Source organism: Lactuca sativa, chromosome 1, assembly GCF_002870075.4.
Source record: "Lactuca sativa cultivar Salinas chromosome 1, Lsat_Salinas_v11, whole genome shotgun sequence".
NCBI lineage: Eukaryota > Viridiplantae > Streptophyta > Magnoliopsida > Asterales > Asteraceae > Lactuca > Lactuca sativa.
This window is the reverse complement of record NC_056623.2, coordinates 41,066,807-41,138,895: the sequence shown is the minus strand read 5'-3', so window position 1 is coordinate 41,138,895 and position 72,089 is coordinate 41,066,807. Positions and strand designations below refer to the sequence as shown.

General features: G+C 34.6%; 4 protein-coding genes across 4 annotated transcripts; all 4 read left to right on the top strand.

The window, feature by feature from the left end:
• The first annotated feature begins 16,505 nt into the window (after positions 1-16,505).
• On the top strand, positions 16,506-42,369 carry LOC111910583 (uncharacterized). Its single transcript, XM_023906412.3, has 4 exons — positions 16,506-16,584; positions 25,634-25,691; positions 41,270-42,020; positions 42,241-42,369. Exons 1-4 carry the CDS (start codon positions 16,506-16,508, stop codon positions 42,367-42,369), a joined length of 1,017 nt encoding a protein of 338 aa, XP_023762180.2.
• Positions 42,370-47,185: 4,816 nt separating this feature from the next.
• On the top strand, positions 47,186-50,815 carry LOC111909599 (uncharacterized). Its single transcript, XM_042896355.2, has 3 exons — positions 47,186-49,506; positions 49,598-50,015; positions 50,093-50,815. The coding sequence occupies exons 1-3, from the start codon at positions 47,186-47,188 to the stop codon at positions 50,813-50,815; spliced, it is 3,462 nt and encodes a 1,153-aa protein (XP_042752289.2).
• Positions 50,816-51,535: 720 nt separating this feature from the next.
• Positions 51,536-53,677, top strand: LOC111909613 (uncharacterized). The gene is made up of 6 exons (XM_023905406.3): positions 51,536-51,625; positions 51,708-51,932; positions 52,009-52,140; positions 52,229-52,375; positions 52,463-52,678; positions 53,073-53,677. Exons 1-6 carry the CDS (start codon positions 51,608-51,610, stop codon positions 53,238-53,240), a joined length of 906 nt encoding a protein of 301 aa, XP_023761174.3. The 5' UTR covers positions 51,536-51,607; the 3' UTR covers positions 53,241-53,677.
• Positions 53,678-54,322: 645 nt separating this feature from the next.
• Positions 54,323-55,549, top strand: LOC111910592 (transcription factor IND). Its single transcript, XM_023906421.1, has 2 exons — positions 54,323-55,030; positions 55,412-55,549. The coding sequence occupies exons 1-2, from the start codon at positions 54,323-54,325 to the stop codon at positions 55,547-55,549; spliced, it is 846 nt and encodes a 281-aa protein (XP_023762189.1).
• Positions 55,550-72,089: the final 16,540 nt, after the last annotated feature.

The window sequence follows — 72,089 nt, the reverse complement described above, 5'->3', positions numbered from 1 at the left end:
AAACATAAATGCTAGAAGAAGAACATACCTTTTGTAGTTTGGATTCCTTGAGAACCTTGTGAGCCTAGCACCTCAAGTGTGATGCCTCAAATGTCTCACACAACACTACAACTCTTGGAATAGACTTGATAGAAGTTCACTTAACCTTAAAATCGGATTGCCCTCTTATTCTACACTTAGTGGTTGATTTTGGGGCTTCTTATATAGTTGTGGGACAAGTAGGGTTACACCATGTAAACCCTAATTGTCATGGCTTTTCATATTCCATGATCCATGGGTTTGTAACCTCCATGGATTATCCATGGAGCACCTTATGGGTTTTTGCCCAATCGATACAAACCATGGATCATTAGCCCACTATATAAGAATAGATTATTTACACAATCAACCCCATATATTTAATTAGTATCTTTTTGATCACTTAATTAATTCCAAATTAATTCTTTGATCATTACTAATTAAATAATATTATTAATATATTAGAATTTATAATATATTAATAATCCTTAAGTGTCCTTTCTCTCATTTAGTCTATCTAAGTGTTGCAATGCCATGCAACCCAAATGGACCATGCCAATCGGGTCAAGTACATCCCATAAATAGTTATGAACTTAGATACCTAATCCAACAATTAACCCATTAAGTCATTATAAAGACGACCCCCAAGATGGAAATTAAGCTCTTAATAGTAGCAACACTTCATTGAGTCCAAAAGACAATTCCAACTTCAAACCATGACCCAAACTACACTGTTTTAAAAGAAAAAACAAAAGTATGATGCTAATAAGAGAAAACACAATTAGGGTTTGGGTGTTCTTCAACATTAAGCCACATATCAAGACATTTAGGGGTTATTTTAAGAACCTTCTAGACAGTTTAAAACATGATATTTATGCAAAAAAAAATATCACACATGAAATCACTAGAATTGAAGATAAAAGAAACAAGCATTATGACACCAAAAGAGAGAAAGTAACTTCACAATTCCAACCAATCCTTAAGCACCATCAACAACATATAGAGGAGTGATTTTAGAAGGATTTTGAAAAATAGAACTAACCTAGAACACACCCAATGGGGCAGGAAATTTGACCATATGTAGAGCCAAAAGAATTGAAGTGAAAGAACACATTAATTTTTACACCAAATAGAAAGCAGTTGACCCACCATTCCAATCAATTCACCAAAGATTTGAAGCATGAACACACCATTCCAATCCCCTACACAACCTCGCTATCGCCGCTCCCCCTTCTCATTTATGTTCGTTTTCTTAGGTTCCCTCACTGATCAACGATGTAACGCCCGCAGATTCGGGCTAGTCAATTTAGAGGCAATAGGGGTCAAAAACGATTTTTCGACAAAAGATTATTTAGAATAAATAATCTTAACCAAGTTGTAAAATATGTCACAACGTTTCCGTACATATAAAGAACGCCGAAATCCGAGTTATAACGAAGAAGTTATGGCCCGTCGAAGTTTTACGGCAAAACCGGCACGACACCGGAAAGTGTAAATAGTAAATTTATGATGGAGCGACTTTTAGCCTTAGAAATATAAACAAAATTTGTAGTATATGTTAAACCGAGAACATACAAAAAAAGAACGCCCAAATCTAACTTCGTATGAGGAAGTTATGATTTTTCTAAGATTCGGCTTAGTAGTGCACGACCCGAAACTCGAATTTTAGTTCGAGCAGTTTTTGGCTTATGCGACCTAAATGATAGTTGAAGATCTCATTAATAGGAACTCAACGGTAAAAAGATGGACGAAAACGGAGTCCGTATGAAGGAGCTATGAATTCTTCGCAGTCATTTAACAGTCTAAACGCCTCCAACTGTTAATTTAAGATCGGTCGATAATTAGCCGACAGAGTCTAAATGAAAGTTATAGATCTTGATTTTACCTACGCGTGGAAAAAAAAAGAACGTCAAAAACGGAGCTCGTATGCGAGAGTTATGATTTTTCTAAGTTTGAAGGCTGATACGCGATAGGGGGTGACGTGGCACCACCAGAATTGGACACGTTGCACCACCAGAAGGCTGCCACATGCCCCAACTTGGCGAGTAGGTCCTCCTACTCAGCGAGTCCATCAGGATTTCACACTATAAATAGATGTGTCGGGTTCCATTCATTCTCACACCTTTCCTCTTCCACTTTCTCTCTCTAAACTCTCTCTCTCTCTCTCTAGCTCCCCTTAAGCCCCCTAAAGCCTAGGTAAACCCCTAGCACCCGAAGGAAGCCCTGAGTGTAACGCCCGTAGATCAGGGCTAGTCAATTTAGAGACGATAGGCGTCAAAAATGAATTTTTGATTATTTAGAATGAATAATCTTAACTAAGTTATAGTACATGTTACAAGGTTTTCGTGCATATAAAGAACGCCGAAATCCGAGTTATAACGAAGAAGTTATGACCTGTCGAAGTTTCGCGACAGAACCGGCACGACACAGCGCGACGTAAAAAGTGAATTTACGTTAGAGCAATATTTAGCCTTAGGAATCTAAATGAAAGTCGTAGAATACGTTAAACCATGAGCGTGCATCCAAAGAACGCCCAAATCTGACTTCGTATGAGGAAGTTATGATTTTTCGAAGTTTCGACTTAGCGGTATGCAGCCCGAATACTCGATTTGAGACCGAGTGGTTTTTAGCCAAAACAATCTAAATGAGAATTGAAGATCTCATTAATTGTAGTAAAACGATAAAAAGATAGGCGAAAACAGACGTCGGATGAAGAAGTTATGATTTTATAACGGAGTTTTCCTGTCTCGGCCTACTAAAAATAAATAATAAAAATAAAGTCAAAATTAGCCAACGGAGTCTAAACGAAAGTTGTAGATCGTAGTCTCACCTACGCGTGGATATAAAGAACGTCGAAAACGGAGTTCGTATGAGGAAGATATGAATTTTTGAAGTTTATTAAATATTTTCGAAATTAAATTTAAATATAAATTTTCGATATTATCCAAGGGGGGAGTCACCGGGCTTATCCAGGTTACGCCCTACGTAACTTAAGAGTACGCCCCGCGTAAATCGCAGATCCAGACCCTATAAAAGGGAGTCGAGTGCAACCGATTCAATTGCTCATTTCTCTTCTTTCTCTTGCGTTTTTGCATCGTTTTTCGTGCAAGAATTATCCCGAAGCCCCGGTATCATTCCCGAGCCCCGAAGCAAGTCCCGAGGCCTCGAAGATCCCGAGAAGTGAAATTCCCGAGCCGAAGCTCTGCCCGCGAGAAGTTCGATTTTTGTGGAGATCTTCCAGATCTACCGAAGAATACTACTTCTACAAGTCGTAGTGTTGTCCGATCATCTTCTGATCAAGTGAGTGTATACTACCTTTCATAAACACAATAATAATACAAGTATGGTTCGAGTGTATTATGTATATTGTTGTTTATATGTGTGAGTGTGTGGTTACTTTCTTCTAACGCATAATTATGAAGTATTTTATACGAAATACGTGTTATGTGTATAATTTTGTTGTTATGTGGGTGAATGTATATTCACTTTCTTCTATCTCATAGATCTGATTTATTCTCTATGAAATACGTGTTATGTGAGTGTGCCTCATCTGTTATGTGGAATAGGTATTGAATGAGAATGTTATACAGGTTTTAAACTATGTATCAAAATATATATTTTTATCTACTAATATGTTGGGTGGAACATGGGTAGATAGTTGATGTATGAGAAACAGATGAGAGGCCCCGATGTTGTTGTTGTTGATCTAGTTATTCAGCGAGTATGAATTAGAACAAGAGGTTAATTTTAGATCCGGGAGTATGGATCAGGTAAAGAGATAAAACTTGTTATTAGTCCGGGAGTATGGATTAAGACTAAGTTAATTGTCCCTAGTCCGGGAGTATGGATTGGGCACAGTTATTGATCCGGGAGTATGGATCAGATCAGGGTTAGGGTATAGTTAATTGTACTTATTCCGGGAGTATGGATTGGGTACAATTATTGATTCGGGAGTATGGATCAGATCAGGAGGTTAGTTTTAGATCCATGAGTATGGATCGGTGAAGAGGATAGTTTTAGATCCATGAGTAGGGATCAGGTAAAGAGGAAAATTTTAGATACGAGAGTTTAGATCGTGTCATTGTGAGGATCGATGGGGTGGGTTAAGAGTTGCCTTTATATGGTGAAATTGTGCAAGTTTGAATGTTCTATATTTATAAATATATTATATAACATTGTGGGATGAAAACCCTATATGCTCACCAGGCTCCCAAGCCTGACCCACTCAGTTTTCTTTGTATCACAGGTATTAATACGAAGACATATTTCACAGAGAGATTTAAAGGAGATATAAATCAATTGTGTAATTAAATGTAAGTTCTGTTTATGCTTATATGTCTGTATCGGAACATGACATCCCGAGGTTTTATTATTAAATGAAAAATACATTCCCTTTGAGAAATGTTTTGATAAGTTATTATCATGTCTTGTTTTGGGAACAAATTCCGCAACCGTTATCTTTAAAAGATTACTCTGATTTTATAAAACAAAGCATAAACAAAATCGGTCTTTTCTGGCCGTGAAAATGGGGATGTCACACTGAGGCTCCCGGAGTTTCGAGAAAAGAGCCTTTCGGCTCGGGAACGCTGCTCCAGCGAAGCTCGGTTTTGCGAAAAAAAAACCCTGCTGTAAGTGAGCTACGCCTACGCTATTTTTAATATATCTTCTAATTAATTATAGTAACATTATTAGGACCTTAAAATAATTATTTGGGCTATTATTATGAGTTATATAGTGTTGTTTAACTCTTATATACTAATAATAATAGCTAGACTATTAATTAGTCGCGGTTAACGTTAGACTAAACTCTAGTGGTAATGATACTAGGTTTCGTCAAGGGATAATTGTTTTAAGAGTAACGAAGTGCTGTCCGAGTGCCGACTCACCACCTTATCAAGTGAGTGCATGGTCCCTTTCATCTTACACATATATATGAAGTATTTTACATAAATTACGTGCTATGTGTGCATATTATCTGAATACTTGTTGTCTATGTTGGATGAATGATTTTATACATATTTTAAATGATTTAAACTGTATATTTATATCTACTAATATGTTGGGATAAAACATGGGTAGATGAAATAGTTGGTGTGTGATGAAATAAAATAATGAGAGATAGGTGATGATAGGAACGTGATGATAATTAGGTGAGGATAGATAGGTGATGATGAATCGGTGATGTAGGATACTACAACCTTGTCCGACAATTTGGAGATGTAGTCATCTACCAGAGTATAGATGGCGACCACGGACTATTATAGACAACCCCGTGGAAACACCAGCAGGCTCATAACCTGTAGGTGATGAATTACGAGTTCAGGCGATGTTGTAACTATGTATTCATGCGATGATACTCTAACCCCCTTACTATGAATTACGAGTTTAGGCAATGTTGTAACTACGTATTCATGCGATGATACCCTAACCCTTGGTGGGCACGTATTGAGGGAGTAATCCCTGAATCAATACTGTCTAGGCGATGTAGGCGATGATCCTTAGGGAAAGTCCTTAGGAACAAACATGAAAGGAGAGGCGATGTAAGGAGATGAGAGTTAAAATATGATGTAGGAGACGACCCTTAGGATAAATCCTTAGGGAGGGTACTTAGGAATAAAGAAGATAATGGGGATGGGTAATTGGGTTAATTGTTTGATGATTGAACATAATAATTATATTATTGTGGGTTGAAAACCCTATGTATTCACCAGGTTTCCCAACCTGACTCACTCAGTTTATTTATATCACAGGTGTTGTTATGAAGTCACATTAGACTGAGAGATTACAGAGATGTAGATCACTAGTGTAAATAAATGTAAGTACTGTTTATGCTTATGGTTCTGTATTGATAATGACATCCCAAATGTTGTAAAACGAATTAAAAATACTTTTCGTCGGAAATGCTTTGATAACGTATTTATCATGTTTTACTAAGAACAAATTCCGCAACATTTTTATTAAAAGAGGTACTCTGATTTTTATAAAGCATAAACAAAATCGGTCTTTTCTGGCCGTGAAAATAGGGGTGTCACAGTTGGTATCAGAGCATTAGTTTAAGCGAACTAGGAATATGGATTTATTTCTAGACTTAAACTTAGAATGCTAAGCGATGATTGTGAGGTGTGAGCACTAGCTTATTTTAGGAATTATGCCTAAAATGTTTTTATGTGCTAAATGCTTTATGCCTTATATGCTGTTATTTATTCGGATCTATGGTCTGTTGTCGACCGGATCTGGAAACCTTATGTGTTTAGGATTCTAAACATACGACTACGATATTAGAACTAGCATGTAAACGTTTTGGAATGATAATGATGATTTAAAAGTCAATCCTAAATAAAGATCTAGATTCACCTTATTCGGTGTATAGATCAAGATGGCAAGGACCCGTAGCGGAAATGTGAATGCAAATGAGAATAGGAATCAACCCCCGGTGATTCAGCAAATACTTGTCGTAGTAGAAGATGTACCCAAGCCAATCACCACGGCTGGAGTTCAAGCCATGATTCGGGATATGCTAGCTGAACAAAGGGAAGAAATGAGACAAATGTTCCACGAAAATAGGGACGAACCTACCATACATGTTGAGCCGACCAAGCCAATTCCCGGGCAATCCGAGGAAGGGAACTAAAGCCGCCAAGTGAGTCAAGTAGGGACTCAAGGTGAACGAAGGGATGGCCCAGAGAGGAGAAACGACAAGGATGGGCGAATGTACAAGAATTTCTTAAGTGCAAGACCACCAAGTCCCTCAGGGAGCCCAATCTATCCTAGATATATTTATAAGTTGCATTTCATTTGATGACACTTTATCCCCTCAATTTATTTATAGCTTTTGATAAATTATATTTAATCTATTTTTCACACAAATCAGTTTAGTTAAATTATTTATCCTTTTTAAATATCGACTAATTCTTTTAGGTGTTAATTAATGCCCTTTTTATTTAATTATTTCATTCTTTTCTCTTAGAACCATAATAACTTTACAAAAATTAATATCCGAGTAACGGAAAACTAACATCGTTAACAAAATGATTTTTGGGTCTTTACATAAATCAATCCAATAGTATGGAACTCTCTCCGGCTAGCCCAAGAGTTTGAAGCTCTCAAGCGTATTATGGAACAAGAAGTGATTTCTTAAGCACACTACCTAATAGTGTAGCCAAAAATTTCTAAACCCTTCATGGTTATGTTCTAGAGTTCTTGTTCTAGGTTTTGTATTTCATCCCTAGGATAATATTCTTTGATGAACTTCACCTTTAGTTCCTCCCAAGTCACGACGTTTGTAGTGTTATCACTCATTGTTTTTGCATTACCATTCCATCATTTTAAGAATGCATCAATAAATGTGTGCAGGCAATAAACCTAACTTTGTTGTCTTTCGGACAAAAGCTTACTTGAAATACAGACTCAGTTTCTCAATACATCTTGTTAGACCCACGACTACTTCATTTCCACAAAAGGTTTTTGTTATGTAGTTCATGAAGTCTTTGTAAGATAGCTCTTTGGGGTCCTCGGTTATCACCATGGGAACTACTGCCACCTCTATTTTTGCCATTTCCTCCTCCAGATGCAGCGTTCTGAATTATCTCATAGTTACCCAGTGTATTAGTAACTTGTTGTGATATTATATGTTCGAGTGCTGCTGATAGTGGTGGTGTTGGTGGAGTTGGTGGCGTTGGTGGTCTTTGTTCCGGATGAAGTCTTATATTTCTTTTTCTTGGAGGCATTGTTTTTGTCCTTTTATAGTTAGTAAGGAGAGTGTACGTTTTATGAAACAATTTATTAGTCATCTGAATGTAAGCATTTGTGACTAATTGTTTGCCAGAGTGTAAACTTTTCCAAAAAATCCCAAGGATTTTTAAGTTGGAAAGGTAATGCATACAAATTTTACATGTGTCAAAGTAAATTGCTATTTAATAATAGTGATATATGCTTCATATATTTCAAATATCCTAAGTGGTTACATTAGTTTAAAAAAACGATAAGCATGCAATTAGGCGTGGAAAAAGCCATATACATGAATCTCCCAAAAAGATTGTGCTCAAAATTGGCAAGATCAAGTATACTATTGCTAACAACTTTTCTTAACTATTATAGCTAACATGTAACCTATATACATACTACCATCACCAAACTGTCTACCATATGCCAAGGTAGTAGCCTAATTAATGGGCTAGCTCGTTCATTTTCTCCTGAAGCGATTATGCCTTGAGTTCCATCACTATTGCTAGATCCTCGGTGTTGGTCGCCCTGAGGTCTGATGCACGTGCTCGAAGTTCGAATCCAGAGATTCTAGCATCATATGATAGCATGTCAGTATGTGTAGTGTCAATGAGATGATTAGCTATTTGCATCGCCTCTTGACCCATATTGTGATGCTCCTCTAGATTCTGAACTCTTCCTGAAAGAAACACAACGTTGTTTTTGATGATGTTGAGCTCGTCACTCACAGCTTTGAGCTATCACCCAAGTCTTAAAATGCATGAAAGTATGAGAGGTGCAATGTCACAGTGTCTTTGATAAGTGGGGGATGTGTCCCTGGTGCCTGACTAGTCTCAAACTTGCGAGTGATTCCTTCCTCATCTCCCAATCCTTCCATAAAGTTGGAAAACCAGGTATGATCATCTTGAAGTCTTTTTAAATTAGTTGATGTCTCTCGAGGAGTTTTCTTGATCTTGACTCGGATAAGAATTGGATTTGCGGGCAGTATGCATCATCAATGGTCCTCCTGGGACGAGGAGGTAAATAGTGTTCAATAGTGGTAGGGGTGGTACTACATACTTAACTTCATCCATATTCTCAGCTTCTTCTGAAGGCTTATACTCCTCAAACAACTCCTCTTCTGACAAGTCACTCACATATGGCACATGAGCCCTATTCTCAGAAGGTATTGGGTTGAAGAATGCAGGAACTATTGGAAAATATGGGTCTTCCTCTGGTTCAGGTGAGTGAGGGACCTCATGGTCCTCTTCAGGGTTAATCAGGTTCATCCATCTAGGAATTTCAACCCTGTCAAGGTTAGTAATCATGTAAACATGATTAAGTTTTAAGAGTGTCAGTGTTTTTTGATTTATCTGGATATGAATATTTATCAACTATAATTATTTTATAAAGTGTTACCGGAATACTTATGAGTTCTTAACTATTTTTTTGTGTTATGAATTGTGATCTTGAGTCTCTTAGAATCTCCAAGTGTTTAGTCTATCTAATACTATATCCAAGTTAAATGGTTCATTTGATCAGACCATAATAAAATGTAGGTGTGCAAGCTACATTTAGTTGTAGTACGACCCATGAACTATAAAACTTTAGCTAAAGTATATGATCTAAAACCTTGAGTTCCAAACGATTTCATTGTAGTATATATATATATATATATATATATATATATATATATATATATATATATATATATATATATATATATATATATATATATATATATATATATGTTCTCATTGAGGGTCTGAGTTTTCATATAACTCTATATCCGATTATTGTGTCTGTGTGCTTTATTAATTTTTTTAGTACTTCAAGGCTATCAAGTAAGGATCGGCCAGTCAAGACAATTGGAGGGCATGACCATTTCGGCGTATAACTTTTCTGAAGTCCAACAACCCAAACCTCATCTCCATCCTTAGAAACATCTCACGTAAGTAGCCTATCTGTAGTATAATTAATAATAATACTTTTTATTTTTAGGTTCAAGGGATAAACCTATTTTGAGCGTGAACCCTGAGCTATAGTCATGATCTCCCAAAAAGATACTAGTTCTCTATAGCGAACGACTCTTATACCAATCTGTCACACCCCCGAAATACAACGGAAACACCACATTGTGAGACTTATTCATGGATCATAATCATAATAGACATTGAACAATATAAAATTAACAACCATAAATATAAGATTCTATTAATATTGAAATAGACATTACACTGCTTGCGTTCTAAGAGTACATCATATTAATTGTATCATTACATGGTAATATAAAGTATTGTGTGTGCCTTAACAATTAGGCATCGATAAAGTACAATGCAATGCAGTGATAGATAAATAAAAGTTCCATGTGTAATCTCATTGGTGTGTGGAGTTCCAACTCTTATGTTCCTAAGAATACATGCATTTTAAAAATAACAAAATGCAAAAATGGTCCCTCTGGTATGCATTTTTCTAAGGTTTAGTCCAAACCTCGATTTTTTTTGGCTTCATGGTCCTTTTGGCCTAGTTTATACGTGGATTTGGTCCTTCTCAAAACTAAAATGACTAAATTACCCTTATTATATTTATTTTCCATTTTATTCCTAAAAATATTTATATTTATTAAAGAAAAATAGTAACCCATATACCTCTCTCTCTCTCACACACACACACACATAACATAATCTACGACCATGATATTTTTCAAACCCATCTTCACCCATCTTTATTTATCACCCATAGATCCTCCCCATCCTTATAGTTGAGCACCATGTTTACATACTAGATGGAAGAAAATGGAATCCAACAAGCAACAAAGCAATAACCATCATTACCAGAAAAATCAACCCATACAACTCCGTTGAGCTCCATCATCCACGAAACCATAAATGTTGGAAGAGAACAGTTCGAAACACAACTGAATCACCACCATCATTATCGGCACATATGTTGAACTAGATCTCAATGTGGGTATTGCAAAAAATTCAGAGACTTTAATAAATCAGGTTGGAGCAAATGGGTCTCCTGGTTTCATTAGTGGATTTTTTGAAGGTTTCAAAATCGAAGGTAAATGATGCCACCATAGTTACTTCTTCATCGATCTTAAAATGGTTATAAAGTTCATCGTTAAAAAGTTCATCCCTCTTCTTCGAATTTTCCAAAAGAAATTTTGGGGTTTCTTAGCCCTAGAAATTCATGCGAGGTTGAGTAGCAGTGGTATGGGCGGATGTAATTTATTGTCCCCTGATGTTGGTACCAGAGCAGCCATTGATTTACCAGTAGTGGGTGGTGCAACCATTCGTCCACCACCATTGCCGACCATGGGTAGAACAACATGGTAGAGAGGATGGTATGATAAGAAAATTAAAGCTAATTTCTTGATGTGGGTTTTCCTGGATTCTGACATGGGGAAGATGACACTTATTGTTTCGATTGAACACCCAAATGATTCATCGAGTTTAGCTCAGATTGAAGAGCATCGTTTGCTTATGTGTGTGTGTTGTTTCCCTCAAAAGTGCAGGATATAAAGTTCTTTCTACAAAGTTGCCAGTTTTAGAACAAATGAAGGAGATGTGGAATTGACAAAATTAATCTGGGTTTTTCTTCAACTCCAAAATGGTGTTCAGGAGAGAGAGAGAGAGAGAGAGAGAGAGAGAGAGAGAGAGAAGTATGTGGGTCCCTACTTTTCTTTAAGAAATATAAATATTTTTAGGAATAAAATGGAAAATAAATATAACAAGGGTCATTTAGTCATTTCAGTTTTGGGAGGGACCAAAATGGGGCCGTGAATACTCGCTTTCGATGCGTGCTTTAACCGTTGTGAAATTCTCATCAAAAATCGAAATCAGAAATGAAACGTACAACACTCCTTTTAACGAAACGTCCAAATAGAGTTGTAGATCGAGACACTTCTTATTTGATTTAGGCTGGAAAAATCATGCCGAAAAACTGCTTGGACTCGCCAGAAAACTGCTTAGACACTCGCTGAAAAACCGCTCCGTTGGTTACCGGAAAACCGCTCCGACGGGTTTTTCTTAGTTGTTTGGGATTGTGAAGGAGGGAGGGAGGCAATAGGTCTGATCAGAACTGGATGGTGGTCGATAGGGTTGTAATTAGACCTGGAAAACGTGTTGTGTCGTGTCGGGTTTGTGTCGTGTCAAAACATTAAACGAGTTGAGAGTGCTTGACCCTAACCCGACCCATTTAATTATCGTGTCGTGTCGTGTCAACCAATTTATTTTCGTGTCGGGTTTCGGGTTATGGTTTAAATCTTATACATATGTTGTGTCATGCTGGGTTGAAACATTTTAAAGGTTGAAAAGTAAGAGTCATGGAGGAAAAAAAAATGAAAACGTTAAATGTTATAGACTTGGGAGGTGGAACAGAAAAAAAAATTATACTCCCTCCGTCCCATATTTATTGTTCATTTTTTAACTTTTGAAATTTTTATTTTTTTTACTTTGGCCTTAAATATTTTTATTTATGTTATAAATTACTTGATAAAAACTTATAACAATGAAAAGACATTTAAAACACAATCCATTCATATATTTTGCATTAAGTGTTATATATCAAAAACAAAAATATTTAAGGTCAAATCTGAAGAATAAAGACTTCAAAAGTTAAAATTGGACAACAAATATGGCACAGATGTAGTAGTAAGTTTAGAAAGAAAAATGGAAAAAGTTAGAGTTAGGAAGCAAATGAGATAGGTAGTGAGGAGGAGTAAAATTAAGTCACTTTGAAATTTTGAATTTTACTTTTAGTTCTTGAATTTGGGCCACTACAAATGTATAATATTGAAAATATTTATAAAAATATGAAATTTGTATATATATATATATATATATATATATATATATATATATATATATATATATATATATATAATTAAACGGGTCATCTTCGAGTCATCTTCGAGTTGAAAGTCTTGACCCTAACCCTACCCATTTAATTATCGTGTCGTGTCAACCCGTGTACATAAACGGATCGAAATCTCTGACCTTAACCCGCTACCTTCGTGTCGGGTTCGTGTCGTGCCAGATTTTGCCAGGTCTAGTTATAATGGCGGTTGGAAGAAGTGCTGATGGTTGCTTACAGTGGCGGGTGGTGGTGGTGCGTCGGAGATCTGAGAGAGAGAGAGAGAGAGAGAGAGAGAGAGAGAGAGAGAGAGAGAGAGATGGACAGAGGGCAACCCCCTCTCTCTATTTATAGGTGGAGAGAGATGATATGCTCCACCATAAAATTGAAAAGTGGCGCCACATGATTGCGACAAGCGGCTCCACTACGAAGGCGACACATGGCATTGTCTCGATCCACTTGCAATTCCGACAAAAATCACATCTCATATTTTTTTTTTTTCGAAAACACTAATTTGATGTCCTAGAAATTATAGTTCGAAATATGTAAAAATATTTACCTAACGAAAGACGTAACTATGTCAAATTTGTGTTCAAAGTGTTGTGCCGGGCGGATTCTCGGTTCAGCGATTCGGCTGATTTTCATGAAAGTGTTGATACAAAAATTTAGAAAGTAGAATCAAATATATTTCGTGATTCCAAAAAATGTTTTCAAAATCACTTAACGAAATGCGTAGGTATTCCAATGAATTGTTTGAAGATTCATTCACGGGAAAACCAGTAATGTGTTGTTTCGTTCTTATCCACAGCGGTTTCAGACTTTTTCGGGAAAAATGAGTTAGCTCCAAAATCAAATACAAGATTTTGATTAGTTATTATGGGAAAATTATTTAAAAGTACACTACACAGTGTTTGCAGTGATGTTTTCATGTCGTTATAGGCCGGAGACTGTTATGTGACATTCTATTTTCTTTAGACGGTCGTAACTTTTGCATACGAACTCCGTTTTTGATGTTCTTTATATCTACAAAATCGTGTTCTCATGATCTATCTGCTTAGAGTGTTATTTGTACATAATAATACTTAATACATAAATCTTGTTTTTTAATGTATCAATTCATTATTGATATATCGTGAATAGTGTTTGTTTGTCAATGCTCTATATTTAATAGAAGACTTGAGCGGTATTTCACATGCATTTCTTAGTATAAAACTTTAATTGCATTAAAATGAATTGAATACATTACATTAGGTTCTATTAGCGTTCGCGATAATTTGACCAGCGAACTTCACCTAATTTTCCTGGTTATCACAGGTGCGACTTGATTGTATCGCATCCATTGGAGTTTCTGCATTTTATGACTTTATGTTTATTACTCTAATTTTTGGGGTTTGAACTCATATGTTAGCTATCATTTATTTGATATGAAGCTTGAAATGGTTTTTATTATTATAAAAAAAATGAGAAATTAAATATTCTTTTACTTTCCTTCTTACATATCTTTCTACCTATTTTAAATGATGACAAATGTATTAAACTATCATTAATCTTATTCAAATATAACACATGTAACCATGTCATATGAGTAGGAAGAAAATATAAGATGATATTTAATTTCTCTTAAAAAATTATCTTATAAATTAGGAGGCTACATAATCCTTTTATGAATTATGTTAAAAAGCAAAAAACAAACTACACTCGTTTAGTTAAGGTTCTACCAAGATTTAAAAAAAAAAAAAAAAAAAAAAAAAAAAAAAAAAACCATAAATTTCACAGAGGAAACTGCAAATGTGGGCCAACGTCTTATCCATAGTTAAGACAAATTCTTTCGTTATTTTACTTTTATTTTCACAATATACTTAGAAACGTTATGAAGAGACGACATGACTGGAAAAAAAATAAACTGAATCGAATAAGATTTTCTTACTTTATTAGTTTATACTCAGCGTAGATTATTTGTTTTTTTTCGTTTGACATATAGCAACTAAAAATGGGAAAATTCAACATACTACGTGAAAATGAGTTTTTGGTCATTTTTTCATGGACTTTTGGTCTTTTTAGAGGCTATCTTTGCAAATATATCAAAAGTGACCAATCAAAATATGTATTTTCACATGCCCTTGGTGGTATTTTTGCTTGTCATTTCTATGAAAATATCAAAAACTCCTTATAAAATACTTATTCATGATATTTTGATAGGTATATGTGTTGTTTAATCGGTTAGCAAACTTTGTTTCGATTTTTTTGGTTCAAAATTATATTTGAAAAAAAAAGGATGCCAATATGCAAAATTCTAGGTTTACACGCGAAAATCAAAGTTTATCTGTAAAATAAAAAAATAAAAAATAAAAAATAAAAACAATGTTTTTTGAAATTTTTAATGTTAGAAGCCTTTAAAAATCATTTTCACACAAAAAAACTTAATATTGTCGTTTTAACCTAAAAAAAAATGGATTTATCACCATTTTTTGAGATGGATCTAATCTGCACTAATAATATACATTACATATTGTACTTTGATCAGAGGTTAGAGTTAATAATTTTAGATCATAACATATATAAACCATTAGAAATTGTATCGTTCCTAATTTCAAACCAAAATTTTCCTTTAAATTTATAAGTAAAACATCTAAAACATTGTCATAAAATATCAACGTAGCAATTTGTTTTAAACATCGTCAAACCATATTATCAAAATGGGTCATGTAATCATTAAAACAACGGACATCTGTAACAAAATCAAGTAGCAATGCTCGTGCAGTACAGTTAAGAGCCTTCCCACAATCAAAGGAACTGCTTGAAAAACATTAAATCAACAACTATAAGCACAAAGCTTAATGAGTTCCCCAAAATTACACATGTTACAATACACATACAAAGAACACAAATAAAGGCTCTCGGATCTAGTGTTGATCCACCTGATCAGTGGCGATGAACAACTTTGGTGCATGTCCATCAACAACGGCTAATAGCTCTAGTGCATGTCTAATCATCAACGACGAGTAATGGCTCTAATGCATGTCTAGTCATCAACAATGAGTATTCTAGGCTCACGACTCTAGTGCTGTTCCACCATCAACCCCTCAAGCATAACATATCAACATATTATATAATTAATAATCACCATACAATATACCATGCTAGCTTACTTGTATAATCAACATACTGCAGTACAACAACATCATATCATGCAAATAATATATAAGATAATACATAGTATAGCTAGATAACTTACCCGAACTAAAAGCTGAAGAATCACAGCTATACACACACTCATAAGAATTAGCCTTACGAACCACCTAGATAACAATTAGAGGTCAAATATGTAACATCCCGTTTAAAATATATTAATTGAATAATAAACCCGGAACCCCGAGAAGTAATTTTATTATTAGTTTAGATTATTATAGCCCAAAAACAAATAATAATTAGTGGAGTGTTGGTTTCGGGAAGCCAAATGACAAGACTGGAATCTCCATGGGTTAAAGTGTAACTTTGGGACTCAATTTGTAAAGATTTTCCTAAGGAAAGGGGTGTTTGGTATTATTTGGACTTAATTTGAAAAGGATCCTTGAAGCTAGGGTTGAAAGGGTATCATATGGACTTTATTGGAGAATAATTTGTAAAGGAGGGGCTGAATGGTAACTATGAGACTAAATATGAAAGGAATTATGTGAGCAAGGGTAGGAAGTGTAAGTTATGGACTTTCTGTGAAAAAAATTCTATATGGAGGGACCATTTATGACGTTATGGAATGAAGTATGAGTGGGTGTCGGGTATTTATGCAATGCGAACCCTAACCCTATTGATCATGTTACAGCCGCCTCCCACCCTTGTACCTCCCTCTCATCTTCAACCGGCCGCCATCTTCTATCTCTCAACTCCGGCACCACCACCATGTCGCTTGTTCAGGCCAACCGAGACCAATGAATCCAGCCGCCATGACCGGAGAAGCTGAAGACCACCGGGAGGAGGGGGCAGCGGGTGATCCTTCGTCGCTGACGGGTTACTTCTGTTGGATTAATGTCTAAATCCATAACTATAATTGGTAAGACTTGACCCGACCCGGCATGGTCCATTTGGGTTGCATGGCATCATGCACTTGGATTGACTATAATGAGATAAATAAGACACTTATGGTTATTAATATATATTATAAGTTCTAGTATATTAATAATAAGAATAATAAGATTATTTAATTAGTATTGATCAAGAATTAATCTAGGATTAATTAAGTGATCAAAAGAAGACTAATTAAATATATGGGTTGATTGTGTAAATCCATACTTGTATAGTGGGCTAATGCTCCATGGATAATCAAATTGGGCTAAAACCCATAGGATGGTCCATGGTGTATTTGAACCCATGGATCCAAGGAAATGGAAAGTCATGACAATTAGGGTTTACCCTAATTGTAACACTATATAAAGATCTTATTCTTGACAAAATCGGCGACTAGTATGATCTAGAGAGGGCTAGCCGATTTTCGTGAAGTGTAGAATTCTCTCAAGTTATTCCAAGTGTATTTGGTGTTGTGTGAACCATTTGAGGTGTCACACTTGGGGCACTTGGCACTTAAGCTTCATGAAGACTTTCTACATGAAAGAGGTATGTATTCTATCTTGTTATATTCATTATTTTATATGCTAGATTAGGATAATACCTTGGATGTTCATATTTGTATGTATAATAGAGAAAACATAGATCCAAGGTATTTAGGGTTGCATGTACACTTAGGAGTGTTATAATGCTCAAAAACCAACAGTGGTATCAGAGCCTAGGCTTGTTTTCTTGTTATACTTGCAAAAGAAGCTGGAAAATCGAGTTTTGATGTTGTCTGCCCAGCAAATTCGCCGAGTCCATGAATGGACTCGCCGAGTCCAAGGCAAAAAGCATCCAACTCGCCGAGTTGGTTCGTGCACTCGACGAGTTGGACCCCCAGACAGCATAAATTCGACTTTTTTGGCTGGATTTAGACTAGGAACATTACCCTAAGATTTTTTTGAACTTATAAACTTGTTTTTGATGTGGTAATGTTCATGCTAATCCAATTGCAAAGATAATTGTCAATAGATTCATGTTTTGTATTAGTTTAAGGTTTAGACTAATTACATGAAAAAGTTTGATTTGAATTATCTTGTTCTTATGAGTTGCTTAGATTAATAGAAAAGTTGAGTGAAATAGTTGTTTTCAATCCAAATTAATCTAAGAGTTGATTCTAAAATGTGTTTTTGTAACTTGTCCTCAAGTTATATGAAAAGTCACATTTAAGTTTCATAAAACTCATAAAAGTTGGCAAAGGTTACAAAATGAAGAGTCTAGTTCTAATTAAATGGTGTTATGACTCCATAATTTGTCCTCAAGTTATGGAGGACCAAGAGTCTCTACATTAAATAATAAATTAAAAAAAAGTGTAACCTTAATTAATTCCATAAGTTATAAAATAAAGAAAAGTTAATTCTTTTATTAGTTTAAAGTCTTCCATAACTTGTCCTCAAGTTATGGAACTTGAAGAGTTTTTGGATTAAAACTACTTTAAACACATAAGTTATGGAATTAATTAGTTTTGAATAGTTTCAAAACTTGCCCTCAAGTTTTGGAATTTGTAAAGTTTTCTCTTATTAATACTTTAATTCCAAGTTAGCCCTTAGAATTTTAAAAGTTAAAATTCAACCCTTATACTTTATAATATTATAAGTTAATAATATATATATGTATAAGAGTAAAGTCAGTCTTACCGCTAGTACGCCTCATTCATGAAGCCAGTCTATAAGGTGGGTATAAGGTTGTTGCCTATAAAATGGCAACTTAATGGGTGTCCACTCTCACCCACCGCTTGCTTGACTGGTGGAGGGTCGTTAGCCGAACGGGTTTGACAGGACTATAATTCTCCCTTCATTAAAAGTATTAATGATAAATACTAAGTAACTAAACTCTTAATAATACCCAATCTTAGTTACTTAGGAAAAATGTGAATTAGGTGTTAATCCATGAAATTACACTTTGTACTTTGTTTAAGTCGGTTAGTGGAGCGTGTGCGGTTAACCGGCACACTAACTCGTATTTAACAAGGTAGGCAAAGGGTAACTTAATGTTTATCATAGTATCGATGGAGCGTGTGTGGTTAACCGACACATCGATTGAGGGGTAAACACTTAAGGGTACCAAGTAATTTGCATGGTTACTTCACACCTTGTTTTGTGATCCTCGGCATCCCAGTCACAAAACCTGAAGGGCACACTCGAGATTGAAACATGCCATTGAACAGTTCAATGAATCTCAAAGATCTAGGAGTTTCAAAACCAATTAAAACCTAATAATACATTTCTTTTATCTTGGTGGAAATTGGTGAATCGTCATTCACCTACCTTCAAATATTTTATAGCTTGGATTACGGCATACCTCTTCTAAGTTATAAAATAGTTTGTTGGGTCCTAGCCTTAATATTTCATATTGGGTGTCATATTAAGGACTTAAGATCAACTATCTTGAATATCTCCCAAAAGATGTCTGGTTTAGACATTTATGATCTTCCCAAATCTCTTGAAACAAGCTTTCCTAAATGAAGATGATGTCCCTTGGAAATCATACTTCATTCACCTCCTCCAATTATTCTCCCTAACCCACAAGTTCTTGAAAAGTTTAAGGTCACTCAAGCCCTATTGGCAGGTAAAGGTCTATGTGCAGTCACATCTTGGAGATGTAGTCACATATTGACAAGCCGGGAGAGTTGGGTGTCAAAGTCTTGAGAAAGTTGGTGGTTCAATCACTTTCTAAGTCACATAGTGAGTTCCTTTGGGACACCTATGAAACAGACTATGACAAGACCCTTAATGATCTTATCTATTTGTTAAGATCAACTTCCTTAAAACTTGATGGACATTGACAATAGTGACACAGGAAATCCAGAAAAGCATTCTCTTCCCAATGGAAAGGGACCGGCCATAGTCAACTCGGTTGACCAAATGGTAAAGAGAAAAGCTAAGTCTGTGATAGTCCCGTGTACCATTATCAAAGGGTCCATATGTTTATATTGCCAAAGGAAGGGACATTGGTTACGAATCTGCCAAATTTACCTAAGGATGTTGAAGTCAATAAGTTTGACTCTACTTCAGGTAAAGTCCACTATCTAACTCTGCTAAGTTTCTAATATGAGATTCTTGATATGTCACATGTTGATGTTTTAAGAATAAAAGAAAAGTAAAGAAACTTAAAGAAAGAATATGTTGAATCTGATCGCGTAGATGGATTTCTATCGCGTAGCTTGAAGATCGGATTCTTGAGCTACTTCTTAGGAGTTATGAGATATTGCTTAGGAATAGATAACAACAAGTTTTCATATGGATTGTAAGGATAAGTTTTTCCGCAAAGTTTTAAAATAAAAGAAAATTTTAGATTTTATTTATTTTAAAATATCCTTACAATGGCATTTGAGGAAAAATTGTTGCTTATATGATTTCATTAATAGCAAGAGTGGAAATATGAAATTGATTCTTTCATTTGTGGTAATGTCTAAATTTACCAAATAAGGAAAGATTCTCATCACCCAAGTTTCAATTGGACCGGAACTTGGAATCATGCAAGTTGTATAGCATGATGAATGAGAACTTTCAAGTATTGGAAAATTAAGACTAACTACTTGTTCACATGGATGTGTGAGTCAAGTAACGGACTAAGGGATCGAGTACACATTCTTGTGCACTGATTAAGTCCACCACAAAAGATCAATAAGATTATTCGTCATAATTTACTAAAGCTTAGTAAATATGGTTATACTTACAGGCTAAAGTATAATTCTGAGACATTGGAAAAGTTTCAATGTAAGGTAGAGCGAATAAGAAGAATCAACTTAGGCAGAAGGATAAAAGTTTCTCAAATCTGAAAAGATGGGAGAGTACTTTTGTATCAGTTTTTGTGATCATCTTAATGATTAAGAAACCATATCAAAGTTAGTTCTCTAAGGAAATCTTAGTGTATTCTTATGACTAAGAAGAGGAACTTGAATTGTTGAAATGGTTAAATCAAGAAGATGAGTCATACTTCGTTCCAATACAAGTCTTAGAGTCATACTCCAAGATTGTAACTTGAGTGACATGTCTTAAAGAAGGTTTAAAACACTTGTCAAATGTAAGAGTAAAAGTTTTCTACTCTTGTACATTTGAAATTGGTAAGTTGTGATGTTTTGGATAAAACAAAGACCAACTTAGGCCAATTTTGTGAAGTGTTTGTCTTGATTAGAATCCACACTATCTCTTGAATAACTGACAAGAAAGTCTTATATGTCAAAAGGACAGTGTGAGTCTTAAAGGTCTTGAAAGTCTCAAGAACTAATCAAGAATAAAAGCTGAAGTTCTTCACTAGCACACGACTTGAGGTTTATAACATATCGTGTTGACATATTCTGTGCCCATTCCAGTTAAAGTTGGCTTTGCATATGAGTTCTTAGAGTTCTCAATTAGTTGCACAACAACTTGGAAGCAATGGCAGGCCCTTGAGCTGCCAGGTGGCAAGAAATTAAGATTGAGTTCAATCCATATGAGTGTGGATTTGTCATTATCCTTGTCTTGTGTCTATGGTTTTGACAATTCACATGGATAAGAACACATACACCATTAAATCTAAGTGTCATAAGGTTTCTCTCCGATTCATGAAAATGATGGTGAGGAAACACTTTCACTAAGTAGATTTTAGCTAGATAGCAATTGTGATATTTGCATTCTCAAAGTCGTTAGTGGAGCGTGTGTGGTTTACCGGCACACTAACCTAGACTTGTGAGAAGTGGCAAAAAGGTCTAACCATTATGATTACGGCATCCTTCTTCATAATTGTTTAGACACACAAGTGTGCTATCTAAGGGAAGGTGTATGATTTTGATAAAGTCTTATCAAAACAATCTAGGATCAGAAATCTGAACTTTGGTAAGAAAGTCAATGAAGTATTGATTTCTAGAAGTCCAGCTGATTTCTGAGTACATGTCAAAGCTAGTGGGAGCATAAGTGTTATGCTAATAATCATCATGTTAGTGGGAGCATGATAATTATGATAAGTATTGCAAGCTAGCAATGTTAATTATAGAAAACAAAAGTTTCAATTGGGAAAGAGTTGTTTTGCTATAATTAAGGGAGAGGAAATTATACTTCATCTCAAATCTATAAGCTTAGATCGTGAGGTTTTAATCATTTAGTCAAGGATATATATGAACTTCATGTTGGAATGGCTCAACATAAGGAAATTTTGTATATGAGTCTATTATTTGCGTTCTAAAATTCGATTATGATTACGACATCCCTTTTCATAATCTGAATTATGAGAACTTGGCAAATTGAAATGGAAATGTTATAGCAAAAGACTGGTTTAGTCTTTATGTGAGACATCATGAATCGATTCCCATATGCTTCGGATATAGGATCGATTACATGTGCTATATTCATCCTTTCTAAAATTTTCCAAATGCCTGGGGCATTAAGAAGGGAAAAGGTTTAGAACTGGATATGACTAAAAGGATTAAACAATTGTCGAGGACAATCTAAGGTTTACCAAAGATTGGGTGCTCAAGGACAGTTGGAAGTATAGTGATAATTTTGGAAGTACCATATTGACATAATCTGTAAGGAGGCAACTCCTGTTCAGAAGTGATAGTCAAAATGGAATATGGAAATGTTTCAAAGTTAGAAATTATTCAATCTGTGTAAGATTAGGAAACTTAATGCAAGAAGGATGTTTCCAAGGAGCTGATCTCCTTTGGAATACTCTATAATGATTGTTGTCAAGTCTTTCTGACTTTATGCATAATCATTACAAGAGGATCAATGCATATAAGTTTAGAATCTAACAGATTTCAGTAAATGACATGAATTTGGAATTCTTGTACTTGTAGTAAGGATTTGGGAGTGTGAAAAGAGAATCATTGAAGTTATGTTCAATGGATCTAGTTCACAAAGTAAAGATCATAGACAAGCATAGTATGCATACTTGGTGTATGGCATGACTAGTGTTTAGAAAACATAGTGTACATGCTTGGAGCATGGGACAACTATTGTTTTAAATTCAAAAATAAAGTTGATAGCTGAAACAGTATACAATGAATAATGTGTAATCATATGGTGATAAATAAAAGGTGTTTTATTTATGTTCATAGGTTTTGATACCATATTGGATTCAATTATTATTTTGTTTCATTTTGCATGTTTTGACTTCCAGAATAAACTAGGTTATTCTTCTGGAATGACTAAGTTATTCAAACCATCCACAGTCGGTCATATGTTGGAAGTAGATATGAATTAAGACTGTCATGGGTTGGCTTGTAGAGGTCTAAGGTGTTGGACAAAGGGCTACAACACTCATGAGTGCTCATAAGTTCTGAGTATTGGATTCAACCCGCGCTCATTGGAATCACTTCATGGATTTTATCACGAGTGATCATGAGACGATAATATCTTATATTCTTCAAACCTAGAGATATGAGTTGTTACTATGAGTTGATAGTACATTGATTGCACGAAAACGCATTTGGTAACTCGATGCTATAAAACGTGTCTTTGTGTATGATTCAACAAGTAGTAGAACAAGCCATATGAGTCGAAGTTTATCCGTTCCTTTTACCTTCGGGATAAAAGCGATATCTGTGGGCCCCTCGATGATTTGATGATGACAAATGGAAGTGCTCGGCCGGGCCAGGACTGATTTGATTTGTTCAATTAGTCAGTTGTCATAAATCGGAAATCGGGAAACAACAAATGGACAGAGAGAATGATTATAATCCATGTCTCAGTCCGTATGATATCTAGAATGGAGGAATATATGATCCCTTATCTAATGGACAAGTCACTGACAAAGGTCAGAGTTCATCTACAAGGTCAGAGTTCGACAGAAGCTTTTGAGAGCTACACTTGCCAGTCGGTTCCTGAAGTCATACGCAATATTAGTTTTTGACTTATCCAAGTGGGAGACTGTTGGATTAATGTTTAAGTCCATAACTATAATTGGTAAGACTTGACCTGAACCGGCATGGTCCATTTGGGTTGCATGACATCATGCACTTGGATTGACTATAATGAGAGAAATAAGACACTTATGGTTATTAATATATATTATAAGTTCTAGTATATTAATAATAAGAATAATAAGATTATTTAATTAGTATTGATCAAGAATTAATCTAGGATTAATTAAGTGATCAAAAGAAGACTAATTAAATATATGGGTTGATTGTGTAAATCCATACTTGTATAGTGGGCTAATGCTCCATGGATAATCAAGTTGGGCTAAAACCCATAGGATGGTCCATGGATGCTCCATGGTGTATTTGAACCCATGGATCCAAGGAAATGGAAAGTCATGACAATTAGGGTTTACCCTAATTGTAACAATATATAAAGATCTTATTCTTGACAAAATCGGCGACTAGTATGATCTAGAGAGGGCTAGCCGATTTTCGTGAAGTGTAGAATTCTCTCAAGTTATTCCAAGTGTATTTGGTGTTGTGTGAACCATTTGAGGTGTCACACTTGGGGCACTTGGCACTCAAGCTTCATGAAGACTTTCTACATGAAAGAGGTATGTATTCTATCTTGTTATATTCATTATTTTATATGCTAGATTAGGATAATACCTTGGATGTTCATATTTGTATGTATAATAGAGAAAACATATATCTAAGGTATTTAGGGTTGCATGTACACTTAGGAGTGTTATAATGCTCAAAACCCAACAGCTTCTACCCCCCAGCCGTCACTACACTTTCGTTGTTGGAGTCGGAGTTGCCAACAAGGATCGAGCATCGCTTCTTCACCGCTGCTGGACTATTCCGATGAGGTCAAGACCGCTCCAATCGATCTTCTTCTACGTTGTTCGGATCTTGTTGATGCCCTTTCGTCTGTCATTGGCGCCGTCAACACCGTTGCTGCCTAGCCATGTTCTTCGCCGCCACAGTGCTGCTACCAGAGTCGCTGTGGGTAGCGAGTGACCTCCGGAGGCCGATGAACTGTCTTGTTCACTGCTGTGTGGCTGTGGACATTCGGGAACATTTGCGAATGGAAGGGAACTCATCACAGCTGCCTACTGCCACCTCCGACCACCGTCTGCCGCCATAGGGCGGCTGTGTGCGTGTATGCATATTTAATTAGTATGTGTGCGTAATTTAGTGTGTTAGTGTGTGTTTGGATTTGGTGTTTTTAACTGTATTCAGTGCCGAAAAAAATAATAGAGAAAATCCAAATCACCACCGTAGAGTGGTGGTTGCCGCCTCCTGCCGCCACCGGCCGCCATGTCGGGTGGCGGTGTGTTTTGATTGCGTTTGGACCTCGTTTGAGGGATGTTTGGGCAAGGTGGGACCAATAAGACCCTAATGGGCCCAAAGAAGCCCTAGTGGGCCCAATGGAACCCTAATGGGCCAATAAGATCCAATGTAACCTAAAAGCCCAATCAATGGACTAATGGGCTAGTATTGGGATGGGAAACCCTAATTAGGGTTTGGAAAACCCTAAGGGCATAAAACCCTAATCGTGGGAATCGTTTGGGACACACAAGAATTAATTATTAAATTTAAAATAATAATTGATAACCAATGGCAACTAGTTTAAGGCAATAATGGACTTAATGGATTAAGTCCTTAATGGGTTAAGTAATAAACACTTAACCCTAATCATCATTTTATGTGAAAGCCCTAATCTCATTCGGGCCTTGAATTAGGCCTTCTTATCGGGCCTTGACGATTGGACTATTGGTGGGCCATCCAAGAACAAGTTAATGGACCAAAATAATTAGATGGGCTTTAGGATAAGACCCATGTGAGGACTTTGGCCCAATTTGGAAAATTGTGCCATAGATGGGCCATAATTGGGCCTTTATGAGTATGTGATATTGGGCCATGGAAATTGGATTGGAATAATTGGATGGGCCTTAAGGAAAGACCATGTAGAGGTCTCGGCCCAATTTGGAAAGTTGGGCCATATGTTGGGCTTTGGCCCATTATTGACTTTTGGGCTTTTATAGTGTGAGTTGGACCTTGGGCTTGGAACCCAATTATTAATTGGGTGTTGATTGATGTTGACAGTTGGGGAATCTGTCAACCAGCAGCTGGACTTGTATCAGCGGGAGTTCAGTAGTGCCAGGTAAGTTATCCTCACTATACTAAGGGGTCTAAGGCACCAAGGCCGGCTCATTGGATTTTATACTCTAGTAGTTATTGATATGTTAAGTAGGAGTTAGTGATGTATGACAGTTGATATGCTAGTCTGGTAGATCTGTAGGACTACCTGTGATATTGCATGACTATCTGTATGTGCATTAGTTATGTTATGTGGGATGGGTTGAGGTGGTACTGCTCCGTGCGGTAGCCAACAAACCCTAGAGTATTCCAGATATGAGCTGAGGGCCCGGTAGGCATTCCAGACTCATACTGAGGACTCGGGAGCATTCCAGATACGAGTTGAGGGCCCGGTAGGCATTCCAGATTCGTACTGAGGGCTCGATGGCAATCCAGATGTGAGCTGAGGGCTCGGTAGGCATTCCAGACTCATACTGTGGGCCCATGGGTATTCCAGTCTGTGAAGTTGTGGAACCGTTATGTGCTGTTCAGTTTCAGTTTGTTATGATATGTTTATATGGACTGTATGTGTATCGGTATTTTGGGGGAACTCACTAAGTTCTCGGGCTTACAGTTTCAGTTTATTTTTTAAGGTCCATCAGGGGATCGCGGCAAGGCGAAGGCGTGATCGTACAACTCCTCATGTTTTGTCTATGTTTCTGGGAAAAACTCAGATATTATACATTTTGAAAACAAAGTTGTAATGATTTTTAATGGTTTGAAATGTTTTAAAAAATTTTAAATTGGTTTAGATTTCTGGGTGTTACAAAACATCAGACTACAACTTAAATCCCTCAAAATTTGACAAAAAGTCAAACCGGTCAAAAAGTCCACGGTTAACTGTTGGGTTTTAGTATACTACAACTTCCTATGGTGCACATACAACATCCTATAAGTGAAACTTTATAAATTCCTATAATTGAAACTTTACAAATTACAAAAATTCAACGGTTAACAATTTGGTTTTAGTATACTACAACATCATATAAGTGAAACTTTACAAATTCCAAAACTGGAGGACAAGTTTTGAAACTAGTCAAAACTTTTGGTTTCCATAACTTATGAGTTTAATATGGTTTTTATGAATAACTTTTCAAGTTCCATAATCTTGAGGACAAGTTATGGAAGACTTCAAAACCATTTAAAATGACTCTTAAAAATGAGACCTTTCATTTTCCATAACCTATGAGTTTTAATGACCTTTTAAAAGAAAAACTTTTCATTCTCCATAACTTGAGGACAAGTTATGGATTTCATTAAAATCATTTAGATCATTATTTTAATTAACACAATAATCAAATAATACATACATGATCTAGTTAAACTCATAAGAACAAGATAATTCATATCATCAATCTTCAAGAAATAGGCCTGATCATATAAACTAATACAAATCTTGAAATTATTACAATTATCTTTTAATTGGCCAAAAAACTCGAAATCCTACACATAGATGAATCACCACGTCGTGGTAAATATTGTCGCGTCGTGGTGGGCATCCAGAAATGACATTTGCAGATTTTCCAGCTTCAAAAACCAAAAAGCATCAAGTATAATAGAAACAATCCTAGGCTCTGATACCACTATTGGGTTTTAGTATACTACAACATCCTATGGTGCACATACAACCCTAAATGCTTTGGATCTATGTTTTCTCTAATTATACATGCAATATTGTTTCCAAAGCATTAAGCCTACAACTAGCATGCAATTGACATAAACAACATAAAATACTAGTTAGGAGTTTACCTCTTTATGTAGCTTGTAGAACTTGTTGTATTTACCCTTTAATAACTTAGTGCCCCAAGTGTGACACCTCAAATGGTTCAATACACACCTTAGACAAAGGATGACATTTGAGAGAGTTTCTTGCATACAAATCGACTCATATGAACTCATAGAACATTAGAGTGGTTGGTTTTAGTTATGGGGTCAAGTATATATATGTTAGGAATCCAAGAGTCATGGGTAAACCCTAATACATACTCTTGGGCTTATTATCCATGATCCATGAATCAAGTGGGCTAACTCTTTATGGATTCATCCATAAACTTAGTCCATCATGTATCATAAGCCCAAAATTGTTGGATTAGTGTCTAAGTCCATAACTATTTTGGTATGTACTTGACCCGATTATGAGCATGGTCCTTTTGGGTTGCCTTCACCATAGCAACTTGTAGGATGAATTAAGGAGAGAAAGGATTAATTATGATTTATTAATATATTATAAGAATAATATATTAAAGGATAAATCATAATGTTTAATTAATATTAGTCAATAATTAATTAAGAATTAATTTTGTGGCTAAAAGAGATTAATTAAACTTAGGGGACTGATTGTGTAATTATAAGATAGTTACATAGATGGGCCAATGGACACCATAGAAGGTGGAGTGGACGATTTCTATGGGGAAGCCCATAAGAATTCGTCCAAGGCTTCTAAAGAGGGAGTCCATGGGCTGCTTAGGGCTTAAGCAGTCAAATTAGGGTTTACTTGTTAGATAACCCTAATTGCCTACCTATTTAAAGAACCCTTGAGACCCAAAAACGTGGCTAACACTTATGAAGGGTTTCCTAGATGTTTTTGGAGTTCCCATTGTCTTTCTTCTTCATCTAGTTGCTTAGTGGTGTTTGTGACTCCATTAGAGGTGCAACATTTAAGGCACTAAGCTTTCTAAAGCAAATTACAAGAAGGATTAGATTTTTATTGATATATAACAATCAAAGGTTAGATCTAAACCCTGTTTTATGTTAATATGATTAATTGTATGCTAGATCTAGGGTTTATAGCTTTGGATATTCAATTGCATGTTCATTAGACAAACTAGATCCAAATGCTATTAGGGTTTGCCTGTACACCATAGGAATGATGTAGTGCTCAAAATCCATCAATGGTATCAGACCCTAGGATGGTTTTCTAATGTATTTGATGCAAAAGTTATGTTTTCAAAGCAGAAAAATTTTTCGTTTTTTTTTTGCTTCTATATGCTCACCACGAGGTGGTGGGCCATCACGAGGTGGTGTCGGGTTAGATGACAGTTTTTTCGGGATTTTAACCTATGTTGGCTTGGGATAATCACCAAAAACATTTTTTTAACAGATAAAATCCGATTTTTTCATTATGGTATTGATTATCCTTATCCAAATAGTTGATAATTGTCAAAATTAAGATAATTACTTGTTTTGTAAGATAAATATTAATTATTTGTAATTTTGTTTTGAATTATCTTTTGAAAAATTAAATTAGGTCAAATTTAGATAATTCAAATTATTTAATTAATTTAATTATTTGTAATTTGACCTAGATAGTTTTGAAAAGTTTCAAAACTTGCCCTTAAGTTTTGGAATTTAAATTTTGATTAAAAGTTTAATTTTGAAATATTTAAATTCTAAACCCTAATGTTTTTAAAAAGTTTCAAAACTTGCCCTCAAGTTTTGAAATTTAAAAGTTGATTAAAATTTTAATTTTGAAATGTTAAATTCTAAAACCCTAGTATTTTGAAAAGTTCAAATTACACCCTTATGGTTTTGTTAATTATTTAAGGTGTATAATTAAAAGAGAGTTAATAAATCCATAAAGTTTTTGGTTTACATTTAATTAAATTAAAAGTATAATTAATTAAACTAGACCACCTAGTATTTTAAAAGTTTAAAATACATCCTATACTATATATATGACATTAAAAGTCTAATATTATATATGTATAAGTAAACAGTCAGTCTTACCGTTAGTAGGCCTCATTTACGAAGTTGGTCTATAAGGGGTGTTTAAGGAAATTGCCTATAAAATGACGATTGAATGAGTTTCCACTCTTACCCACTACACTCTTGACTGGTGGAGGGTCGTTAGCCGAACAGGTAGGATAGGACGAAAACTTCCATTATAAGTATAATGAAGTACAAAGTAACTAAATGCTTTTACAAATTCCCAAATCATAGTTACTTTAGGCAAAATGTGAAATTGTTTGCTAATCCATGGAATTACACTTCATACCCTTGTTAAACGTTAGTGGTAGCGAAGGGTGGCTCGATGTTTATCATAGATCAATGGAGCGTGTGTGGCTAACTGGCACATTGATTAGCTGATAGTAGCATTGAGTGCACCATGTTGATTCGCATGGTTATTCACACCTTATTTGTGATCCTCGGCATCCCAGTCGCAAACTTGAAGGGCATAATCGAGATTAAATATTCCATTTAAAAGTTCAATGCATCTCAAAAGATCTAGGAGTTTCAATTCATTTAAAACTTAAACCTCATTTTTCCTTTTCATGGTGGAAACTGGTGAATCATCATTCATCTAACTTCAAATATTTTGCAACTAGATTACGGCATCCCTCTTCTAGGTTATAGAATATTGTATTGGATCCTAGCCTTGATGTTTCATTTGGGTGTTACATCAAGGATTCTTATCAACTATCTTGAATTTTCTCCCGTTTTGTAGATGTCTGAATCTTACAATCGTCTTCCCAAATTCCATGGAACAGGCTTTCCAAATGAAGATGAAATTCCACGATAGGATTGAGGTACTCGAGGTTATGCTTCACTTCCTCTACCTCCTCCTATTTTTCTCCCTAACCCATGTGATCGAAGTCTTGAAAAGTTCAAGCTCACTGAAATCCCTAATGGAAATAAAACATGAAGATGGGCAACTTGTGTGTGCACACGTCTTAAAGATGAAGTCACATATTGACAGGTTAAGGATGTTGGTGTCGATTTCTCAAGGAAGATGGTTGTAGACTGGGTTCTTCAGTCACTTCCTGGCTCATATAATGAGTTCGTAAGAGAGTACAATATGATGGAACACGACGTGGCCCTCATGGATTTGACCTATTTGCTTATTGCGGGCGAATCAACAATGATTTAGCGCAATGGTAAATCAAACTTGATTGGTCAATCAAGCTACCAAACTTCATTGGACATTGGCAACATTGGAAGTCCAGAAAAGGCTGAGATTGTCCCATGTGTTGTGCCAAAGAAGTCCATTTGCTTTTACTGCCAAAAGAAGGGGCATTGGAGACGAAGCTGCCCTGACTACCTGAGAGATCTAAGAGATTGGGAGAGTCAAGACGTATGGATCTACTTCAGCTAAAATCCATTAACTAACTCTATAAGTTCCTATTTTGATTTTTGATACATGATGTGATAATATTACATTTTGATGTTTTGAAGGATCAAAGAAAAAAAAGGATGCTTAAGGAAGAAGCGTGTTGAATCTGATCATGAAGAAATGGATTTCAATCGCATGGATTCGAGGATTGGATTTTTGAGTTGCTACTTTAGAGTTAGGGTAGATTGCTAAGAAATATGTAATAGCATAGTTTTTCAGTTGAATTGCATTGTAAGGATAAAGTTTTTCCACAATAAAATAAAATTTGATTTTGTCTTATTTATTTATCCTTGCAATGGCATGTATGAAAAATTGATGTTTGAATGTTTCTATTATTAGCAATAATGGATTTGATTCTTAATTATGTTATTTGTGGAAATGTCAAGAATTTATCAAATAGGGAGAGTTTCCCATCGCCCAAGTTTCAATTGGACAGAAACTTGGTATCATGCAACCTGCATTGTGTGATGAATGAAAAACTTTTATATTTGGAAATTAGACTAATTCCTTGACAAAGAGTCAAGTGAAGGGCTAGGGATCAGGTACACTTGATTGTGCATTGGTCAAGTCCACCACAAAGAGTGATAAAGTATTCGTCATGATTTTCTAAAGTTTAGTAAATGTGATTATATTTATAAGATTAAGTGTAATTACGATTTGATTGAAAAGGTTTCAATAAATGGCAGAACGAATAAGAAGAATCAAATAGGCAGAAAGATAAAAGTTTCTCCACTCTAAGAAGAAGGGAGAGTACCTTTTATTGTGTTTTATGATAAGTCTTAATGATTAAGAACCATATCTCAATTGATCCTATAAGTGAGTCTTAGTGCATTTGTATGGCTGAGAAGAGGAATCGAGAATTGTGGAAATGGTTAAATCAAGAAGTCAATCATACTTCGTTCCAATATCAAGTCTTAGAGTCATACTCCAAGATTGTGACATTGAGTGACACGTCTTTAAGTGGTTTATAACACTCAACAAATGTGGAATTTAGAAAAGTTTACTTATTCTTGCACATTTGAAATTGGTAAGTTGTGATGTCTTGGATAAGACAAAGACCAATTAGTACCAATTATGTGAAGTGTTTTTGTCTTGATAAGAACTACACTAAGTCTTGAATATTTGTTTTGTCTAGGAAAGTTTCCTGACAAGAGAATCGTATATGTCAAGAGGTTAGTGGGAGTTTTAATGATCTTGAAAAAGTTTCAAGAACAAATCAAGAATAAACCTTATCGATCATCACTAGCACACGACTTGAGGTTTATAACCTATTGTGTTGACATAATCTTGTTTCTATGCCATTCCAATTTGGTTAATTGTGCATGTGAGTTCTATGAGTTCTCATTTGAATGCATAAAGGCAAAGCACCTTGATCAATGGATAGTACATTGATATGTAGGGGTGAGTTGTTGAACAACTTGGAAGACATGGTGGGCATTCGTGCTACCATGAGGCAAGAAATCAAAATTAAACAAGTTCAGTCCATATGAGTTTGGATTTATCACGAACATTATCTTACAATGATGGTTATGACAAATTCACATGGATAGGAACACATACACCATAAAATCTAAGTGTCATAAGGTTTCTCTCCTTCATGAAAATGATTGTGAGGAAACGCTTTCACTAAGAGAGATTTTAAGGAGATAGCATTTGTGAAAATTGTATTCTCAAAATTCGATTGTGATTACGGCATCCCTTTTTATAGTTCGAATTGTGAGATTTAGAAATTAATCTAAACATTTGGAACTTGTTGCTATAAGTTCTAAATTGATTAAGACACACATTCAAGCTATATAAGGAAAGGTGTATGAGTTTGAGAAGCTAAGATAAAGGCTTATCGAAGCATCTAGTATTAGAAATATGGACTTTGGAATTCAATAAGTATTGTTTTCTAGAAGTTCAAGTGTTTCCTGAATACATGTCAAAGCTAGTGGGAGGATAAGTGTTATGCTTGTATGTAAATAATCATTGTGTTAGTAGGAGCATGATTATTATTTTAAGTATTGCAAGATAGCAATATTAATTATAGAAAACAAAGATTCACTTTGCAAAGTTGCAGGGGTTGAAAAGTTGTTTTGCTATAATTAAGGGAGAGAATATTATACTTTGTTTCAAAATCTAAAAGCTTAGATCGAGAAGTGTAAATAAAATTTAGTCAAGGACACATAGCACGTTCTCAAATTTGATTATGATTACGGCATCCGTCTTCATAGTTCGAATTGTGAGAACATGGCTAACAAAATACTATGGTAGAAGACTGATAAAGTATCATGTCTTTATGTGAGACATTATGCAGCGTGTCCCATACGCTTCGAGTATAGGATCAATTGCATATGCTATAATATCTGAACGTTCTAAAATTTTCCAAATGCCTAGGGCATTAAGAGGGAAAAGGGACTAGAACCAGTTTTGACTAAAATAAATAAACAACCATCAAAGGACGATCCAAAGTTCGCTGAGGATTGGTCGCTTGTTAGTAGTTGAAAGTATAGTATTGGATGGACCATATCGACATTATTATGAATAGATAAGATTCTATTTAGAATGAGTTGTCGTATGGCAAATATGGAAATGTTTCCATAATTGGGAGTTGGAAATTAAGAATTTATGTCTATATTAGAAAATTTTATGCAAAATGGACGCTCAAAGGAATGTACTTTGAGTGAGAGACATCACATCCATAGAATTGTTTTGTAACAATTTTTGATAGAGTACCTTGTGATTTCATTGGCCGAGTCTTTGTGACTTTTGTGCTGTGACTTCACGAAATGATCGTTGCATAAAATGTTAGAATCTGACGTATTCTAAAAGTGGCAAGCATTTGGTATTCTTACACTAATGATAAGGATTGGGGATTGTGAAATGAGTTTCATTGGAAAAGTTTTTCAATTGATCTATTTCACAAAGTATGGACCATAAGAAACCAAAGTGTGCATGCTTGGAGCATGGGACAATTGTAGTTATAATTCGAGTAATAAAGTTGATTTTCTGAAACATTAAACAATGAATAATTAGTAATCAATATGGTGACTAAATAAAAGATGTTTTATTTATACTAAAGAGTTTGTGGCCATATAGGATTGAGTATTATCGTTGTGTTTCACTTTGCATGTTTTTGTTGGATTAGTGTCTAAGTCCATAACTATTTTGGTATGTACTTGACCCGATGGTGCATGGTCCTTTTGGGTTGCCTTCACCAAAACAACTTGATATGATGAATTATGGAGAGAGAGGATTGATTATGATTTATTAATATATTATGAGAATAATATATTAAAGGAGAAATCATATTGTTTAATTAATATTAGTTAAGAATTAATAATAATTAATTTTGTAGCTAAAAGACATTAATTAAATAAAGGGGACTAGAACTGTCAATTGTGTGATAGTTGAATATTAGGTTAATGGACTCCATAGAGGAAGGAGTGGACGAATTCTATGGGGAAACCCATTAGAAATCGTCCAAGGCCTCTAAGGAGGGAGTCCATGGGTTGCTTAGGGCCTAAGCAGTCAAATTAGGGTTTCCTTGTTAGATAACCCTAATAGCCTCACTATTTAAGGACCCCTAGGGCACCAAAAACGTGGCCAACTGATTCCTTAGGGTTTCTACACGTTTTTGGGTGCCTCCTCTCTTATCATTCCTCATCCTCTTGCTCTTGGTGTTTGTGAGCCATTAGAGGAGTGACACTTGTGACTCTAAGCTTTTTAAAGCCATTACAAGGAGGATTTGAGATTGTTATTGCTACATAACAATCAAGATAAGATCTAAAACCCCATTCTTATGTTAATATGAGTAATTGTATGCTAGAACTAGGGTTTAAAGTCTTGGATGAATTGCATGTACAATAGAGAAACCTAGATCCAAGCATTAGGGTTTGCATGAGCACATAGGATGTTCTTTTGGCTAAAACCCATCAGTTTTTGACTTCCAGAATAACTGGGTTATTCGAAACTCCACAGTCGGTCATACGTTGGAAGTAGGTATGAAGGAAGATTGTCATGAATCTGTCTGTAGATTGTCTAAAGTGTTTAGACATAGCACAAGTTTGCTGCAGAGTTCATGAGTGCTTTGATAAGATTAAAGTATTGGATTAAACCCACGCTCACTTGAATCACTTCATGGATTTATCACGGGTGATTAGTGAGACGATAACATTGTATATTCTTGAAACCGAGATGTGTGTGTTGTTTTTTGCTGGTCGGTTTCACATTGATGATAAGTAAACGCACCAGTAACTTGGTGTTATAAAACTTATTGTTATGTGTGATTCGATTAGTAGGTGAAAGCAAGCATTTGAGTTGAAGATTATTCATTCCTTTTACCCAAAGTGGGATAAAAGCAATATATGTGGGCCCCTCGATGATTTAGTGATGATACCCTAAGCGCTTGGCCTAGCCGGGACTAAGTTGATGTGTTCAATTATAGTTTGTTGTCAGTCTTCATAAATCAGATGTCGAGAAACAATACATAGACAGAGAGAATGATTTAAATCCATGTCTCGTGTCTATACGGTATCTTGAGAATGGAGGAATATATGATCCCTTATCTAAAGGACACGTTATCTGATAAGATCAGAGTTGACAACGGCTTTTGAAAGCTACGATTGTTGTTCAGGTTCTGAAGTTATGCAAACTAGTTATTAGACTTATCCAAGTGGGAGAATGTTAGATTAGTGTCTAAGTCCGTAACTATTTTGGTATGTACTTGACCCGATTATGAGCATGGTCCTTTTGGGTTGCCTTCACCACAGCAACTTGTAGGATGAATTAAGGAGAGAAAGGATTAATTATGATTTATTAATATATTATAAGAATAATATATTAAAGGAGAAATCATAATGTTTAATTGATATTAGTCAATAATTAATTAAGAATTAATTTTGTAGCTAAAAGAGATTAATTAAACTTAGGGGACTGATTGTGTATTTATAGGATAGTTACATAGATGGGCTAATGGACCCCATAGAAGGTGGAGTGGACGAATTCTATGGGGAAGCCCATAAGAATTCGTCCAAGGCTTCTAAAGAGGGAGTCCATGGGCTGCTTAGGGCTTAAGCAATCAAATTAGGGTTTCCTTGTTAGATAACCCTAATTGCCTACCTATTTAAAGAACCCTTAAGACCCAAAAACGTGGCTAACACTTATGAAGGGTTTTGCTGGACGTTTTTGGAGTTCCCATTCTCTTTCTTCTTCATCTAGTTGCTTAGTGGTGTTTGTGACTCCATTAGAGGTGCAACATTTGAGGCACTAAGCTTTCTGAAGCCAATTACAAGAAGGATTAGATTGTTATTGATATATAACAATCAAAGGTTAGATCTAAACCTTGTTTTATGTTAATATGATTAATTGTATGCTAGATCTAGGATTTATAGCTTTGGATATTCAATTGCATGTAGTGCCCTAAGTGTGACACCTCAAATGGTTCAATACACACCTTAGACAAAGGATGACATTTGAGAGAGTTTCTTGCATACAAATCGACTCATATGGACTCATAGAACATTAGAGTGGTTGGTTTTAGTTATGGGGTCAAGTATATATATATATATATATATATATATATATATATATATATATATGTTAGGAATCCAAGAGTCACGGGTAAACCCTAATACGTACTCTTGGGCTTATTATCCACGATCCATGAATCAAGCGGGATAACTCTTTATGGATTCATCCATAAACATAGTACATCATGTATCATAAGCCCAAAACATATATAACTAATTTACATACTTAGTCCCCATTAATTTAATTAGTCTCTTTTGATCACTAAATTAGTTCTTGATCAATACTAATTAAATCATATGATTTCATATTAATATATTAGAACTTATAATATATTATCAAATCATAAATAGCCTCTTCTCAAAAGTTCATCCTATCAAATTGTCGTGGTGATATGCAACCCAAATGGATCATGCTACTCTCGGGTCAAGTACATATCAATTATAGTTATGAGTTTAGACACCTAATCCAACATTAACTGGTCAAAGTTAATGGTCACGGAAGGCATGCCGTAACCAGGAGCAGGTGCTCCACTCCCCACTACACGAAAAAATAGTCATGAAATCCCAATATGCACGTCGTGACATTTAAAAGGCACGTCACACTTTATGGCTTAACAACCTCCTCTATTAATCACTTATTCCCTTAAGTTAGAAGCTTAAAACTTCATATATGGATCTCGTAAGCGACTTAATCGATAAAGTTTACAACTTTATCCATTTTCATGGCTTAATCTCTTCTATACACTAAACATAACTCTAAAAGGACCAAAACTCATGCATGACACAAACGGAATGCATGAAACCATATTTTTCTATCATCAACCAATTCCAGAAGTCATAATAATCAATCATAAGGTTCTATAGTTCTCCAAACTCCAAGAACACAAAGAGAAGGAACCAAAAGCTTCTAAAACGACAAAAAAACTAGATCTAAAGAAATAGACGACAAGGTTGGAACTTTATACTTACAAAGGTCCAAAAATATGATGAAAATGTTGGATCTAGGTTGCAACAAAGCTTCATTGCACCAAGAGTGACCTACTTTTCCTTCAATCCTCACAAAATGAGGCTAGGGTTTTGGGTGATGATACATTTATGGGAATGATGGTTGCCTAATGAGGCACACCATAGGGGTAATTCCCTTTAAATAGGGCCTAAAGGCCGAGAATTAGGGTTTATCTTAAGAGCTAAGGTGCACAACACTTTTACAGAAGCGCATCGTTTTGACCACGTGTCAAGCGCGCCACAACCAACTATTGATCCGTTGCGCCTAATCCAAAATTTTACTACTTTAATCAAATAAAATATATACTGGAAATCGGGTATTACAGAGATACTCTAATATGCACTGATATTATATATATATATATATATATATATATATATATATATATATATATATATATATATATATATATATTGTATTTGATGAAGCTATAACAACAACACCTATATATTACGTTTTTTTTTTTAAATTTGCATAATTTATTTGTAGTAAACAAGAAATCGATAGTAATAATATAGGGTGATTATATATTCACCCTTCTAGTTGTTTTTTACACCATCTGATATGATGATATGTGTTGTATTTTTTTCGTACTGTTTTGTTTTTTTATCTTTTGTTTATTATTATTATTATTATTATTATTATTATTATTAACAAGGTCATTATTTTTATTATTTAAAAGACATTATTAATAAAATTAAAATAAATAATATTGAAAAGTATAAATATGTTTTATTTACTACTACATACATTCATTCTTTGAATATTATAAATTTTGTGTGGTGCATTTGATGAAATGTAGGCATTCAATCAAACATTATATATGATTTCTAATCTTACGAAATGTTGTGATCTCCGGTCAAAATGACAAAATAGTAAGCATTATTAGATATGTTCTTTTTAAGTCAACATTCACATGATGACTCAATAGTGGACTATTCATGTTTTTTGTTTGTAAATATTAATAGTAAGGTGATAATAGAGTGACTCTAATTAGTTGCGAACACCACTTCTTTATTTTCATATATAACGGATCCTCCTTTCCTCTTCTATTTTCTTGTTAATTAGTGTTAGTGGTAATATAATTCAGCCGTTAAAAAATTAATATTATGATCAATTGTTCATGAGTGGCTACATGATTTGTAAAGTCTTGTGAAACACATGTCAATGGGTAACCAAGCAAAAAATTGAAACCATATGAACCACTAACATGATAAAAAGAAAAGATAACTATTGAACTCGTGATTTTTTGTAAACTAATTGAATAATCATAATTTTTTTGTATAATAATAATAATAATAATAATAATAATAATAATAATAAAACAAAAATATCAAACAAACAAACAAAAAACAATTTCCAAGTGCAATAAATAATAAAAAGGTGTGTATTTGATAAAACTAAAACCAAAAAATAAAAAATAAATTAATTTAATGCAACAACTTTAGATTTATTGGTATGTATCAGTAACCATAAATATGATGAGTTCAATGTCTAAGACATCTAATCACCCTACAAAATCACATTAGGATGGTATCCCAAACACTACACATCATCATTTTTAATTAAAATTAAATAAAAATGCATGATTTTTTGATTAAAATAAAACATTAGTAGATTAAAAAAATTACATTCATTAAAAGTTAAAAAGAGTATCGAAGTTTCAAAAAAATACGAAAATTAAAATAATAATAATAATAATAGCTAGAAAGGTTACCTCCGCTATGCGGGGACCAGAAGCTTTCAATATTGTTTCCGAATCGATAAATATGACAGACGTAGAAAGTGCAAGGATGAAAAGCCGGGAGTTGGCCCCAGACAGTTTTTTTCATGTTTTTTTGAAAAATGTAAAAGTTTTGACTGCAAGTATCAAAAGTTTCATAACGGTTAAAGAATTAAAGGGGTGTGAATTAGCAAAATTTTAGAAAATGAATCAAAGTTGTCAAACCGTTAAAGTTTTGTGGTCAAACTTTAAATATTAAAAGGTTCCTAAAAAGTGTAAAAATATTGATTGTAATGACCGAAAATGTCAAAATAGGTAAAGAATGAGGAGCAAAGTGCATAGACCATTTCTGCCAAAAAAATGCCAAGTTTACTATTCTTAAACTTCATATCTTTAATATATACTAGTATATATTAATAATAAAACCAAACATAAAAAATAAACACTGAAAAATAAAATTAGTTCCTATTCCTATATCTCGTTTGAACAATTTCTTTCATCAGAAGAAATATCTTCAAATCTTTGCTCTCGTAGTCAATTTTTTAAAACCAATTTTTAGTTGAATTGGTCTAATGACAAGTTCTCGGTTCAATTGGTTTGGTCGTCGGTTCAACCATTGGTCTACGTCTAGCAGTAATGTGCACTGACCTTCAAATTGTATACATTCCAAATAACTTGATCGATTGAGCTATTCAATTTTCTTTGGAAATAGACTATTTTTTTAAGAAAAAAATATAGTAGAGATTCTTATTGAATTGACTTTATATATATATATATATATATATATATATATATATATATATATATATATATATATATATATATATATATATATATATATATATATATATATATATACTTTTGTAATAAAGATAAAAATTATGTGTAATATTTGTTTTGAATTGAATTATTGTTGTAATATTTAGGCTTTGTTTGGCACGCCACAACTAGCTTATTTTTCGAGCTTTTTTGAATTGTCGTGTTTAGTAAGCGAAAAAACTAATTTTAAAAAGCTACTTGGAGCTTTTCAGGAGATTTTTTACAAATTTCCTAAATATACCCTTAATTAATTATAAAAAAACTTATTTTGGAAACTACCTTTCTATGTAATTTTATATATTTCAGCTAGCTTATAACTAGGTTTTACTCAATGCTTTTTTTTATCGTCTAACAGTTAGTTTTTTAACTATTAGCTAGCACGTCAATCACAACCTTAATAACCTTAACGTTAGACGTAGTAACTAAAGATAAAATAGGATAAACATAGTTAAAAAAGAGGTACATGGAGGATTGGGATAAACAAACATTTCACGACAAAGAACCGATGCAACCCATGATTTCAAGGGCGGGGTCAGGAAAAGTCTTTCTTCGTCATGTTTGACTCCATTAACATCTATAAAAATAAATATTGTCATCTTAATAATGTTTATTTTTGATATTCAGTTTTTATAATATAACTAAATGGGTTTTTTTTTTCCATTAAAATCATTTTCACTTAAAAAAACAAAATATTTAATTTTACCTAACACTAAAGGGTGTTTGGATTAGTTTATTAGCTTATTGCTTATTAGCTTATCTGTGGTAGAATAAGCAATAAACAATAAGTATGGAGAAAGATGCTTATTAAAATTAGCTTATTTAGCTTAATAAGCTAGATTTTATCCAAACACTCAAAGTTAGCTTATTGTGGGAATAAGCAATAAACATCTCTTTTTTTCCTATTCAAACACCCCTAAAGAGCCAAAGAATATCCAGATAGATCATTGTTCAATTTTATCTAACTTGAAGGTTAATGGACAATTTCCACTAAATAAAAGGACTTTAACGCAAGTGATACATATTTAGGGACAATATTTGCCAAATTGTTCGTAGCCTGAGGTCCTATTACTCATTAACTCCTACAAGTAAGGGTTATAGTTATTGACCTGGTCCTCAACTTCTGCACTTTGTGAAAATAACTTCCTCGTAACCCACCTTTAAGGGGTATTTAAGTAATTTCAAGTATAGTGTTGAGAGTTGAGATACGAAAAGGACAATATCCATCTTCCTCAGGTAATCTTCGCTCTCTCAATGTCTTTTTGACTCCTCTTCAATGGTATCTTCCTTGTTCTTTTCATTACACACTAATTGATTGCATTTTATTATATTAATTATCCATTAATTCTCTGTTAATTGCAACTTAATTACTTTCAGTTTATAAGTTTATTTAACCTTTTTCGTAATGAATTATATGTTTTTTTTTTTGTTGCAGATACATAAGTAAATTATTCATCACGTCAATGGCTCTCAGCTTCTACAACAATTGGTCAGGCCATGACGCCGCCTACTCCTCTATTTTCCGGCCACCGTCACCATCGCCGGAGCTGTATACTTTCCATGAAGACTATACATTTTACGATACCGGATTCAGCCCACTTTTCGACCCTAACTACAGCAACAATCTAGAGGTAATTCCCAGTTTGGGGTCATGTAATTATTCAGATGTTCTCCCACCAGTTATACCCACCGGAAATGTATTGCTTCCGTCGCCGGAATTACTTCAAGTCTCCAGCTTTACATATCAAGATCCTTACTACAACGTACCCAACTCGGGTGCTTTTGATCATGCACATTTGTCCCAATTTTGTACGGAGTATAGAATGGTGCCGGAGATACCATCAGAACTGCCGCCATTGCCAGAAATCTACCAAGGTGGTGGTTGTGCTGCCTCTTTGCCTCCTTGGTACGACTCTAGATACGGGAATCGTATCGATCAGGATGAGGAGAGCTGTAATGTACAAGTGAAGAAGCAGAATGTAGGTAACGGAAGAAGGAGCTTATCAGCGCAGAGTATGGCGGCGAGAGTGAGGCGGAGGAAGATAAGCGAGAAGACGCAAGAGCTAGGAAAGCTTATTCCCGGCGGCCATAAGATGAACACGGCGGAGATGTTTCAAGCTGCTTTCAAGTACATCAAGTTCTTGCAGGCTCAAGCTGGTGTTCTAAAACTCATGAACTCAATTCCGGTAATTAAATCTATACTACTATATCCATGCATATCACAATTGTGAGTATATTTATGAACTAGGTATTGAAAAATTAAACAACTATAAAAGAAAGAAAATTTTCAATCTTTATTGCATGTGGTACGATTTAATTTGTAAAGAATTGTAGCTGTGGTAATTAAGGTTTTTTTTAGTCTAATTATGGGTTTAAAAAGTTAACGAAAGTTATGGTTTTCTGCAGGAAACTGAAGAACTGTTGCGTAATGGCGAAATGCAAGGCTTGGTGACGTGTACTTTGATGCAAGAGAAGTTGTACACTGAAGAGAAGTGCATTGTGTCGAAACATTTTGCAGAAACCCCAAGCAAATGATCATCAACCTGAAACCAACAATTAACTGCTTTTTGATTTATTTTAACTTTATATCTTATTTAGTTGATCATATATTTAATTTATTTAGTAGTTTATTTTGGTATAGTAGTTACTAGTAAATTTAGGCTTAATTCCCTCTTTTTCATGGGTATGTTGGATCTTCATTTTTTTTCCTTTATCTTGTAAATATGTAATCTCATTTTCAAGAGAAAGGAATTCATATTTATAGTTTATTAATATTTCATGATAAGTTCCGGATTGCTTTTACAAGTTTACCTCATTATTGCATATAAAAATTAATAAGTGGCATATAAGAAATTATTGAATATCTTATACGACTTTTGTTTAGTAGGTAATATGTAGTTAATGATATGTATCTGTTATTAATCAAGTAATAAACTAATGAAGTAATAAGTTACAAAACTAACATTCTTTTATCTTTTAAAAAAAGTTTTTAATTTTTTGAAGGAAATTTATGCGTAGATTGGTAGTGTTAATATATTATTTATATGTTTTGCATACAATACATATATACAACAAACATATGACTGAAGCATACACGACTATAAAATGAAAGTAACATGCTAAATACTGTTTTATAGACTTATATCCAAAAAAATTAGGAAATCAAACTATGATTTCACTACTAGAAAAAGGAGGGATTTCCTACGGATATTTCCGAGGAAAATGAATTTCTCGGTATTACCTACCAATTACCGAGGAAATGCTTAGGAATAACCATAAACACGCTTTCCTTGGAAATCCTTCGGAAGTTCCTACACTTTTCCTAGGATATTTATAAATACCTAACTTTCCTCGGTATTTCCTTAGTAATATTTTTTTTAACAATTTTTTTTTGTAACAACAAAAACATATCGAGTTTATGTAGAGAATACACTCATTGTTCCTACATTTTTCCCATGGAAGTTGTACTAACTACACTTTCCTCGGTATTCCCTCGGTATTTCCTACGCTTTTCATAGGATCTTTATCAATACCCAACTTTCCTCGGTATTTCCTTAGTAATATTTTTTTAACATTTTTTTCCCCTTGTAACAAAATAAATCATATCGAGTTTAGTAGAGAATACAATCATTGTCCCTACATTTTTCGTATGAATGTCGTACTTACTACACTTTCCTCGGTATTCCCTTAGTATTTCCGAGGCATTTCCTAGGAACTAGCATACAAATGATCAATTTATATAGACACTTGTGTTACTTACACAAATTAAACCATGACTGTTACTAGACTTAAATAATTTATATAGACACTTGTGTTACATACGTATGTACACCACCATAATACATTACTCAAAACATTTGTTTATTATTATATATTCTATATATTGTATGTACATATATGTATGTTTACGTATGTGTATAATACATATTTTGGTAAGATAAAAGTATTTCATGTATAACAAAGTTCCACAAATATGAAACAAAAAACAGAACGTTTGAACCTATAAAAATGAAAAAACGTGTTTGCTTTCTAGGAAATCCCTTGGAATTTCATATGCATTTCCTAGAAATTTGTGACGAATAATGTCTTTCCTAGGAAATCCATCGGAACTTCACAAATTTTTCCTAGGGATTTCCTAGAAACACAGTCCATTTTCTAATATTAAAAGTTGAAACATCTATTTTTTCGTTCAATATTGTGCACAACATCATTATACATGAAATGATTTTAGTTTACCAAGTTATGCATGATATATACATAAGTAAATGTACCTTACTTGAAACATTTGTTTATGATTATATATTCTATATAGTGTATGTGTACATATTTATGTTTATGTATGTGCATAATTCATATGTTGGTAAGATAAAAGTATTTTATGTATAATAAAGTTTCACAAAGTATGGAACGCATAAGAAATAATAAGAATGAAAAAATGAGTTTGATTCCTAGTAAATCCCTTGGAACTTCCTATGCATTTCCCTTAAATTTGTGACGACTAATGTATTTCCTCGGAAATCCATCGGAAATTCCCACATATTTCCTATGGATTTCCTAGGAAGATAATCCATTTTTTAATATTAAAATACGAAACATTTATTTTTTTCATTCAGTATTTTGTACAACTTCATTATATATGAATTGTTTTTAGTTTACCAAGTTATGCGATGATATATACTTACGTAAGTGTGTACACCACCATAACACATTACTCAAAACGATTGTTTATCATTATAAATTTTATATAGTGTATGTTTACATATTAATGTTTATGTATATGCATAATACATATTTTGGTAAGATAAAAGTATTTCATGTAAAACAAAGTTGCACAAAATATGGAATGAATAAAAAATAACATTTGAACTTATAAGAATGAAAAAATTTATTTGATTCCTAGGAAATCTCTTGGAACTTCCTATGCATTTCCCATAAATTTGTGACGACTAATCTATTTTCTCGGAAATCCATCAGAAGTTCCCTTATTTTTCTTAGGGATTTCCTAGGAACAAAATCCATTTTCTAATTTTAAAATATGAAACATTTATTTTTTCGTTCAATATTTTTTACAGTTGCATTATACATGAATTGTTTTTAGTTTATGAAGTTATGCATGATTTATACATATGTAAGTCTGTACCCCACAATAACATATTACTCAAAACATTTGTTTATCATTACACATTGAATATAGTGTATGTATATATATTTATGTTTATGTATGTGCAGAATACATATTTTGGTAAGATAAAAGTATTTCATATATAACAAAGTTGCACAAAGTATGGAACGAATAAAAAATAATATGAATGAAAAAATGACTTTGATTCCTAGGAAATCCTTTGGAACTCCCTATGCATTTCCTACAAATTTGTGACGAATGAGGCATTTCCTCGGAAATCCATCGGAAGTTCCCATAAATTTCCTAGAGATTTCCTAGGAAAAGAATCCATTTTCAAATATTAAAATATGAAACATTGATTTTTTCGTTCAATATTTTGTACAATATTATTATACATGAATTGGTTTTAGTTTACCAAATTATGCATAATATATACATACGTAAGTGCACACACCAACATAACATAATACTTAAAACATAACATTATACATTTTATATAGTGTATGTGTACATATGTATTTTAATGTATGTGCATAATATTTTGGTAAGATAAAAATATTTCATACATAACAAAGTTGCACAAAGTATGGAACGAATTAAAAAAAAAACGTTTGAATATATAAGAATATAAAAAATTAGTTTGATTCCTAGGAAATGCACTGGAACTTTCTATGCATTTCCCATAAATTTGTGATGGTTATCTATTTCCTCAGAAATCCGTTGGAAGTTCCCAAATATTTCCTATGAAGTTCCTAGGAACTGGATATATTTTTTTATATTTTGAGGTAAAAACGTGTGTGTATATATATATATTTAAATGATATTTTTTTTCCTAGTTAGTAAATGCGTTATTCCTATAACATTCCTAGGAATTAAACTAAATAAACTCTCCTTATATACTAGGTCGTTCATTTTTTCACAGCTAACAACGATGTTTTTTTTATTGCGCTCCAAAGAAGTCGGAGTTCCCCCCAATTTCGTCTGCAAATTCCACCATCGCCACGACCGCTAGTGTCGCCGCCCCCGCTGGTTCGACTGAAGCTATACTCAACGCCTTTTAGTTCAACCTCTTCTTCCCCAAATCGTTTTTTGAAGGTAAATCCCTAACTTTTTTATTTTTTCGAAATCTTTGAATTTAAGTGGTTATATGTTGAAAATTAGGTTTAGATTTATGTTATTATATGTTTAAATGTTATTTCTTAGATTTTAGGTTGAATTTTGCCCTGGATGGTGTGATTTCCTTTACTACAGTTGAACCATATGTATCAAAAACGAGCTTGCAGTTGCAACACAAGATAAACACTTAAAATGTTAACAATTGCTTTATAAAAATGATGAAAAACGGTTTATTATTGTTAACTACAGTTGAAGCAACTTGACCATATGTATCATAAAACAAATGGATGATAGTAGCAGTCATTTGATCCCATCCATAAGGTTAAGGTTTGTTAGTAAAATTGAATTACTATTAAATTAAAAGGGCTAAAAGGGTAATTACCTTTTATGATGATCAGGTTCTCTTCTGATTGATTTAGAAAAGATCCTCAAAAGTTGCTTCTAAATTCATCAAAAATCCACTAAAATTCTTCTACCCACTTTCCAGATTTGGTTTGTAACATTTGTTTTTGTTTTTTGATTTGGTTATGTTTCTGTTTGTTTCTGTTTCTGTTTGTTTGGTTTGGACAGATTTCCAGATTTGTTGTCTGGTATAATCTGTCATAAGTGTCATTTTTTAAGTTTTTGTTGTGTAATTGTTTAATTCATGCATTAGAGTTTATCTTTCTAGACCTGCTGTGACAAAAAAGTGACATATATACCCTTGAAAACATGTAATTCTACTGAATTTTCTGTTTCTGGTTGCTTTTTGGTGTGCCCAAATCTCAAATCATCACCAAGGGCAAAATCGTCAAATTCATAAAAAAAAAAAAAGAATTTTGCATCAGACCTGTACATACCAATAACCCATCTTAATGTTTTTTAGTTTTATTAATATTTTGAAGTTATGATTTATGTTAGTTTATTGAATTGTTGGTTTTATTAATATTGTAAAGTTATGGCTTTAATTATATGCTATAAAAAGTTTGTCTTATTGCAAAAATCTTATTCTAATATTTATTAATAATAAAGTGTGACGTTTCATTTGTTACTTTGTTAGTTGATTTGTGTTAAGTTGTTAGGTCTTTTTTATTAACATCTAACAAATGCAAAATCTTAGTTCTAGATCGAAAAATGTCATCCAATAGAGAATGGATGTACACTTTGCGCGCGAAAAATGGTATATTCAATCCGGTATTTCGACAACATGTCAATTATTTCTTGGATTTTGCATACACCAACGCAACTAACATCAAACGTAAAATTATAAAAGGGCTAGAGGTTTTTCAAATTAGATGTCCGTGTTCCAAATGCAAAAATCGTTTTTTCAAGGAGAGAGAGTTGGTTGAGTTTGATATATATAAAAGTGGATTCATGGATAATTATTTTGTATGGTATGCACATGGCGAGTCATTACCTACACATGATGTGGGACAATGTTCAAACCCTGTATCATCTCAACGTGTGCGTCAACGCATAGACAGTGAAATGGCTCAAGACATTAATGACGATTTAGGTGAATATACCAGATATGAGCAAATGGTTATGGAGAGCATGCATCACAATATTGATACTTATTATCAGCAAGGGCCACAAGACCCAAATCAATCAGCTGAGAAATTCTATACCATGTTAAGGCTTGCAAACGAGCCTTTATGGGACGGGTCTGAAAAAGCTTCCACACTATGCACCACCACCAGATTATTGAATTGGAAATCAGAATGCAATGTTTCTGACTCAACATTTAATAAACTACTTCCAATATTCAAAGATAGTATACCCGGTGGTGAGAAGGTACCTACAAACTTTTACGAGACAAAGAAAATGTTGAAGCCATTAGAGTTGCCGTCAGAAAGGATTCATGTATGCATAAATCATTGCATGATATTCAATGGGAAAAATTCTGATATGGAGCGTTGTAGAGTATGTCATGAAAGCAGATACAATGATAGAGGGGCGCCTAATTTAGTCATGACGTACATGCCGATTGGACCAAGACTTCAAAGATTATTCTATTCAAAAAAGACGGCCCAACATATGACTTGGCATGCAGATCATCGTAGACAACCAGGAAAGATGATACATCCTAGTGAAGGTCAGGCTTGGAACCATTTTGACTCGATCTTTCCTGATTTTGCACGAGAGACGCGTAATGTTCGTCTCGGGTTGTGTACTGATGGGTTTAGTCCAAATAATTCAAACACGACCCCGTATTCATGTTGGCCAGTGTTTATTACGGTTTACAACCTCCCTCCTTGGTTGGCCTTGAAAGAGCAGTACATACAAATTCCTGTGCTCATTCTTGGTCCGAACAATCCGGGACAAAATTTGGACGTGTTTTTACAACCTCTAATAGACGAGCTGAAAATGTTGTTCAAGGATGGAATTGAAACTTATGATGCATACCGAAGGAGCAATTTCCAAATGAAAGCCGTATTGCTATGGACAATTAGTGATTTCCCAGCTTATGGAATGTTGTCTGGATGGAGCACGCATGGTAAGTTAGCTTGCCCATATTGTTCGGCTGAAGCAGGAGCATTCCAACTTCATTTTGGAGGGAAACCATGTTGGTTTGACTGTCATAGACAGTTTCTTCCTGTTGGACACAAGTTCCTAAAAGATAAGATAAACTTTCGGAAAAATAGAACGGTTAAAAGAGCAACACTATCAAATCCAACAGGAGAGGAGATTTGGCAGACTATCCAACATTTTCCTACCGTTTATGAAGGCACCCCCTTTAATACGACATATAAAAAACCAGATGGTTTTGGAGTTAAACATAATTGGGTAAAGAGAAGCATCTTTTGGGAGCTACCATATTGGTGCAAATTGTTGATCCGACACAATTTCGATGTGATGCATATCGAGAAAAACTTTTTTGAGAATCTATTTCACACAAGTATGGGCACCTCCAAATCTAAAGACAATATAAAGGCAAGGCAAGACATTGAGGTTCTTTGTGACCGGCCTCTATTAAACCCCTATTATGATACCAATGGAAAGATGACCAAAGATAGGGGAAATTACACTCTGGAAAGAAGTAACGTTAAAAAAGTTTGTGCATGGTTAAAAAAGCTCAAATTTCCAGACGGGTATGCTTCAAACATAGGGAATTGTGTAAACATCAAAGATTATAGTTTTTATGGTTTCAAAAGCCATGACTGTCACGTGTTTATGCAACGGTTGCTTCCACTTGCTATAAGAGGGTTTGTTCCAAAAGAGATATACGAGGCAATAACAGAGTTGTGCACATTCTTTCGAGTCTTATGCTCGAAAACGTTGCATCTAGATGACTTAAATAACATGAAGCACACTATTGTTCAAACCATCTGCAAGTTGGAGCAAATATTCCCTCCTGGCTTCTTTGATTCCATGGAGCACCTAGTCATACATCTAGCTGATGAAGCTATTCTTGGTGGTCCAGTGCAATATAGATGGATGTACCAATACGAAAGGTAATAAAACATTTTGCTATCTTATAAGTCATACGTTTTTCAAAATTATGTTTAGTATCCTTAACATATTCTCGGTAATCTCTAAATACAGGAAACTTGGTTTGATAAAAAGAAGAATTAGAAACAAAGCAAGGGTTGAGGGTTCAATCGTCAGGGAACATCTAATGAATGAAATCTCTACCTATTGTTCTCTATACTTTTCTCAGACGATTGAGACACGTCATAATCGAGAGCCTCGTAATTTTGCACCACAACATCCTAGCTCTTCGATTGGAGACTCCCAAATAAGCGTGTTTGTCTTTCCATCGAGAAGGTTATATGAAAAAGGTGGAAAAAAAAGACTTCTAACTCCTCAAGAACTTGATAAAGCGCATACCTATATTCTACTAAATTGTGAGGAAGTCACCCCATATGTCATCGCGTTCGATGAAGTGGCGCCACAAATGTATCCGGATGAACCAATTTCGTGTCTAAGAGATAAATACTTTGCCAAATGGTTTAAAAATCGTGTAAGTAAAACTAATTAAATCATAATGCTTAATATTTACAAATAGTTAACCAATACAATACGTGTGTGTTAACATAGGTAATGATAGACTCACATGAAGGAAACCGTAACGGTAAACGTTTGGAAATCTTATCAAGGAAACCATCGCGGAATGCTAAATCTCACAATGGGTACTTTGTAAATGGTTATAAGTTCCATACGCAGGAATATGGTAAGGGACGTGTGACTAATAATTATGGAGTATGTGTGAGAGGGGAGACGTACAACGCCGAGGAGTCTGACTATTACGACTTAGTGGACGAGATACTAGAGCTTGAGTATCGTGGTAACGGGCCTTCAACTGTTGTAATGTTTAAATGTCTTTGGTTTGATAACAACCGCGGTGTAGTAGTTAACACAAATAAGCTTGTTGATGTTAAACACAAGTCCCGGCTTCAAACTGACGACCCGTTTATCTTGGCATCACAAGCAGAACAAGTGTTCTATACACCATACCCTTGTGTGAATAATGAAACAAAAGATATATGGGCGGTTGTTAAGACAAAACCAAGAGGGGTATATGAAGGAATCGAACCTGAAGCTAAAGTTGCGGACGATGAAAACATAGAAGCAGATGGATTATTTCAGATCGATGAACGGTTTGAGTTACCGAATGACGTAACTAGTGAAAGCCTATGCCTAACACACACAAATCCAACCGGTGAGGATGAAGAATTTGAAGTTGAAGAATATACAAGCGATGAAGCAGATGAAATGGATTTTTCTGACCACGATTCAGACGAAAATGAACTTGATTGTTAGGAACATTGTTTGTTGTTTTCCAACTTAAATTATGTGAGATTTATCATATACCAATGTTCACTTTAAATTATATGAGATTTATCATATTTGTATCTAATCGTTCTTGTTTAATCAAATGCAGGATACACACATTATGTCGGGTAGTCGTGGAAGGCAACCTCGATCACATCACTCTGCTGCTCGTGGTCGTGACAGTACTGGTAGTCGACGGCATGACTCTGCTCGTGGTGGTGGTGACAGTACTGGTGGTCGAATACACGACTCTGCCCATGGCCACGACAGTACTGGTAGTCGACCTCAGGACTCCAGTCCTAATGACCGACAGCGACAGGGATGTACACGGTTTACACCGTTGAGTGCTCATGATGCTGAGAACTTAGGTCGTGGATACGCTGGGAGTACTAGTGATGTTGGTATATCTGATCAAATGGATGATACGCAGAGGATAATTAAACGTCGTCGTGTACATGAGGCCCACAATTCTGGCATCGACCCTGACAATGATTCTGAAGAAGATGATGATGATACGCAACGCGACTCAAATGTCGCAGATACACCTCATAGATATGGCGATACTAGGCCGTATCTTGAGAAGTTTGGAAAAAAGTATGTCATTTTAATAGTTAAATTTATGTTGCTGACTCATATTATAAAAATACTTATTTTGTTACATTTCACTGTTGTAGGTTTGCATCCTATCAGGTACATCATCAGATCAGACTTATATTTGATCAATTTTTGGATGGAGCATGGCCCACATTTACTAAGCTTCCGCCTACAGTATTTCAGCAAATGTTTCGTGCTTTTGGGGTAATATCAATTAATAATTTGCATACCTTAAGTTGATTTTTTTTATGTTTGCACTTTTAGCTTTAGTTTCTTTTTTTAACAGAAATACTATCGGTGGGATTCGGTAAATGATGGAATGATCGAGAGTGGATTTAGAAGTGTGGTGCAAGATCGTTATTCAGACATAATGAGTGAATATCGACATGAATCTGCAAATAGAGCTCGAGCGGCCGGTCACAACATCCCGAACACAAATAATGACTTTGCAATCATGCGTGATTTTGAGCCTATTAGTTTCAATGAGGACGTATGGAAGGATTTGTGTAAAGTAAGCTAATTAATATATTATTATTTTTTTGTTATTTTTTGCCTTTTATATATTATCTTACATATTCTTTTTATAGTATTGGGACACAGATGCTTGGAGAAAGAAGTCAGTGGCCGGGAGAGCCAACCGTATGAGCGGTGACGACACCGGTACAGTTTCGAGACATACAGGGGGATCCAGGGGTTATGATCAGTATCGACTGGAATTGGTAATTATGCGAATCAATATTCATATAATTCAGTAATTGGTTTTACTTAATCAAAGATTACACTAATTATACTATGTGTTTTATGTAGCAAAAGGAATTGAAGCGTATCCCTACATTTTTGGAACTTTTTCTTATTACCCACCTTACTGCAGAGGCCAAGAAAAAATTCAAGGCTAAAGATTATGATACAATTCAAGAGTTGGAGTTTTGTACACCTACTGCTAGAGCAATATGTGTAATTTATCTTTTCCTTTATAGATAATTAGTGCTTCAACTTGAAATAGTATAATAATAACAATCGTTTTGTTTTGATAAATTGTAGGAGAGATACACTAGTGCCATGGTTGAAAAGTACGGGGAGGACCTAACTCAACATCCAGAGGGTGATGTTGACTTGTGGGTGCAAGCACAAGAAGGGAGAGGCAAGTGCAGACGTATTTACGGGGTAGGAAGTTCAGATCTACATTTCGTTGTCACGGGGACATCATCCAATGGGAACAAACCGACCTCTTCTGAGTACCAGCAGTCACAACAGCGGGTATTTTTATTTGACATAAAAAAAATGCAAAGTAGATAAAATATGTTGTTATTATAGATAAAAAAAAATCAAGTTTGTTGCTATTATGGATAAAATAAAGTTGTTGCTGTTATTTAAAAAACATAAAAGTATATGGTCTTTGATAATAAATAACAATTATAGTATGTTGGTATTATGAAAAAGGGTAAAATGCTATAATTGATAGAAATAAAAGTATGTTGCTATTGTATATAAAAATGATAATATGTTGCTATTGTGAATAAGAAAATTTAAGTTCATTCCATTTATAAGTGAAATATATGTTGGTATAATAGATATCAATGTTAATATATACTTTGTTTTTACTATTTTTTATGTTACTAATGTATGTATGTGTCTTTTAACATTTTTTTAGGTCCAGGAATTGGAAGAAGCTCATGCCGAATTGGCCCGACAAAATGGTGAAATGGCCAAAAGACAAGCACAAATGGAAAAACAAATGGCGGAAATGGTCGAGTTCATGAGACGATATGACACTAATAACTGTCCCAACAATCCATCTAATCCATCGAATGCTCCTTAGGTTATTTGTTGTAAACGTTTGTACGGTTTTAAGACTTCTATATTATCTTTTTGGTTTACACAATTGTTGAAACTTATGTTCTAAAGTGTAAACGTTTGTATGACTTTTTGATATATGGAATGAACTAAGTTTTTTTGTATTAGTTCTTTTTCTGCATTTTAGGCTAAATTTTTTGGTTTTTTTGTTTTTTATTTTTTTACAGCTGCATTGTTCCTAGGAAATTCCTAGGAACTTCTGTCATGAACAAGTGTCACAAAAAGCTGTCAAGAAAGTTTCCTAAAAGGTTCCACAGAAAAAAATTTCCTCGGAGATCCCTCAAAAACAATCCTTGGAAATTCGTCAGAAATAAACTTCCTTGGAAATTCGTCGGAAATAAACATCCTTGGAAATTCCTCGAAAATAAATTTCCTCGGAAATTCATCGGAAATAAACTTCCTCGGAAATCCGTCGGAAATAATCTTCCTTAGAAATTACTCGGAAATGATCTTCCTAGGAAATTCCTCGGAAACAAAATTCCTAGGAAAACCCTCAGTACTTACGACAAAACCATTTCCTCGGTAATGAGTCAGAAAGTTCCTCGGAAATCCCTTACAAAACATTTCCTAGGAGGGTTTTACCGACGCACAGGATTTTCTCGGCATTTCCTCGGAAACGCCGTTTTCCTAGGAATTTCTGAGGAAAGTGTCCCTCGGAAATAGCGCTTTTTTTTAGTAGTGTTTAGAAATATGATTATATTTTCAACGGTTGAAAGTACTAAATGTAATGTTTGATTATCCATGTCCGGGAGTCTTGTGAGAATTCCTCAACAAATAATTACTTATTAATATACAAGTTAATAACCTTTGGCAAAAGAATCGATTACATAAGGTTAGTTTGCATATAATAAGAGACCAAAATTTAACGTTTTCATAGTGCGGGGTGTTGTAAGTAAAAGTAGCCTTAATCAGTTAATCTTCTCCTGGTTTTAGGGGGGACGTTAATCCCCTATTGACTGTTTCTCCCATGCACGTTCCTCAACCCCCTTTATATAGTTTAGTAAGCTAATGGTCCACTCTCATTCAATAAAAGCTCTTCCATCGTCAATGGCGGCTTTCAGCTTCGCCACCAACTGCCACTGGCCAACATTCCAGCAACTCCACCAAGACACCGCCGTCTTCCCTCCATCACCGGAGCTCTTAAGTTTCCATGACAACTTTACCTTTTCCGATACTTGCATCAACAACCCATTCTCGTCATTGGAGTCGAACCATCACTTCTCAAGCTTCAACAATGGAGTCACCACCACCAAACTCTCATTTCACAGTCCCGTCAGATACCCCACTTTATCATCATCTTATTTGCCACCCATCACCACCCAACAACATCGCTTACCGAAGCCATTACCAGACCTTACCCAATTATCCAGCTTTACTCATGGCCAATATTCTCCGTATCCCCAAAATCTTAATGTATGGCCCATGGAGCAGTTGCAGCCGGAACTGCCACCATTGCCGGAAATCTACCATTATGGTGGTTCTGCAGTTGATCCTGTGATGGATACGTTTCAGGTTAAGGAAAGTAATGGTGTACATGTGACGACAGGGAATCGTAATGTAGGGGGGAGGTTATCAGCGCAGAGTATGGCGGCGAGAATTAGGAGGCGGAGGATAAGCGAGAAGACATTAGAGCTAGGGAAGCTGGTACCCGGTGGTCATCGGATGAACACGGCGGAGATGTTTCAGGCGGCTTTCAAGTACGTCAAGTTCTTGCAAGCTCAAGTTGGTGTTCTGCAACATATCGGCTCATCTCAGGTACTTCACCGATTGCTTTTTTGCCTTTTTCATATCAAACACTAATTTGGATTTTTCATTTTTCATATTAAAATAAAGTTATACACTTCATGGGTCAATTTAAGATTTGACCAGTTTTAAACCGAAATTAAGATTTTTGGTTTCATTATGTTTTATTTTTTACATATAAGTAATATATATTACATAGTATGTAAGCAAAGAAAATACAAACACAATCGAGATTCGAGACTTTGAACCCAAGAATTTATGGGGCAAAAATGTTACTTGTAAAATAGTAAGGGCCAAAATGAGAGAGAACTAGAAAACTAGGGTTCAAAACTGTTAATTGACAAAAAGTAGAGGTCAAAATGAATTTTACATTTTTTTCACGATGATGTGCAGGAACAAAGTGAAGAACTTCACGCTTTGGTTACGTCCCGTTCCGTTCAAGAGAAGTTATATCATGCGGAGAAGTGCATTGTAACCCGGACACTTGGGGAATCCTTGGCCGTTGATCATCAAGGAATCAATGATAAATGATCTCAAGAGTTTAATATTTGCCTTTGCGATTTGGAGTACAAGAGATGTTATAGAAGTAGAGAAGTGCATAGGATTTTAATCTAGAGTATCTTATATATGTACTATTTTTGTTTTATATTTATCGTCTAAATTTGTATGAGATGGTGATAAGTGAAATTACAAATAAATGGAACGATAGAAGTAGAGGATTAGGCCATTTTTATTTATTGTTATAACTAGATTAAATTACATAAATGCTTCATTCATGTGAGGTTGTATTCTTGGTCCAAGTTTTATTTGATTTATTTCAAAGGCACATCCCCACCTCCGCTCGATTTCTTTCAATTCAAAAATATAAATCTAAGGTTTTCATCATGAGTTTTTTGTAGGTTTTATTGGCTTAGGGGGTGTTTGGCTTAGCTTTTTGAGAGGAAAAGTTCTTTTTGGAAAAGTTGCAAAAAATCACGATTACTTGACTTTTCCAAAAAGTTGATTTTCCTTATATGAAAAAGTGGCTTTTACAAAATCTTTATGTATTTACCAAATATCTTTTAACTTTTATCTTCTTCAAGAAGCTAAAAGATGGTTTTAAAAGATAAAACAAACACCCTCTTAGACTATTAGGTGTATGCAAACGTTTGGTAATTTGGTTTTTGTTCCAAGTGCAAAAAATAGTAATGTACTTTGGTTTTCTATCTTAGTTTAAAATAGCAATCTACTTTAGCATCGTAAAATGCATGTTGAATTGGTAATTTTGGTTTTGTGGTGATTATTTGCTAAAATGTTTGGTAATTGGGTTTCTGTCCCAAGTGCGAGAAATAGCAATGTACTTTGGTTTTCTATCTTAGTTTAAAAATAGCAATGTATTTTGATAGTTTTTATTTATGTTTGACAATCTAACTTATAAGTTTATATATATATATATATATATATATATATATATATATATATATATATATATATATATATATATATATATATATATATATATATATATATATATATATTGTTATTAATTATGTAGTTGGAAAATCTCCGTGCAATGCTCGCCGACCTGACATGTAGAGATAAGCTTTATTCGTTTTTTCAATCTCACAATAATCAAGGAAACGATGGGAACGAAGATGATGATATGTAAGGATGCATTTTATTTGCATATGTTGTCGTGCTTTGCTACTTGGTAGATTGTAAAACTTTGGTTGTTTTACTACTCGGATATTATGACTTTTGATATTTAATTGTAATCGGATGTTTGTTTGTAATTTGCATTGACACTATTATGTTTGATATTTAATCAGATGTTTGTTAATATTTAATTTGTAATTAGCGTCGACACTATTATTTTTGATATTTAATCGAATATTGTTATTAACGGCGACATTATCACCACCAACCAAAATCATTAATTAAAAGAAAATAAAAAAATGAAAACTGTTATTACCGGCGACACTTTTACCGGCGACATAGTTATTAGCGGCGACACAACTCATTTGCGACAACATGGTCAATAGCGGCGACGTTTCTCATTAGCGGCGACAAAGTGATCAATAGCGACGAAGTAGTAGCAGCGACGCGTCGCCGCTATTAGTATTATTGGCGACTTTTGGGATTTTTACCGGCGACTATTGTCGCTGGTAATGGCCTTTTTCCTTGTAGTGCGCCCCAACTTTATGTTATTAGATGTGGTGATATTAGGATGTGGTAATGGGAACGGGAGATAACACCCAATCAAATCATTTTTTTTCTCTTTTTCACTTTATCTTTCTAATCTTAACACCATGTTATAATATGTAATAACTTTTTCTCTTTTTCTCTCTGAACATCATGTTATAACATGTAATAACATGGGAATACCACGCTCATTTCATATTATAACATGTAATAACATGGTGTTATCAAATCATTTTTTTTCTCTTTTTCACTTTATCTCTCTAATCTTAACACCATATTATAATATGTTATAACATGTAATAACATGGGAATATCACGCCCACTTCATGCTATAACATGTAATAACATGGAAACACCGTTACCCACAACCAATAGTCTTAACTAATTTCTTCATATATTGTTTAAATTACATGAATGGTCCCTATGGCTTAGGGTAATTTATGTGTTTGGTCCCTAACTTATTTCTTTAACTCGGAAGGTCCCTACCGTTTGTTTTTGTTACGCGTTTAGTCCATGTCTTACCTAAAAAACTATTTTTCCCTTGATTTTTTAATTTATTTAAATAAATAAACCCTCAACCCTAACCCCATCACCTTACCTTACCTACCCCCTATTTTTCCCTATTTAAATAATAGTCTTTTGAGGTAAAACAAGGACCGAGCGTGTAACATAAAAAATAGTAGGGACCAAGCGCGTAACAAAAAGAAGCAATAGGGACTTTCCGAGTTAAAAAATAAGTTAGGGACCAAGCGTGCAAATTAACCCAAACCATAGGGACCATTCGTGTAATTTACTCATATATATCATATATGGGGTTTGGAAGAGGTTGCAACATGTTGATTTTTAGAGGTTTTATTTATTTATCAAAGAAAAGGTTGAAGCTTTTGAACGTTGGTGAAGAATTCGTTTATACAAAAGGTTTAATGAGGAGGTGAAACATTCGAGTCTTTTGGATGACCATTCCACTGCCAAGTTGACCATTTAGCAAAAGTATCATGGTTTCAACCCACAATCTCAACACTTTCTTTAACTATGACATCGTTTCTCTAACCTGAATGATTTTATAAGGAAAAAAACAAAGTTAATCAATTCGTTGGATGTTAGGTTATGATCAGTGTGATCTTATCATTCAATCTACTTAATAGTATCTACTGATTAAAAATACCTAAACTAGAATTTAGTTCGAATTTTGATTTTGAGCATTGTACTTGTCTACTCCATATTGTCTATATACTTCATAACATTTGTTTTAGAATTCCGGTGGTAGATTGATTTGTTGGATGTTACTAGGTTGTTGTAGGGTTTCGAGTTTTGGTTTTAGATTTTGATTTGGGTTTTGATTTCTTTTTTAGATGAAGATATTGTTGGGCTATAGTTAGTGGGTCAGTATGGTGTTTTTAAGTCCATTTCCAGTTTTTGTTTTGGGCCTTGTTGTTTGGTCTGCAAATGTAACCAGCTTACCTGGTCAGTCTTAGTTTTCCTTAAGTCTAGGTTTGTTTCGTTTTCAACTCCTATATTTCAGTTCCTCTCTTTGTTACTGTTTGATGTAACGACTATAAATTGGCCTGCTTGTTGATGAATAAAGTACTCGAATTTCAGCAATATATGTGTTCCATATCACTTTTAGCTCCTTCAAGTGGTATCAGAGCATAAAACACCAAATTCGTGTGGTTTAGAGAGTGAAGTGAGACAACTGCTATGGGAGATGAAACAATACAGTTTTAAAGCCCTTGTGTACCAAAATTTGATGGAGATTATGATAACTCGAGTATGGTTATGGAGAATCTCCTTCGATCAAAAGAGTATTGGAGAGTGGTTGATGAAGGGTACCAGAAGATAAGAGCAGGAGAGCAAGTCACAACGACTCAAGAGAAGAACTATGATGATAACAAGCTTAAAGATCTAAAAGCTTGCAACTATCTCTTCCAATAGATAGACAAATCGATCCTCAAGACCATAACGAGGAAAGAGATGGCCAAATAGATATGGGATGCCATAAAGGTCAAGTACTAGGGAAATGCCAAAGTAAAAATAGCCCAATTACAAAGGCTTTAACGGGAATTCGAAATGCTAGAGATGAAGATAGGAGAGACAATAACATAATACATAGGGCGTTTCATGGTCATAGCAAATGACATGCGAAATTCAGGATAGCACATGCCTGATGTGAAGATTATCGAAAAGATACTTCGCACCATGACAGAAAACTTCAATTTCGTGGTGTGTACAATAGAAGAATCTAAGGACTTGGATGCAATTACAGTAGATGAACTACAAAGATCATTACTGATACAAGAATACAAGATCAGGTGTAAGCAAAATGATGAGCAGGTCTTAAAGGTGGAAAACAATCAGAATGCCAGTCGTGGAAGAGGAAGAGGCAGAGGATCTTCCAATCGAGGAAGAGGAAGAGGTTGAGGCTGAGCTCAATTAGATAATGGACACCAATTTGATAAATCTGCAATTGAATGTTTCAAATGCCATCAATTTGGACATTTCCAATATAAATGTCCAAATGGTGATCGTGCTGTAAACTATGATGAACACGAAGATAATGAAGAATTGCTCTTGATGGCTTCGGTTGATATTGAAGAATATGAAAAGCAGGCACATTTATTGATGGCAGTTGCAGATGGAGAAAATCCATGAAAGGGTGGCATTTGGTTCTTGGATTCAGCATGCTCAAATCACATGTCAGGGTCAAAGGACTGGCTCATACACATAGATGAGACGTATGAACAGAACATCAAGCTTGGAAATGATCACAGGGTGGACGTGAAAGGCTTAGGAGATATTCGTCTAACAGTGGATGACATCTCACAAGTCATTACAAATGTCTATTATGTACCTTTGTTAACATCTAATCTCATTAGTGTTGGGCAGTTACAAGATAAGGATGTGACATTTGTAATTCAAGGAGGTATGTTCAAGGCATATCACCCTGAAATGGGTTTGATTATTACATCCAAAATGACAAGGAACATAATGTTCCCTATATTTTCATCCTCGAAGACAAAATCATCAAAATGTTTACAAGTTAAAGATGTTACAAACACCCAAATCTAGCATATGAGGTTCGTCCATGTTAATCACAAAGCTCTTAGAACCATGTTGTTCAAAAGGATGGTGAAGGGACTACCGTCAATCGTAGAAAAGCATACAGTGTGTGAGACTTGTCTAATAGGAAAGCAACAAAGAGATTCTATTCCTAGGCAAAGTGAATGGCAGACTACTAAAAAACTGTAGCTGATCCACACATATCCATATGGACCCATCACTCCAGCTTCAAACAATGGAAAAGGTACATTCTTGTGTTTACAAATGATTATACATTGAAGACTTGGGTTTATTTCCTATCTCATAAGAATGAAAGCTTTGATGTGTTTAAAATTTTCAAGAGCTCTGTGGAAAAGGATATTAGTATGAGCATTAAATGTCTAAGAAGTGATAGGGGAGGATAGTTCACCTCTATTCCATTCAACATGTTTTGTGAATCATAGGGCATTAAAAGACAACTTACAGCCTCTTGCACCCCACAATAAAATGGGGTTGCAGAGTGGCAAAATCGAACCATAGAAAACATGATCTGTTGCCTTTTAACTGAGAAATCAATGCCTAAGTATTTTGGCCGGAAGAAGCAAAATGGGCTTGTCACGTGTTGCACAGGTGCATTATCAGGATTCTAGATGATAAAGTACCAGAAGAACTACGGACCGGTCAAAAACCAAGTGTTGAGCACTTCAAAGTTTTTGGATACATTGGATATGTCCACATCCTTGCATAGATGAGAACTAAACAGGATGCTAGAAGCCACAAGTATGTGTTCCTTGGAATCAGTCAAGAATCGAAAGCTTATCACCTTTATGATCCCATAAGCAAGAAGATTGTAATCAGTTGGGATGTCATATTTATAACACCCGCATATTCGGGTTAGTCCATTTATAGACATTAAGCGTCAAAAATAACTTTTTTTGATATAATATTATTTACAATAAATTTTCCTGACCAAGTTATAGTATATGTCACAAGGGGTTCGTACATATAAAGAACGCTGAAATCCGAGTTATAACAAAAAAGTTATGACCCGTCGAAGTTTTACGACTAAACCGGCATGACTGGGAATCGTAAAAAGTGAATTTACGATAAAATACTTTTTAACCTTAGCGATCTAAAATAAAGTCGTAGTATATGTTAAATCGAGTGTGTGCATAAAAAGAACGTCCAAATCTGACTTCGTATGAGGAAGTTATGATTTTTCTAAGATTTAGCATAGTAGTGCACAACCCGAAATTTGAATTTTAGATCGGTCGATTTTTAGCCAAAATAATCTAAATGAGAAATGAATATATCATTAATAGGAGTTAAACGATAAAAATACAGTCGAAAACGGAGCTCGTATGCGAAAGATATGGACGAAGCTTAGTCCCTACTTTTCGAGCGCGGCGAATTCGATACAATTTTGTAAATATGAGATAGAGTGAGAATTAGCCAACGGGATCTAAATGAAAGTTGTAGTACTCGTAAATACCAACTCTTGTATATAAATAACGTCGATAATAGAGCTCGTATGCGAAAGATATGGACGAAACTTAGTCCCTACTCTTCGAGCGCGATAAATTCGATACAGTTTTGCAAATTGGAGATAGAATGAGAATTAGCTGACGAGTTCCAAATGAAATTTGTAGTACTCGTAAATACCAACGCGTGGATATAAAGAACATAGAAAACGGAGCTCGTACGCGGAAGATACGGACGAAACTTAGGGCCTACTCTACGAGAAAACCCCAATAAATAAGAGATGAACTCTTCATATTTTCTTCACACCATAAGCTTTTCTTTCTCTCTATAACTTCTCTCTAGACTCCCTAAACCCCCTTCCCCCCCTAAAGCCTAGGAAACTTCCCTAGCGCTAGAAGAAAGTCCCGAAGCGCACGAAGTCTTCGAGAAAAAAGTTTTTCGACTCAGAAGCTCTGCTCCAGCGGAGCCCGTTTTTAATAAAACCCGTCGTAAGTGAAATAAGCATACCACACTTTAAATATAGCTTATATTTATATATAATATCGTTATTATGAACCTAGAAATAATATTTATCAGTGATTTAAATTCTTTATACTTATTGATCTACTTACGAGAATGATGTCTAGGCTGTGATTTAGTGAGGTATTTAAAGTGATATTTCCAAGCAGTATACTTCGTATACCAAACGGACCCTACGTCCGATATAATCCTACCTAGTTGTTCCTTACTTGATAGATCATGAAAGTAGACTTTGATTTAATGATGAATCTAGACTAATAATTAGTTGCAATAAAGATTAGGCTAAAACTTGGCGATAATAATGTTAGGTTTCGTCGAAGGAAAATAGAATCGTTAGAAGCGAAGCGCTGCCCGAATTTGGAATCTCCACCTTAAAAAGTGAGTGCATAGTTACTTTCATCTTACAAATAGATATTAAGTATTTAATATAAATTATGTGCTATTAGTGCATATTATTTGTGTTCATGATATCTGTGATGGATGAACGATTTATACATGTTTTAAATGATTTAAACTGTATATGTATTTTATATCTATGAAAATGTTGGGTAAAACATGGGTATATGAAATAGTTGATGTGTGATAAAATAATGAGAGGCCTCAATGTTTAAGATGATTGAGCCATCTAGCGGAGTATAGATGACGACCAAGGACTATTCTGGACAGTCCAGCGGAACGCTAGCAGGCTCGTAACTTGTAGGTGTTTTTGAACTATGTATTCACTAGATATTTTTGAACTAAGTGTTCACCAAATGTTTTGAACTAAATGTTCACCAGATGTTTTGAACTGCGTGTTTACCTGATGTACCCTGAAAGACCCTAGCGACTATGCAGACTTAGTGCCTGTTGCCTAAACCCTGCCGACTATGCAGACTTAGTGCCTAAACCTTGGCGACTATGGACTTAGTGCCTATTGTAGAAACCCTGGAGAGTATGCGGACTTAATGCCTAAACCCTGGTGACGATGGAGTCCGTGCCTATTCCTTAAGATAATCCTTAGGAATGAATTAACCAGGAATAACTGATTCTTAGGGTAGATCCTTAAGAGTAAAGAAGATAATGAGGATGGGTAATTGGGTTAACCGTTTGATGATTAAACATAATAAATATATTATTGTGGGTTGAAAACCCTATGTATTCACCAGGTTTCCCAACTTGACCCACTCAATTCATTTGTATCACAGGTGTCGATATGAAGTTACATTACACTGAGAGATTAAGGAGATATAAATCACTAGTGATAATGAATGTAAGTTCTGTTTATGCTTATGTTTCTGTATTGAAGATGACATCCCAACGTTTTAAAATGAATAAAATACATTTCTTCATAAATGCTTTGATAATGTATTTATCATGTTTTTTCTGGGAACAAATTCCACAACACTTTTCTTTAAAAGGTTACTTTGATTTTCAAAAATAAATCATAAACAAATTGGTCTTTTCTGGCCGTGAAAATAAGGATGTCACAATATTTGATGAAGATGCAACTTGGGAGTGGTATAAAGAAATTCAAAAAGAGGAAGAATTGATTATAGAAGGATAAAACCTTGACAAAATAAACTGTAACATCCCAAAATCGAGACCCAAAATTTTTTGTTTAATTATATTACTTATAAAAATAGTTTACGGAAAACATCGTTATTATCATTTCAAAACATCAAGTCACAAATCACAAGTCTCGAAAACCATAACATCAAATCGTAAAACTTAAGAGTACAATCCCAGGGTTCTCAAAGCAGAAATCATGTATGTGCGCTGCGCTGCTACCCTGCCGACTCCTTCCCCTTAGCTGAAGAGGTACCTGAAATCAAAACTAAAAACTGTAAGCACGAAGCTTAGTGAGTTCCCCCATCATACCACATACCATACAATCATACATACTGTCGGGCATATCTGGGGTGCCTGGCCTACCCGTGTCAAGCCATTCTGGGGTGCTGACCTACCCATGTCAAACCATTCTGGGGTGCTGACCTACTTGTGTCAGGCTGTTCTGAGGTGCCTGCTTACCCTCTTGTCTATCTCACCTAGTCAAGGGGACTATTTCACCCCTACCGCTACCACATAATAAGATATCATAATCATGTTGTCAGACATATCTAGGGTGTCCGACCTACCCTTCGGTCCTAACGAACGAATTGGGGGACTGTTCCCCTCCTACTACCACTATCTCATAGAACATATCATACTGACACATAGAACACATTAAGTAATAGAAAAATAGATAATTATCACAAAGACAATCATCTCAACTGTAATCAACTACTAGTGGGTCGGCCTTGGTGTCGTAGACCCACTTCTACTGGAAGGTAACTCACCTCAATGTCGTGTAGTGTCTGCACTGTCCTCGGTGTGAAAATCGACTCTCTTCGACTCCTCAATCCCTACACGACAACTTTTCTAAATTATCAATTCATACTCATGACCCTTACAAGGGTCACTCAAGTCTAAGTCAAAGTCAAGGTCAAAACCTTGGTCAAAGTTAACATCTGGTTGACTCGACTCGCCAGTTGGTCCACCCACTCGCTGAGTCCTCATGTCCACAAAACGCTACCATCTTGTCCCTATTTTTTGAGTCTAGCAAGAGCTCGACGAGTTCACCTTCAATAACACATCGGACTATCTTCAACCGACTCGCCGAGTACTTCCTTAAACTTGTCGAGTTCATCTTCATCCATATGATGGTGTTCAGTCTATGACTCGTCGAGTTCATCTTTGAACTCGTCGAGTCCGTCTTCATGTAGTTGGGAAATTGCCTTGAACTCGCAGAGTTCTTCTTGAACTCGTCGAGTCCTTTGATCTTCAAGTCCATAACAAACCCCTAACAGGCTGAGTGTTCCTTCCACTCAACCAAAGACCATTTCCAGAAGACGTTTCCAGAAAATAGGAAGGACTATGCCTGCTGAGCCTCCCCCATTCACGTTGTAAAAAATTCAGTCTCCATTGTAAGGAGGTGGTTGTCCTTGTTCGTGGCTCCACCTTCCCAAGTTCACAGCCCAAAGAGGCGTCGGGCCTTGAAAAGCCTGACGAGGATTATGAATTTGAGCAACTTGAGGTGGATTATAGACCTCGGGTTCTGAGTCAGAGTCTTCCTATTCATCATCTTCGTTCTCTTCATCATAACTCTCCTCAGGGTCTTCTTCTACCGGGACCACTGGGTTCTCTTCTTCGGGCTCAGCTTCAAGCCATCCACCGTTCCCTTGCTCGGGAAAGTACGGATCGCCAGGTAGATGGAATCCAGCCATGTTATCTAAGCGAGAAAAGGGGTGTAAGAGATATATAAATAGACATATCAATAAAGATAATTATAGGATGATCCTTACCAGTTACTTAAATACTTGCATAGTGCATAACAATTATATATAACCAAGATAGAATAGACCTTCGAATAAATGACCCAACTCTAACACCACAACCAAACAAGGAACAAGAAGTAAAGCGAAGATCACAGATTCTAAGTCTATAACACCTTAGTCACATATAACCTTAGGTATCCACTCAACAACTATTGACCTACTAGTAAAGACCTTTTTAGTTTTCACATAAGTAATTATAGTACCACAAAATAGTACTCCTATAGTATTTTAAGTTTACATTCTGTTCTAGAGATTTCATTGTAGTAGAGTTGGTGAGTTTTTAGACTTGATGCAACACCACAACCACTCCTAGGCACATGCTAATCACTTCTCGGATAGATATAGTTGATCAGACTATATCACTCCCAGACCTGATTATATGTCCCCAAGCCTACTTGTGCTGTTCAACAATCGCAATACTTTTGTTTTGTTCTAGTATGACACTGATCTTAGTATCAATGCATGTATGTATACTTTAGTAAAATATTGTATTATTTAAAAAGTATAAAATCTTGGTCAGAGTGTTTTAATCTTGATGTGTTTATAGTTGTATATCTTTTATGAGTTAATATACTCAGTTCACTATAAACAAAGCTCTGATACCAATTTGTCACACCCCCAAACCGAGATGGCGGAAACATTCGGGGGTGGAGGACGTCATGTACAGTATCATATCAATGTACAAATAGTAAAACAAGCAACCACATCCATTGCATTAATAATATAGTTAATACAAGTGTGTTCTGTGTAAAGTTGTAAGACACCAAAAATATATCAAAATAAAAGACGAGTCTTGAACATGCTCCGTCTTCTCAAAACCTGGTCCAGTGTACCTGTCTACTGGTGATCTGAGAATACAAGTTATTTTGAAAGAGAGTATCAACATTTAAGTTGGTGAATTCATAAGTGTTTAAGTGTCAAAAGTTTATAGTTGTCTCATGAAAATGTTTGTGTTTGTCTAGTGAAATGTTTGTATACTTCCCAGAAAATCCTATATTTTCTTCTAAAAATGAAATGTAGTCTTCTACCCAAGACCCGACTTTTTGTATGTTTGTTCTCTTGTAATAGTGTAAAATGTATGTTTGTACTTGAAATAGTATAAATGTATGTTTTCCATATTTGTAAACCATCTTTACCAGAAAAATAGATAGCATTCCTTATTTCCTCATGTGAGCAAATCAATGTATAAATGTAAATGGAAAAATGAAGCTTTACAGTAGTTTTGTATGAAATACACTAATGATGCAATAATTACCTTGAAAACCGAACTGGTTAATTTAGGTTAAAATGTGATAAGGTTATAACCATGCTTAATTGACTAGTATAAAACACGACCTTCTTCAGGCGTCAAAAAAGTTATGAAAATTTTCACCCGTAGACTTGCAGGTCCTACTATAGCTAGCAGCAAGGTGTAGGATTGTCAATCCAGTATAGATTTATACACAAAATCACGCTCTCCCTCCAGGAGACTCTGGTTATAGGAATGTGACATGGAAAGAATATTGCTATGCCCTGAAATAGTATCTCACATTTTAGTTATCTTGTTCTTGTTATAGTATGTATGTTCCTTCTTATTCTTGTAAATGAATAATAATAGTATGTATGTATTGACTCATATATGTTCTCTGATCTAGAAGTAGTATGTAGTGATCCTCTAAACTATACCTATTATAGTTTACTAGAATATTTGTTTGAACTGTTACTAATTTGAAGAAAAGAATCATTTGCCCAAAGTGTGCAACTGAGTTAAATGTGTACTTTAAAAACATGGTGATTAATATTCATGTATATATTTAGCAAGTATAACTATGATTTAGCCGACAGTCGGACTAGTGATCCTACCCTAAGGCCTAAGCCCACAACCAAACAAGGAACAGGAGTTACGGTAGTTAGCAATAGTCCTAAGTCCGTTAAAGCATACCTATACGTAAATAGATATATGAATATGATTTTGATAATACATAACAATCTAAAATAGTTTTAAAAATAGTTTCAACAAGCGTTTGAGTATAATAAATCCTTTTGTTTGACGTTTTCACATGTAAGTGGTTTAACACAATTATATTGTGTTGTACTTGTATTCTCCCCCTAAAAGCATTTAAAGTTGTAATTTGTAGGGGTATGAACTCACCTTTTTAGGAGTGATTTGATATAGGAAGATAAGATTTCACGGGTGAAGTCCCGAAGCACAAACGAGTCCTATTTGGCATACCAAGACATATATATGTAAACATTTAGTGATCATAATCATAAATATAGCAAGGAAATGGATTAAATTGCAAGCTTAACTTACAAAAGAGGGTGCTAGAGTCGAAAAGGGAAGGCTTAGTTCACGACCCACACTCTAGTGCGTATTCTTGGTGAAATGAAGATGATGCAAGTGGTCACGACTTGATGCTCTTGAAAAATGGTGAGGATGCAAGGGTTCATGGCCCAAGAACACTCAATGTTCATGAGTTTACAGCCCAAAGATCTTGAAGGATGAAGAAAACTTGAGGATCCTTAGCAAAATCTTAAGAAGATTCAAAGGAATAGGATGATAGTTGAGAGGAAAGTGTTTTTGGTTGAAGATCCTTAGGAGAAAGCCTTGTGTTTGCGGTTAGAAATGGAAGAAGGGAAGTAAAATTAGCTAATTTTCATATATATATATATATATATATATATATATATATATATATATATATATATATATATATATATATATATATAGGAGGGGAGGTTCACGGCCCGAAGGCTGGGTTTGTGGTCCTCGGTTCCACTTGATTTTTCTTTATAAACCCTAACACTCATATATACAAGTTCCATACACTTTTAGCCCCTTAATCTAATTATATTAAAATAATAAAAGAAATAAGTTTGACCCTTGATTGAATGTTTGACTTTATTTGACCAAGTTTGACTTTTACGAGATAGAAATTACGGGTTGTCACAATTTGGGGACACTCTGATATTATGAATAAGATGTTTGATATTATGGATTTTGAAAACAAATGTGATTGAATTTTTATATTTTCTAGAAATGATTTCGTTACTTAAAAATCAAATAAAATTATTTGGAATTCAGGTTGTTACAAATATTTATTGCGACTAATTATTAGTCTTGATTCACCGTTAAATGAGAGTCTATGCCATGATCTATCAAGTAAGGATCAACCAGGCAAGACATTTAAGAGGCAGGACCATTTCGACATATAGCTTTTCTGAAATCCAACAACCAAACCCAACGTGACCATTCTAGACACCTCTCCCGTAAGTATTTCAATCAGTATAACGACTTTGAATCACTGGTAAATCTTGCTTATAGGTTCATAATAACGATAATGAACTTAAACATAAGTTATACTTAAAGTAGGGTAAGCATAACTCACTTACAAGGGGGTTTAGCTAGGCCTAGGAGTTGGGCTCTACAGGGTAGAACTTCTGAGCCGAAAGCTCTTCTTCTCGGAACCTTCAGGCGCTCCGGGACTCGCATCTAACACTTGGGAAGTGCTAGGGAATGGAAAGGGCAATGGGGATGTTTGATAAAGAGTGTGATAAGATTGGTGTGAGAAATGAGGTGATTTACGCCTCTATTTATAGGATGGAAATCGTGAGTACGCTGGGCGTACATAACTGGTACGATGAGCATACTGTAGTATGTTGGGCGTACGTGGACAGGTGTCACCATCCGGTGGCATGGCGTGGGGAGAAAACAATGTTCCAGATCTTGCCATGCGTCAGCTTCGAAGCTTAACCCAAAAATTAATTATCTTCTAAATTTCGTAACTTTCGCATACGAGCTCCATTTTTTACATTCATTATATCCACGCGTATGTAGCGACGTGATCTACAACTTTCTTTTAGACTCCGTCGACTAATTTTGACTTTAATTTTAAAGTTATATCTTAATAGGCTTAGACAGATAAAGTCCATTAAAAATTCATAACTTTGTCATCCAAATTTCGTTTTCATCTGTCCTTATATCGTTGAGTTCCTATTAACGAGACTTCAATTCTCGTTTAGATTGTGTCGGCTAAAAATTGATCGATCTAAAATTCGATTTCCGGGCTGCATATTGCTATGCCAAATCTTAGAAAAAACATAACTTCCTCTAACGAAGTTAAATTTGGACGTTCTCTATATGCATGCTCTCAGTTTAACGTATATTATGACTCTCGTTTTGATTGTTATGGCTAAAAAGTATGTTATCGCAAACTCACTTTTTACGATACACAACGTCGTGTCGATTTTGTCGCAAAACTTCGACGGGTCATAACTTCTTCGTTATAAGTTGGATTTTAATGTTTTTTATATCTCTGGAATCTTTGTCACAACCACTTCAACTTTCTTCATAGATATTGGTTCTATCTATTTTTTATTTTTGACGCATAATTTTATTATTATTTTATTACATTGTTATAAGCACATATGTAGCACATAAATCACACAAATCACATAAATCACATAATACTCAAATAATTCAATTTCATTACTTCAAAATAGGTTACAATTGTTGATCCTAACTATTACATCATAATATTAATGCTTAGCCAGAAAAGTAGGCATTACAATCTTCACCAATAGGAAGTCTAGTAAAAAGCTTCATACCTCATATCGCCTTTCTCTTTCCATTTTTACCTAATCTTCTTCACCTTCTACTTTAACATCTACCTCCACAACATCAATCTCATCAAATTCTTCTTTGAGTTCAACATCCTAAGATACAAATGCAAGCATAAATTCAAAAACTTAGAAGGATAACAAGAAATCAGGAAAAATTGTGTAATTAAAATTTTAATAAAATATTTAAATACCTAAGGAGATATAGCTGCAGAAAGTGTGTCAAGCTTTTCCCTCTTCATATCAAAATTTAATAAGTACTTACTATTATACAATCAGGAAGAATAGAAAACTTGAGAAGTATAAGTTCTACACTTGTGTAAAACACAACAAACAATAAAGAAACGTTGTAATCAGATTCGAAATGAGAATTTGAAACACAAGAAGCAATCAGATTAAACCATAGATTAAAAATCCGAAAATGAGAGAGCATAAAAAACTAGAATAACCATACAGTGAGATACATGTCTCAATATTCGATTTCTATATATACATTTCTTAGAAATTGATTTATGATTTCTCTGATATTTAGCTTCATATTTGTTTCAAGATTTGATTTCCACATGTCTCAAGAATCGATTAAGAGTAAATAATAATAATAATAATTAGGGCTGGCAAAATTGTACCATGGAAAACCAACCAACATGTTACCAACCAAACCAAGAAACTTGGTAGCCAATACATTTGGTAGCCAACATGTTTGGTTGGTAGTACCGTACCAATTGATCAATGTTGGTACGGTAATGGTATAAAAATTTGAATACCATGGTAATACCGTACCAACCAATTCATTTATTCTATATATATATATATATATATATATATATATATATATATATATATATATGAAATCGTATATTTCAACTATTAATTGTGCTTAGTGTTTACAGTTTTAATAACATTATATTAGTCATTTTGCTGTATTAGTCAATAGTTATTACCACGTTAAAACACAAAATTAAAACGTTACTTTAGCATTACTTTAGTATAATTCTTTTGTAAACAAAAAGAACTACGTAACTAGTTTCTATACTAAACATCAAAATTCCGATGTCTTTGTTTCAGTAGAATTCTTTTGTAAACAAAAAAGAAGTACGTAACTAATTTCTATACTAAACATCAAAATCTCGATGTCTTTGCTTTAGTAGAATTCTTTTGTAAACAAAAAGAACTACGTAACTAATATCTATACTAAACATCAAAATCCCGATGTCTTTGCTTATTTTTAAATCTTACAATTGAAAATCAAAAGAAGTTGATATATACCATTACCAATTTGTACAAACCAAACATGTTGGTAGCCAAATAAATTGGTACCAAATATACTTGGTACAATATCGGTAGAATTTTTTTTATACCAATTAGAGTTGGTACGGTACACGGTTTAGAGAAAAACGAATTGGTACCGTACCAATTCCATCCCTAATAATAATAATAATAATAATAATAATAATAATAATAATAATAATAATAATAATAATAAATAATAATAATAATAATAATAATAATAATAAAAAAATAAGAAATATAAGTTCTATATTTGCTATAAGAGATGATACAGCTTCGAAAATTGAGATCGATCGAGAGAAAAAAAAATTGAAGAAGTTATTACCGATTCAAGAGCTTACGGAAAATACCTTGAAGAAGCTATTAACGATTCATTGGTTCAATAATGGCGATACACCTGTACACCGAAGCTTCAGTGCTTCACGTCTTCACCTTTATTAATCAACAATGGTGGATTGGCGGTTCAACAATGGTGATTCATCTTTGTCAAATATAAGTGTGATCGAGTAAGAACTAAGACAGGATCGGAAAGTTAGGGTTGATTGTGATTCATGAGAGGTTACCTAGGGCCATCGAAATGGTTGATAATAGAGAGCATGAATCATTTAATATAA

Excerpts from the sequence above, each read along its gene's own strand:
- LOC111910583 (XM_023906412.3), top strand. The coding sequence starts at position 16,506 with ATGAATCCAGCCGCCATGACCGGAGAAGCTGAAGACCACCGGGAGGAG. Across the intron at positions 16,585-25,633 it reads TGATCCTTCGTCGCTGACGG|TTGGGGAATCTGTCAACCAG; the intron begins GTTACTTCTGTT and ends TGATGTTGACAG. Across the intron at positions 25,692-41,269 it reads CGGGAGTTCAGTAGTGCCAG|ATACATAAGTAAATTATTCA; the intron begins GTAAGTTATCCT and ends TTTTTGTTGCAG.
- LOC111909599 (XM_042896355.2), top strand. The coding sequence starts at position 47,186 with ATGTCATCCAATAGAGAATGGATGTACACTTTGCGCGCGAAAAATGGT. Across the intron at positions 49,507-49,597 it reads TGGATGTACCAATACGAAAG|GAAACTTGGTTTGATAAAAA; the intron begins GTAATAAAACAT and ends CTCTAAATACAG. Across the intron at positions 50,016-50,092 it reads CCAAATGGTTTAAAAATCGT|GTAATGATAGACTCACATGA; the intron begins GTAAGTAAAACT and ends GTGTTAACATAG.
- LOC111909613 (XM_023905406.3), top strand. Across the intron at positions 51,933-52,008 it reads TATGGAAGGATTTGTGTAAA|TATTGGGACACAGATGCTTG; the intron begins GTAAGCTAATTA and ends TTCTTTTTATAG. Across the intron at positions 52,376-52,462 it reads CTACTGCTAGAGCAATATGT|GAGAGATACACTAGTGCCAT; the intron begins GTAATTTATCTT and ends GATAAATTGTAG.
- LOC111910592 (XM_023906421.1), top strand. The coding sequence starts at position 54,323 with ATGGCGGCTTTCAGCTTCGCCACCAACTGCCACTGGCCAACATTCCAG. Across the intron at positions 55,031-55,411 it reads AACATATCGGCTCATCTCAG|GAACAAAGTGAAGAACTTCA; the intron begins GTACTTCACCGA and ends GATGATGTGCAG.